Raw genomic sequence first — 50,715 nt, forward strand, 5'->3', positions numbered from 1 at the left:
AAGCGTTGGAAGCGCCGCTTCCCTCGTATTCTCTAAAAAATAAATACATATTAATTTTAATTATATGAAAATAATCGCACAATATTTTATTATAACCGCATTATGTATCTTATTACAAATTTCTATACTACACGTGAAAAAAATAAGATTGCTATTGTATATTCGAATATTAGTGGCGGAGTGGAATCTCTGTATTGTAGATTCCAAAAAGCCAGATTCGCGCACGCGCTTTACAGAGCACCAACCTCATCCGGTTTAGCCGGTGGAAGCCTACGACCTTGGGTCGATGCTACACATATAACGCTTCCAATACTATCCGGGACCGGTTCTCGGCTGTTAGCCGCCCGCCCGCTAGATATTTGGCCGATTACGTGAATAACAAGTAGATTTATAACTTAACCCAACCGATAGGAATTTACTAGTATGTTTTTACGATAGTTCTGTATAGTTGACGGGAGTTAAAAAAATCCATTAAAATATTTGATATTTTTATTCCGCTCTCCAATCTTATATTACTCACGGATTTCAATGTTAAACCAGTGATATTACGATTTCGTATGTCAAATCTTTAAGGGGATGCAGAAAAAGACGTGTACAATTCTTGTATAGTGTTAAAAAATTAACCGTTACTTTGACAGCGTCATTTACAACTAAATTTAATGAATGAGAGAGGTGCACCAGGTACAGAAAAAGCTCTAGAATTTATTTTCCTTAAATCTACGATTTATGTATCCGTTTGTCATAAAAATTTGTCTTTCCACTTTTTTCCCGAGACTACAAATATTCAAGTACAAAGTAACCGGTTTCGACTTATTTCTACTTAAGAAGTAGTTAAATAATTAAGCGATTAGGGAATTGGGGACGTAAACAATGTAATAAAGACAGAAATTTTTTCAGTTCGACGAGAGTGACCGAAAAGTTGTAAATTTTGGAAATTTCCGTGGACAACACCTGGTCCTAAAACAAATTAGTTAGAAAGAAAAAGACGGACAATCTATTAAGTTTAACGTATTTAGATTTTTACAGCTATGATAAGAAACGTTTAAAATTTACAACAACCCTGTCGCGTCCTTTGAGGTATATTAGTGATGCGACAAAAGAGGCATTTGACGTTAACCGGTATCGGCACCCTCGGGATTTGGCATGCATGCACGCACCGCACACCTACCAAGATCGTCTCTGATTCCATCCACGAGTCACTGATGGGAAGCACTTTTAAGTAAGTGGATTGTTTTAATATTTAAAAAGTAAAGAATATCTTATGCTATTTTTATGTACGTCTTCACAAAACCATATTCATACAATCGAATATTTTGTACCAGGTATGTATAATTGTATATCGATCACACATTTTATTTTAACAAGTAAGTTTTTATAATTTTATTTTTAATTTTAGCCTATATATTATAGCTAGCAATTTAGAATGTAATTGTGATATTGAAAATTTATTTCAAAAAGTTTTGGCTCGAGGCCTTATAATGAAAAAGAAAGCATTATTAAAAGAGAAAGACCAATGCCTAAGTTAAATATAAACACTTCAATAAAAAAATTTGTTCCACATTTTCACGATAAAATTTATGAAGATATAAAATGGCTCTGTGGATGCATAAAAATGCAAAAATTGTTTTGTTGACCTTGCCTACTATTTTCAAATGAAATTAGTGTGTGGAAGGAGATCGGCTTTGACGATTTAAATAATTTTAGTAAAGCTGGCAAAAGACACGAAAATCCTAAATCTCACATCGAATCTTTCGTAAAATTGAAGCAATTTGGAAAGCAAAATGGAATAGAATTTAACATTATTACAGTACACAATATAAAATATATATTGAAAATTATAACGAGATAGTTGCGGCTAATAGATATATTATATTTTAATTAGTAGATGTTATCGAAGCGAGAATTGGCATTTAGAGGGCGTAGAGAATCTATTAAATCTAATATAACAGAGTTAATTATATTGAACTTGCTTATTTATTAAGTGCGTTAGATAATCTATTAATTAAAAATACATGTAGAGAAGTCTACGGTTTTTACTGGCTTATCGAACAAACGAATACGAATGGACCCTAGACCATCACTGACTGATTGCCCCTGGAAGTCGGCTTGTTACAAAAATACAGCTTCCCTATCATCAAATGTCACGGCACGCCCCTGGTTTATGTACCCAATTCCCTAATCGCTTAATTATTTAACTGCTTCTTAAGTAGAAATAAGTCTAAACCAGTTACTTCGTACTCGAATATTTGTAGTCTCGGAAGAAAGTGGAAAGACGAATTTTTATGACAAACAGATACATAAATGATAACTTTAAGGAAAATAAATTCTAGAGCTTTTTCTGTACCTCGTGCATCTCTCTCATTCCTTAAATTTAGTTGTAAATGATGCTACCAAAGTAACAGTTAATTTTTTAACATTGTACAAGAATTGTACACGTTTTTTTCTACATCCCCTTAAAGATGGGACTTACGAAATCGTAATATCACTGGTTTAACATTGAAATCCGTGAGTAATATAAGATTGGAGAGCGGAATAAAAATATCAAATATTTTAATGGATTTTTTTAACTCCTGTCAACTATACAGAACTATCGTAAAAACATACTAGTAAATTCTTATCGGTTGGGTTAAGTTATAAATCTACTTGTTATTCACGTAATCGGCCAAATATCTAGCGGGCGGGCGGCTAACAGCCCAGAACCGGGCCCAGATAGAATTGGATGCGGTATACGTATAGCATCCACCCAAGGTCGTAGGTTTTCACCGGCTAAACCGGGTTAGGTTGGTGCTCTGTAAAGCGCGTGCGCAAATCTGGCTTTTTGGAATCTACAATACAGAGATTCCACTCCGCCACTAATATTCGAATATACAATAGCAATCTTATTTTTTTTTCACGTGTAGTATAGAAATTTGTAATAAGATACATAATGCGGTTATAATAAAATATTGTGCGATTATTTTCATATAATTAAAATTAATATGTATTTATTTTTTAGAAAATACAAGGGAAGCGGCGCATCCACCTCTTCCAATGACGGCACGCCACTGCATTCTGGAGAATCAGAGTAACTGAGCCTTTATTAACTTGGCCTAACAACCTCATCAATATATTGCCCACCAGTGGCCGAGTGGTGAAAAGCACTGAACACATAATTCGTTGCCGGTTTGGGCGTCTCATAACGGGCTGGCCACTAGATTTTCCGGATTTTCTTCACATTTGTAATACGTAAATAGGGACCAATTTCTCAAATTATGTTTCTTCCAAGTCGGTTATCCTTGGCAGATCACCCAAGTGCTGCATTGTCTTATTCTATCAATCTAATCCAATCCTGAAGATCTGATCCTATGGAGGTGGCAGTCCGGAGTCACAAGAGGATCCGAATTCGTAATTTGATCTATCTTCGTGGATTATTCCTGGAACCACACAATTCGGCCATTCTGCTGTTAGCATGGCGAAAGTAGTAGAAGTTATTTTAGAAATTGTTTTCGTGAAAAGCATTGAAATTAGTTTTTTGTTTGTTTGTTATTTTAATGAATGTCAAATATAAAAAATATTTTTTCAATTATCTAAAGATGAAAATAAACTTTGTTTTATTTTTATCTTGATTTTAAGAATTCAATGAAAGTTTAATTTGAATTGATCATATCAAAACCTGTTCGTATCAAATAAATCTAAAAAAGTTGAAAGATTATCCATTGAGATAAATATTTTGAAATATTAAAGGTTTTTCTTCATAAAATAAGATTTGAAATCTTGATGTACTCTTTATCATTGGAACTAGATATATTGATATAAATAATAACTTGAATCATGCTCTTTGAGTAATATGAATTAGATTGATGGTATAAGGCAACGCAACACATAGGCGATCTGTCAAGGGAGAGTGCTTCTCTGAAGAACTTTCTATGGGTAACTGGCCCCTATTCAGGTTTTTGACGCTTGAAGAAAACTTGGAAAACTCTACGTGGCCGATCCATTGATTACGCACGAACCCGCGACCAGTTACCAGTGTTCAGTGATTTCATTCACTCGACTTCATTCACATTTTAGTTTGTTGTATTATATTACTCTATATGCAGTGCGTATTAATAAACTAGGTTATGAATCCTACCTTTTAAAAAATTCTGTGCAAGAGTCTAGCTAGTAGATATCTGAACTTTTTTGCACCATTTAATAACATTACGCGGGAATCCGCTGTGCAATTTGTTTTAAAGATTATTGGTTCTTATTTATTTATTAAAATTATGTATATGGTTATGATTAATAGTTTCCTAGATTTATGATTCTCATAAGATAATTATATTCTTAATTATCCGATGCTTTACGATCGATTACCAAGAGCACGCAGCTATTTATATTGACATTTTATATTTCTGATAAAATTTTTATGTAATTGTAGCAGTTTTTATTTTATAGAAACAATTTATAATTGCTGTTCTTTTTCTTTTCAATATAAACTGTATTCAGACTATAAATGAAATGCTGTTCGCGCAAAGTGAGAATAACATTACATTTCATTCACCTAATTAATTTTAGAATTTATTTATTTTTTCGTAAGTAATTTTACTTATAAAAATATTCTAACTCCTTTCAGGGGAAAATTTTTAAATTAAAATAACGTGACTTTCAGTTTGCATCGGAAGTTCGTATATAGTTAATTGGGGCCCTTGCTCCTAAGATTTCTATATCTGATATCATCTTCCATCTATCTAACTCCGTTCTCGAGATTAAGAAAGGACAAACAGACAGAAAATCAGACGGATGGATAACAGTAGAAATTTGTCTACAATTTTTTTCAAATTGCAGCTCAATAAATCGTTACATACTGATGTGCACAGCACTGTCTCTTCTCTTGTGGATAAAACCACTTAATTAGTCACGGGTTCGCGCCTTACCAATGGACTGGCCAGATAGAGTTTTCTGGGTTTTTCACGCGTCAACACCAAAATAGGGGCCAATTTTGCAAAAAAAAAAAAAAATTCTTCCAAAAGGCTTGGTAGATCCACTTCTTCCAATTCTTCCAAAAGGCTTGGTTCTCCGCTTGGTAGATCGTCATGTTCTTAGTATCGTATGCTTAATTTTGTCAATTACAGCAGAAATTTAGAGCAGAAAGAGTCCTTTAGAAGATAACTTATAACAATGTCAATGTTTAATAAAAAGTAAAACATCTAAGTAAAAGTAAAACATCCAATTTTTCTTGCCATGTGCAGAGGCATAGCCTCTAAAGAAAGGTTGTCTCTGCAATGGAAATAGTTGTTCCTGGTGATTAGACATGGCAAGAAAAATTGGACTCTAATCCAGATGTTTTACTTTTTGTTAAATTGTAATTCTGCCAGCCCTTTTCTACAGCGTCAATGTTTATTTTCACTGGATTAAGGTTTGCACATCTCGACAAACAAATTTTCTTATTTTAGCAGAGTGCTGATATTGATAACAACACAGTTAATGCTTCAGGAATGTAAGCAGAAGTAATTAATTCGTTGTGTATTTAAAATAGAATGACGATTCGTTAATATTCACTAATATTCCAAAAATTCTGTTTGATAGAAATATTTCATTATATATACCAAAGACACAAAATTTCACGTATGATAATAAAGATTAAACAAGATAAATGATCATTCCAACGTTTATAAATTTAAGTATGAAAAGTATTATTATAAAAGAAAGAGCTGATCAAAATTTTTATCCATTTCTACAAGCATCATTTCACAAGTGCACTTTATTCGGATTTTCCTATTGACTCTTTAGATAACGTGTTTGAGGTATTTCTCACCAAATTTCCTTCTTGTGAATAATCACTTTGTCTAAGGATATGGATTTATTGAAAAATCATCTAAAGATAAGCGACATACTAAATCGCAAAGACTTGCTTATTTGGAAACTGCTAAGAAAGATTGGATAATAGATAGGATGAGAAGACAACACAACACGCAACACATGGGCAATCTGCCAAGGAAGGATATCTCTTGGGAGGACTTTCTATGGAAAACTGGCCCCTATTTAGGTTAGATACGTGAAGAAAACCAAGAATACTTCACGCGGTCAGTCCGTTGATGAGGTAAGAACCGCTTCCAACTACCAGTGTTCAGTGGTTTTACCTGGTGAGAAAAGACTTACGATTCAAAGATTCTAGCCATTTTTATATCTGGAGTCTCAACTTCCTGTTATTGTTCGTTTCGCATCACTTCACCTCACTATTATCGTTCTGTTTTAGTTTTTGTTTTCTTTGTAACAGATAAAAGTAATTAACAGATTATATTTTTAGAATTTCAAACAAAATTTTGAATAATACATAAATTTCTTAAATTAATTATAATTAAAAGTTATTTTTATCTCTGTTAAATGCAACAGTTTAGTGATCCATGACAAACAGGAATGCACCTGAAAGCGGAGAATAATTAGACAAGAACGTCATTATATTTTCGAAATTATCTTATTTAGTTAATAGTAATTTAATATTTTAAGCAGATTATTAGATTTAATAAATATATTATAATTTTCACCACAAACAGAAGGATTAAATTAATTTATTATATTTTATTTTAATTTTAATTATTTTATTAATTTATTATATTATTTAATTAATATAAAAACTTTAATGAAAGATTATTTCCGTTTGACTAGTTTTCTCATGGAAAATGCCTTTAGAGTAAATTTTGCAATAAACCAGAAATGTTAATTGTATATTTAAATTTCTGGTTTATTATTGTTTTAAAGTGTATATTTGACTAGTTTCCTCATTATATTNCTGTACATGACATATTAATGGAAGAAAACCTTGAATAAAAAACCAGAAATGTTAATTGTATATTTAAATTTCTGGTTTATTATTGTTTTAAAGTGTATATTTGACTAGTTTCCTCATTATATTTTAATAGTAACTATTTTATTAAATTAATATACATATGAAAAATACTGTATTTTAAAAGATCAAAATTTGAATTCAATTTTGTTTCATAAAATTGAATTCAAATTTCTCTTTTTGAACTGTTTTACATATTCAAAAACTCTTTTTGAAATATCCTACCAGTGTAAGAGTTGGATTAATGGAAGAAGGCAACTCAACATTGGTGATATGCAAGGGGGATGCCTCCCGAAAGACTTTCTATGGGAAACTGGCCCTTAGTTAGTATTGACATATGAAAAACTCGGAAAACTTGATAAGACCAGCCCATTGGTGAGCTGCGAACCCACGACCAACTACCATGTCCAGTGGTTTTATGAATTCGGCCACTGGTTTCTATAATATCAGTTCTAGTTATGCTATTGTTCATGTCTTGTAGTTTGAAATCTTTAAATTATTTTAAATGATTACAGTAATAGTTGCTGAAATGTCAAACGATTTAAGTGATTATGATAATTTTTAAGCAAAAGAATTCATATTACACAGTATATTGATTATTTGGTTAAAATATCATGAAAGATAAAACTATCTCTTACATATTACATATTTATCTTTAACAAATTAATAACCCATTTTAGAACATTTTGTGCATAAAAACTGTAAAAAACAAATAAGACCATCAAAAGCCTTTATATATAGCCTACATTGTAAGATGATTGCATAATTGGACAACAATATTTATAATAAATTTTTCTAGATATAAACACAGTAATATATAAAATTTATATCTTACAAATAATATATGTATATACATTGTATTATATATTATATATAGGCCTAGTGTATATAATGAAATATCGTATAAAATCATAAGTTAATGAAGATATATCAATATATATCATTCGCATATGAAAATATATTTCATTTGTATATCGAAAATACAGTTATTTATTTCATTTTAAAATTAAATAAATAAAATCCAAACTAAAAATAGTTTGACGGCCGCGGCGGCTAAGGCGTCAGCCTACCGCTCTGGAGGACCCTGGTTCGAATCTGAGCGAGTAACTAGCCTCCCCCAGAGATTAATCTCGCTCGGATACGTCGGATCTCGTCCCTCACCACTATATCGCCCCATTGTGGACATGACCAAATTCAAAATGGGTTTTGGTTTGATAGCATAAGGCAACGGAACATATGGGATTTGACAAGAGAGATGTCTTCCGGGAGGGTTTTCTATGGGAAACTGGCCCTATTTAGGTGTTAGACATGAAAAGAAAACTGTGTCCGTTGGTGAGTCGCGAACCTACGTCACTGATCAGCGACTAGTAGGCCTAATTGAAAAGAAAGATTTTCGTAGTGAATTTTCTTTATGGTATATTTAAATTTTATTATAATTGAGTGTATTCGAAGTTTAAATAATCACATGATTATTCAATTTTTAATTTGGTATAATGACTAATTCGGAATGGAAAAATATTTCAAAAACTGTTGCTCAATAGGAGGATAATAATAACTAACCATTGACTTATAAGCATCTAATCTCTCCGATTATTATTATTATTTTCGTTAAACTACAATGCATAACATAAAAATTAAAAAATACTTTATATTATAGGTCTACTACAAAGTTAAATATTAAAGTAATTGAAAAGTAAATTATGCAATATTTCGAGATTTAGTCAAGCAATATATTATTGTACAGTGCATATGATACAATATGCAATTATGCAAATAGGCAGCCGTGAGTGGCTTTTGAAAGGAAAACGGATATTTGTATTTGCATAAACTTTCACTTTTTCTTCATTTTCGTCTTGTGCTATTTTATTTTTTGTAATATATGAAAGTTCCGAGAATTAGCGTCGTCATTTATTACGGTTTCTCAACTTTGAGTGTAGTCGATAGAAAGAACAAGCATAATTAGCCAGCTACCAGCCAATAACAAATCCAATCCAGTACAATTAACATAATGACTTTGTATTAGCAACAATTTGTATTATTTCATTAATAGTTGAAACAAGCATAAACTTTAGACAAACTGATAATGAAATCTGGATTTTATCGCTTTATCATCGTTACTTGGCAATAGAAAACGATGAACAATTCATAGATTATTTATCAATGTGCCAGTATTAATCCTGATATTTTTAGGCAAATAAAAAAATAAAGCAATTCGTTATTTTACTGTATATAATTTTCTTACTCTAGAAGTCTTTCTCGTATTGTACAGTACATTGTATTAATCGTCAAGAATACATTAAAATGACAATTTTAACTTTTTAGATGTGTAAAAGTAAACTTTACGATTACAAATCCTTTAGATTTGTTTTTTTTAAATCTTTCAAAAAATCATTCTTGCTTCTTTTAAACTGCGGTCATAACAGGGCTTTTTTCCTTATTGTGGGCCTGGCCTTCTGGGTTCGGCCAGGCCCACAATGAGGAAGACCGGATGATGAGTGACATAGCTCGAAATATTAGGGACGGACTGGCCATGAAAATTCCTGGAATTGATCACCCGGATTCGATCCCAAGCCTCCCAGAGTGTTAGACCATCCAGCCATCAGTCGTTCTTGGTCCATAATGACACACATAACTGTGCGTCAAAGGCACATGCATAATCAGATATTGTTATAATCCATGATGGCCCATAATGTATATATCATTTCGGTACGTATCATTAATCACAAATAATAAAAAAATAATGAAATTATAGATGCATATTTTCAAAAATTAGCATCTAAACTCATCATTATTTACTTATCATTACTTAGCAATGATGCTGAGCAACTGATCGATCAACGCGAGGCATTAGTACATTTAAGCTATATATACCGGTCATAGTTATGCCCTTTAATAGGCTGATTCCCCAATAGGGAACGGTGTTCTCAACTTGTCTGCCCATGATAAATTACGAGAATCTGAACCAGATTTGATTCAAGACTAGACTAAAGACTTACTGCAGGATCAGGATTAACATAAAGGCCAGGGGATAAAAGAAACTAAAGAAACTAAATTAAAGAGTTAGCTGTTTTTTTAAAAAATTTATATCTTATTCGCTTATATCTTAGTGAATCATAATGCAATTAAAATTATATTTATTCGTGCCTGTATTGCATAGATACTGTACATGACATATTAATGGAAGAAAACCTTGAATAAAAAAAGCAAAATGGCAGGCATATCACAGTTGATAATGCTTGAATACTTAGATAATAAATGAATATATAAATATACAAATCTATTTGAAAAATAATTGAAAACAGATAAATTTAGATTTCATAAAATGTAAATATTTGAAGTGCATAATAAGATAAATTCTTAATTTTTATAATAGAAATAGATCGACAAAGTTACCTACAGATTATTAAGAGTTAACTGTTCGAGGACTTCTAGATCATCAAACATCCATGGACTTAGATTGATACAAAAAAAAAACTTTTCTAATGATAAATAATTTTTAAAAGATTATAATCAAGTAACGGTACTGCCGTAATAATCAATAAGCTGAAAGTCTCATCTCAACGCCATTATATAGTATATTTTTAATGCGAAGTTTATTCAAGATTCCTTTAATTGTTAATAACCAGAATAATTTTTAAATTATTTCTAATTTAGTGTGTATATGATTTCATTTAAAATTAGCCTACCAATAGTCGAGTGGATAAAACATTAAACACTGGTCGTGGGTTCACACCTCATGAGTGGGTAAGTCCCTTGGAGTTTTCTGATTTCTTCCCGTGAATAAATACAAAGAACTTTACATGTAATATTACAGTGCCTACAAAGAACGTTAAAAAAGCGGACCAAATTGAATGAATTGACAATGATTAATCGCTTTTTAAATATTAGAAATATAAATCATAGCTTTGTCAGTATCGATAGAATCATATGAAAAACAGTCAAATTACATTGCTTAATTTTAAGTAATATCTTATTGCTTCACAATACTTCGCAACGTGATAAGCATGAGTCACATAATCATGTAGACTATCTGAAATTGTTCAAAATCATGCTATAAGTCAGTTATTAAATATAAAATATAAATTTAACATAAATCTTTATATAAAAATTAGTTAAAATTATTTAAAATACCCACCAAAAATTTAAATGTTACACAAATATTTATTCATAAATAGTGCTATAACAGATATAGTTATATAAATATGAATAAATAATTGAGAAAGTGGGATGTTTTAAAAAAAAATGAATAAATAAAACAATCTTTCATTGCCCCTTTCTAAATAGATCATTCAAGTTGTAAAATATTTATCAACTAACTATTCATATGAATCACTTTTCTTTATATAAAGTGATTGTTTTATCACATGGTTACTCTTCCGAAAATCCTAACATTAAAAATTTATATAAATCACTGTTTAAATAACAAGCACTTGACATCTATAGAATTTTATATAATCAACTAAAATATGTGGATAGTCCAATATGCAACATCTGTTTTTGTCCGGTCTTTTACCTCTGTATGCCCTGCAGTGGAAAAGTGGAAAAAACACTGAACACCGGTAGTTGGTTGCAGGATCGCACCTCACTAACGTAATGATCACGTCGAGTTTTCCGTGTTTTCTTCACGTGTCATTTAAAATTTGTAACAAAAGTTTCCTACAGAAAGTTTTTCCGGGAAGCACCCCCTTCACGGATCGTTGCGTTACCTTATTCCATCTTTCCTACCAATTCTTTCCCTCTGCAATGACTCTTAAAAGGACATTCTCTTGTAACCCTAACTAATTAAAACCAAACAACCAGAAATTCTCTAATTACAGTTGAAATTTAAACTTAGTTTTAATTGTAATTAAAGAATGTCTATTGACTAAAACAGGATTTTCTCTTAATATAGAATAAATTTCCGTAGGAATATGAATGTTTGGAGTAAAGTGTTAATTTATAATTACCCGTACATTCATTCTGTTTATGGAAAATTTAAAAAAAAACATATTTTAAAAAAATAATAATACAGTAATACTTATTTTACAAGGTAGGAAAAGTTGTCATTATGAGTCTCAAACTACAACCAGAGCATATATTCTAGAGTTATGTGAATAACAACACGAATGTGTTGTGATCATCACATGTCACGAACTTGTTCAGTAAATTGTCTCACCGAACGAGTTGATACCATGATTCTGAATAAGTTCGTGTTGCTATTTACATAACGCGAGACTAGGCATCCAGGAGGCAATGTTAATTTGGATTGAACTGACGGAATAAGGCAAGGCAACACAACACATTGGTAATCTGCTAAGGGGAGTGTATCCCGGGAGGACTTTTACCATAAAAGTCCTCCCGGGAGGATCGCTCTTTAGGTGTTAGACACGTGAAGAAAACCGGAAAATTCCACATAGCCAGTTCGTTATGAGACGCTAATATGCTATCAACTACCAGTGTTCAGTGGTTTTATCTATTAGCCATTGGAGAGCGCAGGAAATTCGGACAATGTAATTTGGAAACTGTACAGTATATCTATCTCATAAAAGCAATTTTTTATAAGTCAAACCTATGAACAAAGACCCCTGACATAAACATATAAACTGACCGTCGTTTAGAGGTAACCGTTATTGGAGGTTCGACTGTATTACACTAGAATATTACGATAATTAATTTTTTTCAGTAAGATTTTAGTTAAAAAAAAACGCGATTTCACATTATGAATACAAAATTCTTAGCAATTTCAATTTCGTAAATTCCAGTTTCTTAATTATGTCGAATATTTTTTAAAAAACCATTAGAAATTCGTGATCTAAGACCTTTAAATTTTTCATAATTCATAAGATCAAGTAACTTGGTATGGTAATATTAATTAAAGCACGAATATTTTATACATATTTAATGAATTTCATTGTTTTATCATTACAGTAGAGCGTCGATTTTCCGAATCAATTGGGGACTGGGGTTGTTCGTATAACTGATATTTCGGATAACCGATTTATGTACGAAAAAATAGTTAACGTATCCGATGTTGAAATTTTTCTCCGTTGCGTGTCGCTTGCATTGAATTTTCGTCAATGTTAAGCCTAACAAAGACTATTGTATCGTTAAAAATTATTTTTTTATTTTGTACAAATAAAATAAATATATTGAAAAATATAAAAAGAATAAAAAATTATACTTCAGATGTTAATTTAGTATCAAAAATGTAAAATATTTGAGTAGCCCAAGACATAGCCAAAGATTGAAGCGCCACAGCACTAGCGAAAATTTAAATTTTCCGACTGGAATTCTTTCGGATGATTGACTTTCGGAAAATCGACGCTCTACTGTATTTTAACATAAATTAAAGTTATATGCCTCATAAAAAGAATTTGCGATTTTTTAAACTCTTTTATTTGAACTGACCTCGTTGGAAACACAAAAAAGCCACACACATCGATATAAATTAGGATTAAAAAATAGTATTCGAAATCTAAAAACTGTCTACAATTTTCAGAAAATTTGCTCTATAAGTGTTAAAATTAATAATTAATATGTGAATAAACTCCCACACGTTGATTTTGAATCGAATTATTAGATTACTCCCCCCGTTCTGTTCATGATGAAGTACAAATTATAATTTGTTTATATTTATAAAAATATGATAAATTCTTATATAGGTTATTCAATGAGTAAAAACTAATCCTTATGTAGGTTAATTAAAAGTAGAGCATATATAGATGAAAGTTCTAAAAATATTATTGTTTTTACAGAAAAATTAAGAGAATAAATTGAGGATTAATAATAGAAATTAAAAAAAATGAAAGGAATAATTAGGCCAACTTTTTTTTGTAATTTATTGATTCATCCAATGTTAAATTTAGTGTTGTTAGCATTAAGTGGATGTAAACTCACATTTATTTGTTTTATTGTAATAATATTAACAATAAAATAATGCATAACATTATTTCTATCATTTAAATGTTAATTAATGTAACCATGTAACTAAATATCACAGAAGAAAAATGATATTCTGTATTCATATCCATATACCATAGCAGATGAGTATCAAGGGGGTGCTTATAACGTTGAAGTACCTCCTTGATACCAAAGCAATCAGTTTTGTTACTTTAAAATAAAAATAAATATAATAACGCATACCACATGATTTCAACTAGGCAAAATTACGCAACTAAATTATAAGGTAACTTTTTCTATAAAAAAGACAAAGGGCGCGTGCTTGGTCTCCAGAAACTACATTAATTATAACATGAAATTTTGTTTTGTCTGACCTTTTCATTTCTACTACAATTTTAAAAAAAAATTAAATAATAGCTGTTTATATTGTGTAAACTCTTTCGTTATTCGTATAAAAGTTATTTTTAAAAAACCTGGAACCTAGAAACCTGATTATATTTTCTCGAAAATAATTGATTTAATGACTTATCGTTATATGACATTTTATGTATTTTGATATAATTATTCTTTACTATTGTTAGATCTGAGCTACGTAGGCTATATCTGTAGAATAAGTTTAACTACTGATTAATAACAGAACAATTGCAATCGTCATAGTTACGGTTTACACTGTGAGAAAGGTTTGACAATCCTAGTTCTGGTTTTAAATAAATGAAGCCAAGGTCATTTTAAATATAGGTTTACAGTATCAAAGAAAGAAAATAAAAAGTATTCTTTACAATACTAGCTATATATGAACACTTTAAATGCACCTGCACCTATCATGTGAGCACACTACTACTTTAACAGACTTGATTTTTTACTCATTTCCATTTCATCCCGTGGGCACTAAAAAAACTTTTTATGAAGCCCATCGTGGGTTCGGCCAGGTCACAATGGGGCGGCCGGGTGGTGAGAGACGGGATACAGCATATCCGGTGTACCACTCCCCGAAAAATTCCTAGATTTTTTTGACCCAACAGGATTCATTCTGTGGTCCTCCAGAGCAATAGGCTGACAGTTTAATCTATCATTTTTCAAGCTTTTCCTAATATTGACACCCCATTTTTGTAATAATTTCTTGCGGCACTCCTACTTCTTTATCAAAGTAGAATTATTGCGCTTTTCGTATTTTTAGTAATACACGTAAGAAGTGTTACTGCACTGCTCAGCATTTTACAGTATTTCGTGGCACCCCTGAAGTATTATTGTGGCACCCTAGTGTGGAGCGGCACCCCGGGTGAAATCCACAACCTTAATCGCTCAGTCATCCGGCCGTCTGAAGAGATATAGGTCTTTTTTGTGTAAAATAGTAGTTCTCAACTGCCTTAAAACCAGCGCATCCTTTACTGTTCTGAGAATAGAACTGATATGTAATATAATATAACTAAGCGCATGAATTCATGAAAATAATAGAAGATTGCAATTTTTTAAAATTATTTTTCATTTTCTTTACAAAGAAGATAAGCAGGAAGCCAAATTAATGAGGCAGTCTTACCCGACATCAATATGCTATCATTAAATTTCACTTTTTATGTATTATTATAAATTTGATAATCGCTTCTAGGATACTATCTCTAACGTTGTGTTGTGCAATAGCTTAACCATTGTACAACACAACGCAATAATGAACAAGACCTATGGTCTCCGATTGTTGCGATAATTCTAAACTCCCCTCACATTTCAACGATATAAATATATTTTATATTATGAAATAATTTGAAATATATTTTTCGTTATAATAATACTTTATAGTTTTGAAATATTGACAAATTGACTATTTTTCTATCTGGATAAGAGTTTAAACATTTATAATGACCAGTCGGTTAAGTATCGTATCAGCCTATCCTTGGGAACCTGAGATCGAATCTGAACGGGTCGATAAACCCCAGAAATTTTCCGGTTCGTCTATATCGGACCCCATTCTTTATCATTCGGCCACCAAATTGCGGGCCTACCCGAACCCATAATGGGCTTTCTAAAAAGGCCCTCTTAATGCCTACAGGTGAAATTAAAAAAAAAAAAAACTCTGGGAAACCCGGAATTAAAACCTGGTGATCCAACTTCTAGAATTTTCAAGAGTAATTCCTTGAAAATTTCCAGGAATAATTAGTCCCGGGTACGTCGGGCCCTGCCCATCATCAGCCGATCGCCCTCATGTTGGTCTGGCCGAACTTACACAACAGGTATAGGAAAAAGAAGTTCTCTTAGTATCCACAGGACGGGGGAAAAAAGTGAAAAAACTAGTTTAAAGCATTTGTTATTTTATTTATTTATTTATTTATTTTTGCACAAGAACTAATTCCACTTCGAAGTTTAAATAATCACATGATTATTCAATTTTTAATTTGGTATAATGACTAATTCGGAATGGAAAAATATTTCAAAAACTGTTGCTCAATAGGAGGATAATAATAACTAACCATTGACTTATAAGCATCTAATCTCTCCGATTATTATTATTATTTTCGTTAAACTACAATGCATAACATAAAAATTAAAAAATACTTTATATTATAGGTCTACTACAAAGTTAAATATTAAAGTAATTGAAAAGTAAATTATGCAATATTTCGAGATTTAGTCAAGCAATATATTATTGTACAGTGCATATGATACNCCTTATTTATCAATACTTTGAAGTGTTTTAAAAGTCAATTATAGCTATGAATAAATAAAACACTGTATCTGTATAATGTAAGTATTTGCGTTTTATTCTTGTAAGTTAAGTATAGTATTCGTCAGGACAAGAATGGAACCTGTGTGCTGGATTTCGAATGGACATCACTCCCCGCAGTAGCTGAGAACAGAATAAAGACTTCGACAATCACGTCATATTGAGATTATAAAATTAAATTTTAAAAAGTCGCACGACGTTTATTACTTTTATATTAAATTTTCTTATAAAAATATCGGAAATTTCAAATAGATTATAACAGTTAAAACATATCTTATAATTCTCTCATATATTATGCGTGGATAACGATTTTTCTTCGCGAATATAGAATAATAAATTCCTTCGCGATTGTAGAATAATAAACATCGACTCTATTCTTATTTTAAGACTATAGTTCCTATCTATAGTACAATACATCGACATACACATAGCAACAAATAATGTATATCATGGTATCTATACATGATTTCAACTAGGCAAAATTACGCAACTAAATTATAAGGTAACTTTTTCTATAAAAAAGACAAAGGGCGCGTGCTTGGTCTCCAGAAACTACATTAATTATAACATGAAATTTTGTTTTGTCTGACCTTTTCATTTCTACTACAATTTTAAAAANAATATAGAATAATAAATTCCTTCGCGAATGTAGAATAATAAACATCGACTCTATTCTTATTTTAAGACTATAGTTCCTATCTATAGTACAATACATCGACATACACATAGCAACAAATAATGTATATCATGGTATCTATGACAAATATTATACAACAATGGCTAAAGTGCCGCTTGCGAGTGAGGACGATGCAACATATATGTCCATTCACAAAAAAATACATATATAACATCTCTACATCCCTTGAGAAATGATAATATACTATGCCAGATTGGATAAATCACATTACATCAACGTCCATGCAGTATATAAAATTAATCTGATTAACAACAATTAGAATGTGGCATTGTCGTAACACTTAACATTTTTCACAGTATTATGTCCGGTTGTCACATCATCGCTCCTGTGCCTTTTGTCGATAATTTCTGAAATTTTGCAAGAAGGTTTATGTATTAGCGGGATTAATGCTATTAAATTTTAGTGGTTAAAGGTCGACAAGTAGGCGATAAAAAGGAGTCGTGTGTCTTATCTTGAGTAGGATCGGATTTAATGACAGTTTTACACGTTATTAGCATTTACAATTTTTATATAGTCTATATATAAAACTCATCCCTACCCTCAAAATTAAACTTTTTGTCATTTTATAATAATTAAAAGTATAAAAAAGTTTTTAAAATAAAATATCGTAACAGATGGTGCCACAGTGTTATGCAGTTTTAAATGTTGCGGAAAAGTTAAGCAATTCATTGTTGGCTTTTTCTAATTTCGATACGCTAATTGTTTTCTCATTATTATAGTAGAGAGTGAAGATAATCAGACAACTTTCAAATAATTGTATATTCTCAAATATAGAAAAAATTTAAGAAACACTAAACCCCACCAGTAGCCAAGAGGATAAAACCACTGAACACTGATAGTTGGTGCTCACAACGAGCTGGCCATATGGAGTTTATCACGTAGTCAGCTAGTTGTGAGGAGCTGGTTTATTCACGTTTTTTAATGCGCTTTTCGTACTTTTAGTAATATAAGAAGTGTTCAAGGCCCGGGGATAGAGCAGACCCCTTCTGCCATTTTTTTCTTCAACAAATGAAATATGTGCTTAATAATAAAGAAAAACATAACAAAGCTAATATAAATTAATGTTGTAATTTTAGAATGCATTGGAAAAAAATCTAGCAACGAGTTGTGTAACTTTCCCGGCTTTTATGAGATTTATTTTAAATATAACATTTGTTTTAGTAATGAAAATAAATAACTAAATTGTATGTGGCGCATCTATTATGAGATTTTGTTATAAAAACTTTATATTTTTTTAATTATTATAAAATAGCAAAAGACTTAATTTTGAGGGTCGAGATATGGTTTATAAAACACTATGAATGATAACAACAAGTAAAACTTCATTAAGTCTGACCACTCACGAGATATATCACGTGACCCCTCTATCACTCCATCCCCAGGACATTTCACCGCCAAAATTTAATGCCCCTTATATACAAGCTACCGGCCAAATTTAGTTTCTTTATCTTCACCCGGTCCTGAGATATTAAGCGAAATAGACGCCAACACATACACACACACACATATCCGCGGAATTCCTTTTTTTTTTCTACTTTTTTCGGTTCTGTGGGTCTCATAACGTGGAGATTTTAAAAATCTCGGAGGGTCAAATTTACACGATTCCAATACTTTCCTTTGCTATGTATACATAACAGCCGGAAAAGTAAAAGGAAATTCTATAAAGGAATTCAATTCATATCTATATAATTTCTATAGGATTATAGGATTGATTGCATAAATCAACGCAACACATGGGAAAGGAAGAAATTTTCCAAGGGAAAATGGCGCGTATTTAGATGTTAGACACGTGAATAAAACCCAGAAAACTTCATGTGGCCAGCTCGTTGGTTAGGCACGAACCTGCGACTAACTACCACCAGTGTGCAGTGGTTTTATTCACTCCACCATAGGTGGACTAATAGGATAATTTTTATAGTATGAAATCTCTAAATAATATAGTTTATAGTATGTAATAAAATTCAATATTGAATATCGAATAATATTTAATGTGATTGAAATTTAATGAAAAAGGCTAGAAGCCTTTTTATCAAAGAACAATCACAATTTGTTAAAGGAAAAAAGACTCCTTAATTAAACAAAACCATAATAAATCTATTTCAATAATATAAGAATAAGAAACTATTGCTAAACTATAAATAAATTTTCATACTTTTGATGCCGACGCTCCTTAAAATGTTGCCTTTTTTCTTAGCAGTAAATGTATCCTGGAAATATAAAAATAACAATTTAAAACTCGAGTTTAATTTATATTGTACATCGTTATTTGTTGAAATTGTGAATTAATTTTCGCACCTGTTGATTTTCTCAACTAATGGTGCGTAAAATGAATTGAACTGTGTAGATGACATTCACATCATATTTTCATCATCCAGTTTTTAAAGTTCAATCACATTTGTTGTTAATTGTTCCTCGATTTTTTAAACACTAAATAATTTTTTAAGTTACTATATATAAACGAAAATAATAATTAATTAGAAGCTTTTGATTTTAGAAATAAATAGACCATGTTTATAAGTTTAACTAGGAACACCGCGCGACTTTGTCGTGTTGCGTTTTTGTAATTAGAATTGTTATATAGTGGATTGTCATCTGTCTTTCTTGCGATCGATGTATCGAATACACGACAGCCATGCAACGAAAATACGGTTGTTATTTGCACACCTCCTATTTAAGTCGGAAATGGAACTTCCAAGATAGCTGAAAAAAGTGTTATCGTTCTTAAGTTAAAAACCGGTACGTATCAACTTAATTGATACATACTTAACTTAACCGTACATTTAAGTTTTAGTTTTTTAACGATTGTAAAGAATAATTTATAGAAATGGCACCCTAAAAAGTAGCGTAGCGAACATAACTGGCACCCGGGGCACGACACTTTATTGGCGCTCCCTGGCCCCCTCCCCCCTCCAGAAACACATATAGAGACCATTTGGGCGCCCCTCTGCGAGTGGCGCTCGATGCATGATACACCCCTTGCACCCCCCTCACTACGCCACTGCCCTAAAATCCCCTTTAATACCCAATCCATCTTCTGAGCAATTTTCCTGTCGATGTACTCGAAAGTAGAGAGCATGGACGTTGTCATGGATCACCAATTATTATACTGTATTTTTAATTTCCTCGTTTCATATTATGTAAATTGACAAAGTTTAATCAAAATCGATCGATCAAATTTTGTGAACGAATTCAATTTTGTAAGCCACTTAGAAAAGCTTCGGTAACGCTCTGCCTAAAATGTTTAGGATTTAGGATTAATAGAATAAGGCAACGAAACACGTCGGCGATGTGACGGTAACCGCACTCGTCACGTGGTCACTATGGAAATATTAAAAAAAAAAAAAAATTGTCAAAGAAGTGATGTGATGCGGCTATCTTTTTCTTTAAAGTTTAAATTTTAAATTTAATGAAGTAAGTTTAAAACACACCATTTGCCAAAATATCATATTTAAAAACATAACTTTCATTCATGCTTGACAAGGGAAATGCCACAATAGGAGTATTCACCCTGTCACCCTATTGTGGGCCTGACTAAACCTACGATAAATGTAATTTAAAAGGCTTTCTTTGTGTCCTTAGATGGCTCGCCAGTGGCGGAGTGAATAAAACCACCGAATAATGTTAGTTGGCTGGCCACGTGGCGTTTTCTTAATTTTCTCTACGCGTCTAGCACCTAAATAGGAGCCAGTTTCCCATAGAAAGTTCTCCCGGGAAGCATTCCCCCTGGGCAGATTGCCTAAGTATTGCGTTGCCGTATACAAGCAAGCAAAAACAAGAATCGTGCCCATAGGGGAAAAGAGCGGGAAAAACTTTTCATTAAAAATATTTTAAAATTTATTTCTAAAAAACACCTAAAAGTTTCTAATATATAATTTTATATTAAAATTAGATAATTAAAATTGTATTATACCTTAATTGATTATGTAACAATTAATTAATTAATTGCGTTTTTAATAATCCAATAAAAGAAAATGCTAATTATTGCGTACAGTATTTGAATAATTATTGTAACAAAATGTATAAAACCTGTTTCTAAATTCTCAATAATTTACAATTCTTCGTAATGAATTCCTACCAAGAAATAAGTAAAACAATCTTTCATTTATATTCTGTCATGATATTAAAACATGTTTTGAATTGTTAAAAGAAGAATAACTAATTAATTATAAAAACATTTTTACTATTAAATATTCTTTCAACTTAACTATTATATAACGAATTACATAATATAATAGACCTATAGAATGTCACGTAGTCTATACTAAGATCTTTTTTATAGTCCTATAGCCTACATGTATACACCAGACTGACAGTTTTAGACATACGCAAACTATGCTTTTACTAGGGCTCGTGCCTTTAAGAATTTCATACAAACATTTATGTATACTTATCAAAGGGAAGTTAGCAAGGCCATTGGTTCGACACTCACATTTATGGAGGTGTATATTTTGAAAACATTTGTAACAAATTTGTATATATATATATATTTCATATTTTATTATTTAAATATAGGCCTGCAATTTTTAATATTGTTTTGTTCTTTTTAATATATTAGAGGAAAGAATCAAAAAAGCGAGATGCCCTTATTCTTGGTCCATTACCATTCCCATAGCCAGGAATAAATCATTAGGGGCTAGAGTGGCAAGTTGAAAAAATCCAGCAACGAGATGCTTAACTTTTCCAGCAAAAAAAATTTAAATTTTGTATGGCGTCGCCTTTTTGATATTTTATTTTGAAACTTTTTATATTATTAATGGCAAAAGGCTTAATTTTGAGGGTAGAGATGAGTTTTATAAAAAAAAATTGTAAGTGCTAATAAGGAGTAAAATCATTAAGTCCGAACCCATTCGAGATATGACACAGCACCCTCTCTATTTTCCCATCCCCGTGACCTTTAACCACTAAAATTTCATATCATCAATGCCGCCTAATACACCAACCTCCCTGCAAAATTTCAGAAATTTTCGACAAAAGACACAGGAATTATTAACCTTCAAAGTGAGTGAACAACATCGTACTCCCACTCATAACTAAGATCCATACATACACAAAAATCGTCCCAATTATTTTATTTTATTTTTCATTTCTCAACGTTTCAAAGATTTTCTAGTCCAAAAATGTAAAAGTCTTGAGGGGGTCATATTTTGACCGATCACCATTTATCCCTCTGTTATTTATTTTTCACCTTATAGTTCCCTCGTAGCTACGGCTCTATCACAGTTCTGTTCTAGTATTCGGAGTCCAACGCTAGCTCGGATCTTATAAAATATCAAATACAATGCAATACGGACTTAAAATTATAAATAAAGACATAAAATTATATAATAAGGCCTCAAAAACCAACACTTGCTTAAGACCTGGACAGCCTAAAACCTCCACTGATATCAAATCCTATTGTAGAGTTAAATTTCTAAATATAATATCTTCTAAATTATTTATATAATTTTCAGGATTTTTAAAGAAAAAACAAGACATTTTATACCGATATAAAGAAAAAAATAGCAATTTAATTCGTTTTTATATCTTAATATGCCACGTACAAATTCAAATATACATAATGAAAATCAAATGGATAATGAAACGTTACTTGAAAAGAAATGGATTTGATCAAATAAATTCATCTCGAAAGCAAGAATGTGATAATGTAAGTAAATAAATGTTATTATTAATTTAATTAAAATAAGTTAAATGCATAAAACGATTCATATTATATAGATTAATAGTAATTGCAGAGTAAATATAACGATAAAGTTATTTAATGGCGTAACTTCAGACTATATTATGTTATTATGTGGCGTAATAAGGAATGCAAAAACGAATAATTCTAATAATAAAGATTTCAAAATAGTCATTACCTTCTTTTGTCATAAACTAACTAGAAAATAAGAGGAAAAAAAAACCCCAATAGAGGAAGTTTCCATTCGTTTCACTAGTTATGACGTCGTGCAATCTTGTTTACGCAATATATGAAGAAAACTTTAAAATATTTTAAACTTTAAAGTAATTTAAAATATAAATATTTGATTTATTTTAGAATAAATCATCTCGGACAAAGATTATGTCGAGAATGAACAATACAAATTCTCATATACAGACGTTAATTCTTATGCAATCTGAACGACAGCAGTTTCAAGCAGAATATTGGATGGTTTTAAATTTATGTGGACAATCGACACCTTTGAGTTTCCAAGATTTATTACCCGGAAAGTAAATGAATAAAATACTAATTTTATTGCATAAAAAATAAGTTTCTAATCCAGTTTAAAATTAAATTTCTATATTTTGTTATTTATTACGAAACAAAAAAGAAAATTACTTTCAGTTCTATTTTTGAATTTAAATATAAATTCTATTTATATATATTACTGTGAATAATTTAATACGTAAGTTCTAAATAAATTTTTAAAGAAGCAAAGATTTGATTGGATTAGTGAAAAAAGGTAACGCAACATGGGTAATCTCACAAGGGGAGTATCTCCCAGAGGACTTTCAATGGGAAACTCTCCTGTTTAGGTGTTAGACACATGAAGAAACCAGAAAATTCCATGCGGTCAGCCTATTGGCGAGGCGCCATAAGAAATGGTTAAGGATCTCATTCCCTTATACCGGATTATCAAAAAAAGTAGATATTCAGAGCTCTCTGTAGAAAGAACTATTATGCAAATCTCAAACCAAATTTGGTATGCATACTCTCCAGAGTATACGGTTTCGACTTTCCGGGAAATTTTACTTCAAATTTAAGCCGCTAGGGCAAAATTTGGCGCTCCTCGAAACGCAAAATTATTTTCCTAAGATTCCGTATAAACATTTTAAACATCAAAATTTTTATGTTCCATTGCTATTTCGTTGATAGAAAAGTTTAACAAATAATACAATCAGGCAAATTCAGCATCACGACGAAGAATTGCGAAGAACGTCTTGCAACTCCTTGTATACCCGAAATTCGTTAGGAAACGTTCGTAATATGCACATCAAGGAGACAGTAACGCCAAATTTCGCCTTAGCGTCTGAATTTTGAAGAAAAATTTTTTCCTGAAAAATCGAAAATGCATACTAAATTTAGTTAAGATTTATCCAATAATTCTTTTTACAGAAAGTTCTGAACACAGGGCTCTTATAATACAGGGCGATCGTAATTAAAAAGTGGGTTTTGTACCTTAGTTACTTGCTTTTTCTGTCTTCTATGAAATTAAAATTTATTATTAATTTTTAAGCACAAATTTACGTTTTATTTATTAGAAGTCTTGGAGAATGGAGGAAAATAGCAGGTGGAGCTTATGGAGATGTTTTCGGATTATACAATGAAAACAGACCTATTAAAGTCTTAAAAATTGTTCCTGTTAATGGAAATAATGATTACTTTGGCCAAAGACAAGAAACACTAACAAATGTACATCCGGAAATAGTGGCTTCGTTGTATGAATTTTTTAAACTTTCTGTAAATATATCAAAAATATATTGTAGATAGTGATATACTTTTCAAATTTTCAGAAATTTATGCAGTTTGTCAAAAAACGAAACAAACAGAACTTCCGGTTTTGCGCAAGTCAAAAGGTAAAGTTAAATATCTATAAACTGTGTATATATATAAGAATAAGCATCGAAAAATACCATAAATAATCCAACAGAATCAAAGTTTCATCTACGACACGTGATTTATATTTCCCCAATCATACAAGTCTAGCACTCTAGCAAACCGGAAGTTCCGCCATTATTTTCTTTTTGTTTCGATAATTCCAAATACAGTATATTTTGATTTAGAACTTTGTCGTAGTCTACTTATATTTTGATAGTTGTTAACCTATATATTCCTAATCCTTGCGATAATAATGGCGGCTCATCCGGTTCCGTTACCCAGTGCTATTTTATTTTAATTTGTAAAATTTTTAAAAGTAATTTCTAAAATTTTTACATTTTATTACATTTTTACTCGTTATATCGTGCACCAGCGCACGATTATGCCGCGCACCATTAGTTAACAATTCATTACTTTTGTGTAAATTTTTTAACCTAATTTCCATGAACGTCCATGAAATAAATATCAAATCGCTTAATATGTTAACTGACCATATTTTTTTTAATGTAGCAAATTATAATAATCATGTCAATGATGTAAATTGTGTCACTAGAAAGTCACGGCTATTGTTAGAAAGTCAAACTATGTCGCGTCAATTTTTTGTTTGCGTTAAGGTTCTTGTTCTTTAAACTCCAACGTCCAACTATGATCATTAATAAGTAAATCCACAGGAAAATAAGAATTTAACAAATATTTTTCTATTGAAATGATTAAAAATTAAATTATCGACTTTATTATATCAAATATTGAATATGTACAATGAACTTATCAAGGCAATCTTTTGTATTGTGTGAAATTAAGATGGAATGAGTCTCCAATTCCAATTCCGTTTGTTGGGTGCGAACCAGTTGTTTTTATCGATTCATAAAAACCATTGGTTCGCACCTAACAAACGAGCTGGCCGTGGACTATTCCGAGTTTTCTCCACGTGTCAACACCTAAATAGGAGTAAATTCCAATAGAAAGTCCTCCCGGGAGGCATCCCCTTGACAGATCCATCCGATCTAAATTATTGATACGATTACTCAACAAATTGTTATAAAATAGTTTATAAAACATTAAATTAACGTTATAAAATGTTGAATATTTTATGTCAATTTGAATTTAAAAAATACTTAAAATATACTGTATATAAAATAATTAAAATATAAATTTTATTTTTCATTTTCTTATTCAAATTAATATAATAAATGGAAATTATATCATTATTATTATTTGTAACTAGCTGTTACCCGCGACTTCGTCAGCGGAGGTTTTGCAAGCAAACCCCATTTACATCCAATATTTCAATAACCATAGTAATTGTTATATAACACCTACCGCTGAAGAGAATTGCCGAAAATCAAACGAACTATTTTCAATTTGATCAATTTTCTGAAACGTTTACAATCGTTCTATAATCGAACCAATACGCAATAACAAANAAAATTCAATTAGTAAATTAAGAAAAGCCTTACTTTGTTTCTGGTCCATATGTTCTTTTATACTTTTGTCTTCTTGCAATTCCCTACTGGGCATTGGAAATAGTTTTTGTTAATAAGAAATAATTGATATAAATATATTTTAAAAACTATAATAATTAATAATAGATTATAATCTATTTTACAATATACAGTGGGTGATCGGTTAATGCACATAATCCGTTCCAAGACTTTGTTTGCTATCCAAATTGTTCGTTAACCAATTATAGATTTACCATAGGATTTTATGGGAATTTAATTAATTTGTTCTGGAGACCCCAAAAATTAAAAAATATGTACTTTCTTATTACATTTGTACATATGTATTTTCATTATTACATATAAATATAGTCATGTTTTTTCCATTTGTGGGGGTTAAAGAATCTGTCTGATGTCGATTGCTTTTCTCTCTGGGATTTTTCAGAAGTAATTAATAGCATTGTTGTCATAGAGATCTCCATGCCTATTAACCTCAACCCGGTTTGTATGCCATTCTAAGACCATTGTTCTGACATCCTCCCACTTCTTCAAAAGATCTTGAGGATTAATGCCAACATCTGCTTTTAAAGATCTTTTGAAGAAGTGGGAGGATGTCAGAACAATGGTCTTAGAATGGCATACAAACCGGGTTGAGGTTAATAGGCATGGAGGCTTTTTCAGAAGAAAACATATCTTGCCGAGTTTCTTGGTGTTCTTCATTCAAGAGTTTTTGGCGTTGTTCTGTCGTCAGATCATTTCGAGTTCCATTATGAACTCTTCAATGCTCTATTTCTCAGATGTGATTTTTGTTACTCCTTTAGCTGCTTGAATCTTCTTGATTATACTGTAAACCTGTTCAAGCCATACTGCCCAGCAACATGAGACATCTTCTGCCCACTCTCTACCTTTACTATTATATTCTCATCTTTCAAAAATAAAACAGATGCAAAACTTATAAATATATAAAGCTTTATATATATATGAAGCATGTAATGCCGTTTTTTTCTAAATACATTTTATTGAAGAATTGAATTCTAAATGCAATGTTTTCTGCCACAAAAGAATATTGTGGCAATATTGGTATTGTAAGTGGCTGTATTTTGAAGATGAATTTATGTGAAAATATTATGTTTAAAGTGCCAGAGTGCAAGTCACATGACTTTTGGCACATAAAACATTGCAGTTTGTATGTACATCATTTTGATATTCCAGAGAATTTGTAACAAACCCAGTGATATTTTTAATCATTTTAGTGTATATTTTATTCGAGGAAAATTTCCGGATGAACTCCGCAAAGCTTATAAAAACTTTCACTTGGGTAGAAAAATGCCGGATTTTTATTCAGGTATATTTTTATTCAGGTATAAAAATAAATATTACCGTATTTTCAAATGCGTATAACCGCAGAAAATTGCTAGAACAAAAATAAAACCTTGCATAACCCACCTATTGCGTATGAAATAATAGCTGCTTCGTATGCACGAGTTTAGCAATTATTGTACTGGCTGACATCATCAATCTGGCAGTCAGTAATCCGGTACTAATTTCCACGAGAGCAATTTCAAATTCACGACCCGTAAGACCCGCAGGTTCGTACGGGTTGCCGCACGATACTGCCACTACTATTTGGTGGCACTATCTGTTACATAAGCTGTTTTTGATCATTTTCAAACAATGGTAAGATGTTTCTACTTATCTTTTGGCCATTTTAATTATAATCTGCCGACATGTATCCTCAATCATGATTCCAATGAGTATAGGAAGTACTGTACTTGTGATGTGAAGCGCAAACGCCATAATAGATAAGGTAGAACTGAAAAAACTTCCTTATTAACCAACATATAATGATTTTCAGCGTATTTTACAGATAGAATGAAGTGGTTAAGTGAAAAGTTTCCTTATAAACCGTTAAAGTAGTGACCATGATTTAATTCTATTGAAATAAGGGAAGATTTTAAAATGATTACCTTAACTTTCTATGTGATATATAAATCAGTTGTTCTCAACCTTTTTTGATTGAATACCCCTTAGAGGCACATTTTCCTAAGTTTTATTTCGCGTTTTCTTTAAACAGTGTTACCTTGGTCAATTATTACAAAGGCTTCAACGCAGAATCTGAATATTTTTATAGTACATCCGCCATTATTATTTTTTTTTTCGCGTACCCCTAAATTACCAAGCGTCTAAACCCGGTTGGGAATCGCTGTTAGAAATAATTTACTTTTATATTGTTATCAGTGGCGTGTTATAGCTTCAACTATTATTAAAGGAATAAAAATATCTTCAATTTTATCATTAAGTTAAAAACAAAGGCCAAAACTAATAATTAATCAAGGCCCCTATTAAACACATTAATAGTAACGATACTGTTAGAATAAGTGGGGCCCAGGCAAATTTGAATTAGGGGGTCCCCTGTACGGTGTTGACTTCAGGCATTTTTTTTCGTGGTAAGTTTTGGATGAATTCGTTCGTTTTTTTTTTTTTAATGTGACCTCTGGAGGGTTTTAATTAAGTTCTGCGCTGTCCCTGCGCTACACCGGCAATTAGGGTCCCCCTGATATGAGACCAAATTAAATTTCGATATTCTTACTACAGTAATGGTTTATAAAAGATTGGTTTGGGTTCCTTGTTGGTGGGGCCCCAGGTGATTTCCTTTTTCTCATAAGATAACGCACCACTGATTATTATATATTACGAAAATTAAGTAGTTATGTACTGTATTTACTTGGTTATAGCCTAATTCATGGAATATCTTGTAAAGTCCGCTTAAACAGCTTTAAAATTAATATATTTCTGAAATATTAAGAAAATTTTAAATTGCGATTAAAAGAAATGTAAATTTATTAATTTACATTTACTATTGTTATGTTCCCTTGTATCTTTTAATGAAAATAATAAAAGTAATGTAGGAAGATAATGAGGAAGAGCGTGAAAATAATGTATATATTTATATATAAAAATAGTTTTGATTGTAGTTTAACTGATGTTTAAAAAACATTTTAAGAGAATAGGTTCAAGATAAAGGAGCAATTAAGAAACAAGTGAAAAGTGACGTCGAAAATACGTCACACGCTTATTTTAAATTGATGAAGGAAATAACAAACATTAATTAATAACTTAATTTACAGAAAGGATTATATAATAATCATCATTTAATGTTGTGGTTTATTTAATAATTAACATCGAATAAACAGGGTCTAGTTGGTTACGTATTTTACGTCAATTTGACGTCATCTCTTTAATTTTATAATGATAAATTCAAATAAATGACGTCAAATTTATGTAAATACTAGCTGTTACTCGCGGCTTTGCCCGCGCGGATTTTGCAAGCAAACCCCATTTATATTCAGTATTTCAACAACCATAGTAATTGTTAAATAACACCTACCGCTGAGAATGATGAGAATTGCCGAGAATCAAACGAACTATTTTCAATTTGATCAATTTTCTGGAACGTTTACAATCGTTCTATAATCGAACCAATATGCAATAACAAATTCGAATTTAAAACGGTTCGAACATTTTTAAAATCGAAATAGATAAAAATATTTATAACAATGTCTGAAATGTTATTAATTTAATACACCTAAGTACTCGATGAAGACTAAATCCTCTCCCTCTCCCGCCCACGGGAGAATTTCGAAAAATCCCTTCTTAGTGTGCATTGCCATGGCATACCCTATTAAAACGCAGATAAAAACAAAAAATCGCATCTAAAATATTACAGTAGAAGGCGTTTTTCCGGTTGAGCCTTAATGCTCTCCCTCTCCCCCCGCGGAGGAATTTCGAAAAATCCCTTCTTAGTGTGCGTTTCCATGACGTACAGTACCCTAACTGTCTACCAAATTTCACCTCTTTAGGTTAAGCCGTCTGCTCTGGGCGATGATGAATCAGTGAGTGAGTGAGTCATTCAGTCAGTCAGTCAGGACAAGCAATTTTATATATTTAGATATTTAATATTTCAACTATTCAAAGTGTAGAAAAATTACAGTCGCAATTGGTTAACGCACGTGTAGAAATTTTCGTTGTAATTGTTATAACCGATTCTTTATTAGATATTAAACAGCGATTTTACGATTAGAGATCTTTACACCCAAAGATCCTAACAATAATAAATCAGAATTTTAATTAAATTCAATATTTTTAACAATTTTTTCCATAAATAAATAATTAAAATGACAAAAAATAAGGATAATTTCTTAAGTTACTTTATTCAAATTAAATGCAGTATTACTTCAAATTTAAGATGAATTTATTTATACCTTTAAAAAGGAACTTTCAAGAAATAGGATTTTTAAGGACAATGCGCTCCAACTTTTAAAATCAGATTTAAAAAGTCGTTAAAAAAACGCCTTAATAATGTATTTAGAGACAGGACTGTTGAGAAGGGAGCTGGAGATTTTTCACTACATACATACAGAATTTGATAACTGATAAAGAATACCCCGAATTTAAGAAGCATCCTTACTGTAATTAAGTTCGGGAAAATGCAGTAAAAATGTGCCTTACATTCGGAGTCATGTGATAATTTATTAATTTATTAAGGAATTTACAGTCAATGCACTTCAAGGTCTTTGTGCAGTTGCAAGTGAAGAGTTATAAAGGGAAGACTTTTATAAAAATAACTTTTGATTACATTAATATAAAATAAAATGTGTAAATGTTTTTGTCAATGTGTTATCATTTTCGAATGGAAATACAGTAGCAAAAGACGTCATCCAATCTAATCATCGACGTCATGGAAGCTATTTTAACTTGTTGCTTAACAGTTAATTAGTTGTGTCGTCACTAGACTAACTCCGACTTTCACGTCATTACTGACGAAAAATCAGTAACGACGTCATTATTTAAATTTAATTAGGCTAACTGCAAATTCATGAGTTATATTGATTTAATTTTAGCGCAAGTGTCGCATAGACAATTATATATCGTTTATGACATGGAATACGGAGGATATCCTTTATTAAAATCGCTCGTAAGTTGTTTTCGGTTATGAAGAAAATTCATATTATAAAATAAAAAAATTAAATTTGTCCGATTTTATTATTATTATTATTATTATTAAATAGCAAATAAGGCCTTGTCAAGCCGTCAGTATTTTTCGTCAAGTGGCATTTAGTTTGGCTGTTGCAGAAACAGAATTAGAATTCGAACACCGAGATTTACACCTTTGTAATATTTTAATCAAGCCAACACGTGCGAAATCTTTAACATATTTTATTTCTGGAAAGAATTTTGAAATACCGACTGTTGGCATATTGGCTACGATAATCGATTTTACATTCAGTCGATTAAAGAAAGGTAAAAAGTAGAAAACGTTAATTTCATTCATCGATATTTTTTGCTCAAGGTCCTATTAATTAAATAAAGTTAAACTGCACCAGAGTTAGTAAAAAGTAAAAAGTAAATATAGACAAATCGTCTATATCGATATCGATATCTGAAGTAATTAAATTAAAAATAAATACAGTCGAACCTCCAATAACGGCCACCTCTAAACAACGGCCATTTTTTATGTTCCCGTCAGTGCCCGTTTATCAGAGTATAAAAGTTGACTGCAGTATAAAAATAAAAATGTTAATTATTTTCTATCGATATAATTGACATTTAAAACATTTTTCTATTTTAAACTAGATTATATACAATAAATAACTTATAATTAATTATATTTTTAAAAAAATATGTTGTTACATACTATTCGCAAGACACTTTATATGTTTTTCTTCTAAAAACCTTGAACTACATGTACATAGGCTATACCTACTTAGTCTTTATTGCGAAAGTAATTCTAGAAGAGCAAATATTCCTTACAGCTATAGAAAAACAAAATAAAAATGATTTTAGAACAACCTTCGTGAAAAATCCTTCTTAAATGGAACATAAATTTTAAAATTATTGTATTTTTAATACAAAACCTTCGTCATATTTTTGTTCGTTCAATATGGTAAATAAATCATTTTTAAAGTGAAAGTAAATAGTTGCTTCTTCGGCTGTTTCAGTCTTTTTTTAGCCCTCACTATAACATACAAAATACTCCCTTCCATCAAATAATAATACATTTAAAAACACGATGCCTTAAACTGTACCTTAACTTGGCCCTAAGCTGAACCTTGCATAAATCCGTGCATTCAAATTCGTTATTTTTCTTTGTTAATGTAGTAATAATGTTATTTATAATATCATACAAAATTATATCAATGCGAGGTTTGCATATTTGTTTTTACTCTTTTCACCTTTTAATCATACCCATTGCGACTGCCCATCAGTGGCCGAATGGTTTTAACCACTCGGCTTCTGAATTTATACCAAAACGCTGTTAGTCGGTCTCGAGTTCGCATCTGACCAACAAGATTAATTAAGAAATTTTCCGGGTTTTCTTCGCGTGTCTTAACACCTAAATAGGGGCCAGTTTCATATACAAAATCCTCCCGGAAGGCACCTCTCTTGGCAGATTCCCTACATGTTTCATTGTCGTATGCTATCAAACCAAAATCCATTGTCGGTTTGGCCAGGTGCACAACTGGGTGGTGAGAGTGAGGGGAGAGCCCGAAATATCCGAGAAAGGCCAGCCACGAAAAATTCCTGGGTTTTTCGATCCCCAGAGCAATAGGCTAACGCTTTAATCGCTTCGACCATCGATTTTGGATGGCATATTTAACTGTGTTTAGTACTAAAATGAACACTGGTTCGCGGGTTCGCACCTGACCAAAAGACTGGCTTTTTCCAGGCTTTCTTCATATATCTAATACCTAAACTGGGGCCAGTCTCCCATAGAACTCTTCCCGGGAGGCATCTCTTGGAAGATCACCCATGTCTTGCGTTGCCTTATAGTTGCAGCAGGCGGGAGTGATTTAATATCACATACACACACACACACAAAATACACTGTAAATACAGTTTATTTTGGGAAGTACAGATAAGAAAACTTTATTATTTATTAAAGAAAAAAAACAAAGTAGAATAATAAAAAATGCTGAGATTTGAATTTTCCAAGAAAATGAGACCTTCGTTTTTAAGTAAATATTGCCCTACTGCTTACTCTTCCTGGCTTCATTTCGAATCGTTTAACGCAAGTAAAATATTTTTTAAATCACGAGTGTTTTTATTGTCTAGAAGCAACGTGGGCCGTAGTTTGGGAGACACCTGCCTTATACTATCAATCCAATCTTAGTAATAAAAATATAAATATCCTTGAGAAGAAATTATAGTTATTCAAATGAGGGCATTGGGGCATTAAAACTTTTAGAAATCAAAATAATCGTCGTTATAATGACATTAACCCCATTTGGATTGCGAAAATGATCTAGAAAGTAGTTTCATTCAACGTTCGTGTTATTACTTCAAGAGAAATTTCTTATATTTTCATAATCGTAAACTATTTTTTGAAATATATTATTGTATAATTATAATTTCTTCAATGATAGTTTCCCCCTCTAACAAGTAAGAATGTTACTAAATATTTAATTATATTTTAAAATTATTAAAATAATTTTAATTTTAATGGGTCCTTCTTGCGCCCATTTAAATATAATTTTAAAAATTTTATTATTTGAATAATTATAGGAGAAGTTATATTATTTAGAAATCTGAATGAATTTAAATTCAAAGGGGAAACTTTACAACACAAAATATACAGAGCTTCTAAGAAAATAATAAAGTAAGTCGATTATAAATTATATATAGGCCTATATTTCATCCTCTCATTATTTTTATTTTCGAAAAATATTATTTTATATATATATATATATTTTTTTTTTTAACTTCCATCCGTCTTGTGGGCACTAAGAAGACCCATCTGATACAATGGAAATTTTTTTTAAAAAAAAGGATAAAATAGATTCTTCTCGTATCACGATTCGGCTAATCCCATAATAGAGTAGTGGGATGGTAAGAGACAGGGCCTGATATATCAATTTCGAGTCAAACTACCAACGTAAATATCGAAGGACATGACTTACAAGCCTAAGTCCTTTGGAGCAGCAGGATGATCAGGATTGGGCGTAGATTTGTTGTGGCTCTAAACAATAACATACAGCAGGCCATTCACCAAATCCATCATGGTATTTGAATTCCTAAGCTATAAACTTAATAACTTGAGGCCCTAAGCTGCAGTGTCTTCAGCTTACGTGAAAATCCAGTCTTTAAGATAATGCCTTTTTTAGTACTAATCCTTTACGACCTACAACGATAATCTTTCTCCGTGCAGTGGCGCGTTATAGCTTCATAGGGCCCAGGCGAATTTGAATTAGGGAATCCCTTGTACAGTGTTGACTTCAGACATTTTTCTTCAGGGGAATTTTTTGGGATAAGATATTTTTTACAAAAGATGAGCAGTTGCCCTTTTTGCCCGTAGCATAACGCGTCACTGTCCCATGCCTATATGTAACGTTACCAGGGAGAGCCCAGGGACTGCTCTGACCTCATTTTTATAAGTAAATAAATTAAGTAGTTAAGCATAGAAAAACACATGCGATAAACAGACTTATACATATACTAGTATATATTATATATAATACGAGTTATTCTTCATTCTCAGAGCTAGTGACTATATCAACGTGGTACGGGGGGTGAAAGTAAGTTTACACGTTCTAATTCGGAACCTCGTAATATCCTTTCTATTTATATTATACTTCGGCCTTGACTATTATGTTTATTTATTTATTCTATAATATATTACATTTATTACTAAACTTGAAAAGTTGAGGTTTTTTAAGAAAATGTGCTTGAAATGTGACGAATTTTAGCAAAAAGACCTCCTAAAAATGTATAAAAGTCAAACCATCGTTTTATTTTACGTAAAAGTATACATAGAATACGTAAAACTCGAGATAATAAAAAAATTCGAATCAGTCAGTCACTTTCGGTATGTGATCCATCAGATTCATAATTTACAAACAGAAAAGCATTTGCAATACACCTTCCTTCTATATTCTTCGCGATCAGCGGCAAATGACACGAGAAATATATTTGATTTTTACTCAAAACTCCAGGTTTTATGACCGAACAGACTCAGGGACTATATTTTGAATATCTACATTTTTGCTCAGAGAGTATTCCAGTTTTTTTAAAGTAAATCCATCCAACTAGTTCTTGGCATATTTTAAAATTTCTCACTGCTTCTCAGTAGACAGATCTCTTTTCTCGAGCTTAGAAACCGAACTGCGCAGGAACTCGCATGAGTGAACAGTGTAGTTTTTTTTAACACGGTTTCTTGTTTCAACAGTCTCGAGTTTCATTGCGGTTACTGAAAGACTTTCCGTCCAGCTTATCAGTGAATGCTGCTCTGGATGAGAAATTTTCGGCAAAGGCTTTGATTAAATATGCTGTGAATGCTGCATATTTAATCAAAGCCTTTTTCATTTCCGAAATGCAAACGTTGATATAAGAAAATTCCTATTAAGACAATGGCAAGACAAATGACAGGTCTCAGATTCTGATTTATCAACTTTATATTTGCCCTTAGCATGTATGATGCTTGGTCTGTTGCAAGTAACCAAACATTTCTACTGAATGGCAGCATTCCACAATTGAAGGCCTGTATAACAGTTGTGGAATTTGTCTTTGTTAATTGCAAACTCTTAACAGTCAGGTTCCCGACTTTGGTATCTTTGGCATTTTTTAAACCGGTCGTGTCACACCACATCATTTACTCACTTTTGTAAACAATGGAATTGTCTTTATCATTTTACATCAGAGGAAGGTATTTAAATATAAACAAAAGTAATTTCAGATTTATAAATAGACATAGATAAATACACTAAACACCTAATTTAAGTGCAAAAAAATGAGGAAAGGGGATGCTAAGTATCGTAAACTTAATTTAAAAAAAAATCCTATGATATTATGATAATTATCCTATGATATTATGAAACAGCCCTCTGCGCTAACAACGAAAAGGAGGAAGCACTTTCCAACTTTAGTTATTACATAACTGTCGTTTATATAGGATATTTCTATACCAATATAAGGAAAATGAATTGTTCTAATAATAAACGAAATAAAATCTCGATATCATGCAAGTTAACTCTAATTTTAAAAGGAAAAAGAGGAGAAAGAACAAGGAAATTTTGAATTAATTCTTTATAATAAGATTTTTTTTTTTGGCTTTAAACAAATTTCGATTCTTATATAATTTAAATCTGAATAATTTAAATATATAGTCTAGGATTAATGTATACATCAAGTTCTCCATATCAGAACGCTGCTTGCTCCATTACATGTAGGACAAGCAGATCCACTTGACACGTCCGGCTACAAAGAGCCAAAAAATTTAGTTTTTATGTAAAACACCCGTACTTTATTAGTTTAATTCATGTTTTTTCGTTCGGAAAAAGATCAAGCCCTGCATTTGTGACTTGACTATGCCCTATCTCATCTTTCTCGAACACGCTAGTATTGCTGGACTTACTTATTTGTGGCTCTTAAGCTATAATTTATAGCAGGCCCTTCCTTAACACCAAATAATTAGTGTTGCAACGAATAGTACGGGAAATCGGGGCAACTTCGGCATGCGGGGCAAGTTTGTCAAGCGCTTTTTTTAAAAAACAAATTAAAAGGAGACTTTGGTTATAGGTTAGGCAGTTGAGTTTTATTGGTGGCTTGTTGAGTGTAGTGTTTTTATTGTTCTCCAACAAGCGTAGTTGAATTATCAAGCAAATTTTCATTTTCGTTCAATTCCATATAATATTTTTTTTCCATTTATATTGAATTGGCAGGTTTTGTTATAATTCCATGATAACGAAAGTTACTTTTCCTGTTAGAAGGATGTAACTTCAACTTATTCACGTGGCCAGATCGTGGCTTGGCATTCTGTTCTCAGGGTTGTACTTAATGTTTCGAAATCATGACTAGCGGGGTAAGATCGGCAACATAAAGCCACATTAGAAGCAAAGGATAAAAATCAAACAGATGATAAATGAAAACATGTTTGCATTTGTTATTCATGTATATATGTCTTTGAACTTGCATTTCGTTGTAATAATATTAAATGGGTGTTGGATTTGTATTTCTTTGTTTTAATAGTGAATTCCAACTTATACATTGTTAATAACATAATTTTATATACGTGCCTATCTTGCCCCATTACTGTTGCCCCTATACCAGGGGCAACTTTAATAAAAATAATTAAAATAATTACAACTTTACAAAAAGAGAGAAGTTGCCGATCTTGCCCCTATACCCGGGGCAACTTCGTCAATTTCTCTCTTCTTGTAAAGTTGTAATTATTTTAATTATTTTTATTTCCAAACTGATTTTAACCAGTTCTATAGTAAGGTAACATTCCAATAGACAATGTGCAAAGCTTTTTTTCAGTTTACAGCAGTATTTATTACACAAAATTTAAGTAAAGCTTAACATGCCGATCTTGCCCCGATCTCCCCTATATTCGGCCAGGAGCGTGGCCGAATAGCTGAATATTCGGCCAAACTATTCGGCTTGATTAACGCACGTACGAAAATTGGCGTGCAAAGCGCATTATGGCAAGGACCCTGCTTTCTATTGGCACACTGTCACTACGCTTCGTCAATCGCGTTAATTCTTGACAGTTGTAGCGGACAGACAAGAGCGTCATGGCACTACTGTATGTGATAAATGATATCAAATGTGGATAACAATGAAATGACCTACACGTGTAAATAACGGAAAAAGAAGAGAGAAGGACCGCGAAGTGAAAATGTGAAAATAAATATGAAATTGAGTTGATAACATAATCGAACAAGTCGAGGCAGCTTATTTGCGCGAAATTCGCAGCCGTCAATGTCAAACAATTGTTATCATAGATTTCGGAAAGCTAAATGCTTGTAATGAAAGAAACTTAGCGTGCACGGGCGAAAGCCTGGGGCCGTTCGAACTACCAAGATGTCTCGAATCTGTGAAATCATAACTGTGACTTATACCGACATCCTATCTGTCTCTTTTCTCCGTTATCACCAGGCTATGAGTTACGTAATTGTAAAATTGGAAATCTACGACGGAAAAGTGACGAATCGAAAGTATCGTGAGCGCGTATTTTTATGTATGCATACGTGGACTAGAGCTATAGAGGAAAAAGAAAGGGAAGAGCAAAGACGAGCGCTTAAAAAGAAGGATAGGCAGGGTCAGACCCTCAGATGTGCGACGATTCTCGAACGAATAAGTGTGTACGTCTGCTGATCTTTGTAATTATAAATTGCGAATACATGTGACTAATATTATTTTCTTTTTTATTTTGTGCATGTTATAAGTTATAAATAAATATAAACAAACAACACTAACCCCATAACATTAAATCTAAATACCAAAATGATTAATTTACTGTGTTTTTGTTATTTATTACTCCTGGTTTTAGGTATTCGGTATTCGGCCGAATAGCGAAAAATAGGCCGAATACCGAACAGTAACCGAACTACACCGAGTTACATCACTACAAATAATGATATATGTAAAAATTTTGAGGTCTAATCTGCAGTTTGCAAATTTGGTCTTGCTGAGAAACACATTTTAAAGCATATTTACCAAGTCAGAAAAATCTTTCGTTAATATAATATAATATAGATGTAGAACTAACATCATCATCATTTGTATTTAATATGACTTTGATATTTATTTACAACTAGTAATAAATGGGAAGAATACAATCCTTATACCAATATTTTATGGCTGTACTTTCTGATTTCCAATATGATAAACCATTTAAAGGAGTGCATGGATATGTTCACCAATGAAAAGAGTAAAACAGCTTTCAGACAATTAATAACTTGGAAATATTCCATATTAAAATATTCATCAGCCACTCATTTCGTTTTGGGTTCTCAAGGTAATATTTTTTAGTATATAGGCCTATTTTTTATTTTAAAATTAAATTAAACAATTTATTTTACAGATTATACAGTATCTGATAATTATGAAAATATCAAAGATCTATTGAAATCTTCTTTATCAAATTGTTCTTGTTTTTTCATACCTTAAAGTTTTTCTTATTTTTTTTATGTTCTTAAAATCAATTAGTAAAAAAAATTGAAAATAAAATTAAAAACACGATTTACCGGTATATTATCTATTGATATAAATGAAGATGTTTGTTTTTTTTTATATAGAAAATATATTTCTTCTTGACTAGTCAAGAAGAAATATATTTTCTATATAAATGTCATAATTTGTCCTGGCAATTTTTTATATTTTTATCAAGATGTTTGTTTGTTTGTTTGTTCGCTATACACTCCTAGGCATTTTGACCAATTGCTACGAAACTCGGTAGTTACAGCCTACCGCTCTGGGGGACCCGGGTTCGAATCCGAACGGGTCGAAAAATCCCCAGGAATTTTTCAGGGAATGGTCCGTTCGGATATGTCGGGCCCCGTCCCTCACCACCCGGCAGCCCCATTGTGGGCCTGCCCGAACCCATAATGGGCTTGCAAAAAGAGGCCCCCTTAGTGCCCACAGGGCGGAAAGAGTTAAAAAACAACTCGGTAATTACATTAATACTTCTAACTTAGATCATGTGGTAATCCCAACTAGGGTTTCTCATTTCCCGGTCTTTTGCTTGTCCCGGGATCCCGGGATAAAAGTGAACTGTTTCCCGGGATCCCGGGAAATCCCGGGATAGAATTAATTATTTTTAAGGTATACAAAATATCTTGAAATCAAATGATATAATTATTTTCCATTTTTTAAAGTAATTTTAAAGTTCTGTAACCTCCAAAATCATATTAATAATGCTGTGTAAGGTCTATAGGCCTATAATAAAAATTACCTTTAAATAACGTAGAAATTTTCACAAATAGAAAAAAATTAATTAAAGTTTGCTGGAAACTGCATACAACAACAAAAAAAAAAATGTTTTGAATTGAGTTAAAAATTAAAAAAATGAACTTCTAATTTAGAAGGTAATTTTCGTTTTTTAAATAAAATATAATACAAAATATTGCAAACTTTTATAAGATTTTAAAAAGCAAAGATGGTCAATACTCCGATAACTCACTCTAATTCTTATTTTAGTAATGAAAAGTCTTGCCACCGAGAATGCCCTTTCCGATTCAATTGATGTGATTGGAATAGTGTTTAATGCATTTAAGAGAAGACAGATATTATGTGTTTTTTCACCTGTAGCCTGGAAGATTTCGAGTTCGTTTTCGAGATTGTAGTACTTCTTTCGCTCTCTAGTATTCTTGATTTGTCTACCTTGGCTGCTTTAATAGCGGCATCAAGCTTAGAGCTCGATAATTCGGCAATTCATTTGGCTTTAATAATCAGGTTTATGAAGAAAAACTTCATACTTGCAGACTTTGTACTCGTTTGTATCCTTGCCCAATTTGCACAATCTGGCGTCAGGCATTTATTGAAGCTACTGGGCATGGTTAAAACTCAAGACAGCGTAAGCACAATTATTCCAGATATTACAGGTTCCGACAAGTAAAGAATTTTTATAGTCATGCCACAAATAAGCTATATATTGATTATTGACCATTTGTGACATGCTATAACGAGCAAAAATTTAAAAAAACTAATAGGTAGGTTTAAAATTAATAAATACAAATGTATTCTGGCAGTGAATGAGTTAATTATGCTTTCTATTTGCAAAACTCCTCAACCTTAACACAAAATAAGAAAAAAGTGAATTTTTAAGAAATTTGCGGGATTTCCCGGGATAAGAAAAATTTCCCGGGATATTTCCCGGGTTAAAAAAACAACCGGGATCCCGGAATCCCGTTTCAGAAACCCTAATCCCAACCCAAAATATCGATTAAATTTCTATAAATCAATTAATTTTTATTTACATTCGATTTTCTGAGTTACACGTAGCGCCAATAGATGGTGTTACGTGTAACTCAGAAAATCGAACAAGTGAACAAAAGTGAACAAAATAATTAACTAAATATAATTATTACAAAAAAGAATATAATTTTAAAAAAATATATATTATATTAGTTACTGTGAAAGACCGAAATTAGAAAATGTGGATATTCTCCGGTGAATGTCGACACATACAAAATACATCGGTGAAAGACCGAATATTTGGTTATATTATTATACATTCGAACAATCGTTCGAATGTATAATAATATAACCAAATATTGCCGGTGTACGTCTACAAGCACAGATAAGCTTGGGGGAGATCGAAACGACACCCGAGAAGTCGATGTCGACAGAGAGGCGACAGTCTATCGCCAAATGCTTCGTCGTTTCCTTCTGCTCAAATTGGTGATACCGTACGAATACAAGTCCCTGATGTCGACCGTGGCCGTACAGATGCCCGAAATGTGTTGGCGGTTATTGTTGGAATAGAAGACTCCGACTTTTATAAATTAGCAAACAAAAATGGTACCCTCAAGCAACTTTATACCCGCAATCAGTTCGTGATTTGTAAAGAAAAGTTACTTTCCATAGATGAGATTTCTTCTCAATAAATATCGCTGAGAGAAGCAGCTGCAGATAATTCGAAAAGTGGAGGGAAAGGCTATACACGCTGTCATTGCAAAAAGAAATGTTCCACGAATAAATGCAGTTGTAAAAGCAAGGGACTCTTGTGAAATTCAAAATGCTATAACAATTTAAGTTGTTGCAATAAATAAGATTGTATAACGTTAATCACTTAATATATGTGTAAGTTTACTATTGCGTATTACTTTTCTTTTCTGATTAAGAATGTACTGTTCGTTTTAGGTTCAACAGTTTATTTACATGTGCTGTTACTTAAGCTTGCTCCTATTTTGACATATTAAAAAGTTGCATTTTTGTCTTAACGTAAAAAAATATTTTTATTCAACATTCGCCATCAGTGCATGCTGAATGTCGACATTTGCCTGTGTAAGTGAGAAATAATGATATTTAGCAAATATTTCGTACATATACGAAACGACTGTGTGAATGCTGACATTCACCGGAGAATGTTGACGTTCGCCAGATATTGGTCATTCACAGTAACATATTCACTGAATTACTGCAACAATGACATAGTGCGAAATAGATGCTCCATGACGCCATTACTACGACAGGTAGCACATAGCACTTGCCTGCGTGGACTGTAGTGGAGTGTAGTGTTTTGCTCTTGTACATCATACTTTTTCTGTTAACAATAGAGTCGTGCCGGTCATTTATCTAACTCCGTTCGGAAGAAAATTTCAAACTCCATTCTCGGAAGGTCAGAGACAGGTGGGAATTTTTTAAAATTGCAGCCCAATAAGTATACTCCAGTAACCGAGTGGATAAAATCATCACAACACCGTTAGTCGGTCGTGGCTCGAGCATGCCCAATTTTTCCATAAACGCAATATTTTACGAGAACACACTTCCCGCATAGTTTATTCAATGGCCAAGTGAAGTTTTCTGGGTTTTCTTCGCGTTAGTAAATTTCCATTTAAGGCTAACTTTACATAAATGTCTTTCAGGGATGCATCTATAACCAAATAAACCAAACTAATTCTAACGAGCGATTATTTATTGTGACGTCGTCATAATATCGGGCTGCAACTTTTCATCACAATGTTCTCAATTCTTTTAGTGGTGGTCTTGTCTTTGCACATCATACTTTTCCCGTTAGCAATAAAGTTGTGTCGGTCATAGGCCTATATCTAACTCCGTTTGGAGAAAAATTTTGAATAAAAGTAACATTACTTCCGTTCTAAATCGGAAGTTCGTATACAGTTAATCTGGGCCCCTTGCCCTAAGCTTTCCCCATCTGGTTTCGACTTTCATCTATCTAACTTTTTTCTCGAGATTAAGGAAGGACAGATAGATAGGTGACGACAGTGGGACTTTATAGGTCTACAATTTTTTCACATTGCAGTCCAATAATTTTTCCATAAACGCAATATTTTACGAGAACACACTTCCCGCATAGTTTATTCAATCTGCTGCTAAAATTTTAAAAATTTATTATCACATAAAAGCAATTATTCTAGCATTTTTACAAGATTTGTTTTATTTAAACAAGTCATACGAAGTCTTTCGGACGTTAAAGTTAACAAATTCGATCACCTGCGCCACCACAACCCATTCAACATGGATTACTTTTCAAATATTAATAGTAGACCGGTATTAATGAGTAGTCGTTGACTCATTAGTACTGGTCTGCGCAGCGCTGCGAGCATCACTTAATTGTTAGTTTAAATTAACAAAACCCGATAGTCTTACAGAGCTAGTGGCTACATTCATAATGATACAGGGTTGCATATTCTAATTCGGACTCCCTAATATCAATTATAGTTACGCTACTGTTTACAATTAACTTTATTTAATTAACTGTGATATCCTTCCATGCATCAGACAATCTCGTGACTTTTCAGGAATAATTTTTTATATGATTAACCATTAATCTAATCTTGTATTTATCCACATTAATAATTACTTTGAGTGAAAAACAATATCTTTCTGTATATACAGATAACAGTCATTTAACCGAAATATATTCTAAGAAATGCTATAACTAGTTATTAAAATATATTTCAGTTTTTGTCTATTAAGTTTAATTGTTATTTATCATCCAAAAAAATGGAAACATTCCACAAATGATTTATAAAGAATAATATTATTAAGTAATATTGATTTATTTAAAACTTCAGAAATATTTATGAATTTAAAGTATTGTAGATACTACTTACGAAATAAATGTCTAAAATTAGTAAATATTATAGTTCCTCTGAAAAATTACGCAAAAAAGTTTGTAAAACTAAATAAAAGAAAACAACCTTACAAAAGATATTAATTAATACATGCAGATTTATAATTTAAAATTTGTATTTATATTCAAAATATTTTATCAATAATATATGAATAAGAAATATAAATATGAATCAGATTTCATACTATAATTTAAATGAATACAGTATAAATATAAGTTTATACATCCGTAGAAAGTTTATAATACAGTATTAAGTAAACTCTCAGATCATTTGTGCATTCTAAGATAGAAAATTGTTCAAATTTGGACTATTATTCGAAACTTGGTGGGCCAAGTTTGGAATAACAGGTTAAAGCAAATATATTAATATAGCTTAGTCATTTCTTGGAAAAAATTGGAATTGGTCAAAATATTAGACAAACTTGGTGGGCCGTAATGGGCTCACCTACCTTACAATGCTTTTTTCCCCTGTTTTTGATAATTTTCTTCTGATTCTCATTTGGTAAACTTGTTGAGTAGATACATTTGTAAACTATTTGTAACTGGATCACTTCTGAAGAATGATCACATTATATGATAACAAGTTTTTATTGAATTTTTATGATAACAATTTGTAATTCACAAATTTTTATCATAAAAATTCAATAAAAATTTGTTATCATATAATGTGATCATTCTTGTATTTCACAATTTGTAATTCACAAATTGTTATCATATAAAAATATTTTGGAGTTTTAAAGAATTTATTTAAACTATTATGAAAGATAAGGAAAAAATTTAAGGAAATGCTTTGAAATTTGCTTACTTCACTGAAATGAAAAGAATATTTTTGGATTATTGCTTATTCAGCAATGTTGTATAATTGATATCAAACATGTTTTCTACAAAAAATTTATTAAATTATTAATATATACTAATTTCTACTACATAATTACTACAGTATTACAATTGTTTACAAAAAATTGTATTTATAAACAATTGTAATCTATATCTTCGTTTGTAATAAGGCCAAGGAAATGATGACCTTCACAGAACTGATTATAAAATTTATTCTATGAAATGTTAAAACTATGAACAATAATAATCATATCTAAATAATAATGTTTTAATTAATTAAAAAAATTGTCATTTCAATATGAAAATATAAAACTAACAATGACGCTTGTACTAATGAAAATACAGTACTGTATATCATTGTTGAAGTAGACTATGCAATTATCTCTTCCACTCTTCGAACAACAGATATGTATCAAAGGATATGATTGAATTAATGGGATAAGGCAACGCAACACAAGAGTTGAATGATCATACATCCCGGTTTGTCCGGGATATTCCCGGATTTCTTGTTTTTAGCCTTCGAAAATACAATAAAATTATAAATATATAAATATAACAGCTTATAGGTCTTCTATGTTAATGAATATACCCAATACATAGGTTAATATGCAAGTACTGTAATTAAATATATTGGTATATAAATAATCTTACTTTAGTCATATCGTACTCAAAATCTGTCCCGATATTAAACATAAATTTGGAAGTTGTTTCGACACTGATGTCAAAATTTGTTTTTAAACTGTGTGGCGCTATTCGTCTTCTTTTTTCGCGCCCTTTTCTCATAGAGCCAATAAGTTAAGGTCAACGTATAGTTTAACTAATAAATAACAGTGAGTCGCTTTCTTCGTAACAACATCTGTAACAAGTTATTGGTCCAGGTGGGACGACTAAAAGAGACTAAAATATCCATTAAGTCGGGAAAGCAACTTTATATAAAATAATTGTCAAAGTCGTCGAATTCGAAAAACGTTAAAACCATAGCGGACAGCGATGAGAAGATTAGAATAGAGAAATTAACGGACAATAACTATCATGTGTGGTGTTCTAAAACGACATTTTGGAAGATATATATACAAGAATGCACGAGAGCCAGAGACATGGGATATAGGTTATTTGAGAAACAGTTTCAGAGCTATGGCGTTCTATATAAGTTAATACTTCTAAAGGAAATGTTTAACATAACAAAAGGTAATGATGAAAACACGAAGTCATATTTAACCAAGGTCACCAATCATCATCGCTCGTTACATAATATTGGAATGGGTTTTCTCGAAAAGAAATTGGGGTTTATCATACTAATGGGTTTGCTATCCGAGTATGACCAATTAGTGAGAACAGTTGAACAAAACGATAGTCTGAGCGGAAAAGAAGTAAAAGAAAACTATTATTTGAAGAAAAACGGATAGAGCACCGAACAAATGAAGAAAATGATGAAAGTTTGAAAATGAAGGCATTAACAGAAACAGCAAAGCAAAATTATAAAAGCAAATTAGAGCAAGACAATAGTAAAGAACGAAAGGTCACTACTGCCATCGTATAACTTACGAAGTGATGTTTCAGCGCAAGGTACCAGTGCAAGACTTGGTACCTTGTGAGTTTTTGGATGTCGAGCATGGCAACATATTCCGAAAGTAGAAAGAAAGTCAAAGTTCGACGAACATGGAAAAGAGAGTATTTTCATTGGATATGTTGAAAGTTATAGGACAGAACTACAGATAACATTTTGGTAAGTTGTGATGTTGACTTTGAAAAGAGATTGTTTCCTTTTAAAATGAACAAAGTACAAAAGACAGAAAAATCCAAACCGAAGTAGATGACAAAGACAAAAGCAGACAAGTTAACAGTCTAGAGAAAAGGCAAGAAGGTTACGTAACATTGAAAGTGAAGCCAGCATTGATCTGGAAGTTCAAGATCGCAGCGATACAAAATGTTAAGAAGCTATTGAGCAAGTTCGAGAAGTACAAGATCTAAGAAGATCGACTAGAATAATGAAAGAAAAACAATCCGTTATAACGTCACTTGACACTTGACAGAGTAACCAAACTTTAAATGAGAGAAGGCTTAAACTTTGAATGTTTCACCAAATGGAAAAATGTGGTGTAAGAAAATTTTAAAACACAAACAAATTATTCGACAATTACAAATAAAAACATTACCACACTTCACTTAGAAGTGATACTATGCAATGGTCAATAAAACTGTCATAAAACGTTTTTTATGACATTTTTACTTTCCGGGCTCTGTTATCTATAACAGAGGGAAAATATGGCGATTGGTCAAAACATGATACCAAGATTTTTACATTTTTGGACGTCGGGGTTTTTTTTCTGCGTGTATGGATGTTAGTGTGTATGAGGGAAGCCACAATTTTGTTCACCCTCTGAAGCTTATTGTAGTGATTTCTAGTAACCGTGAACAAATCAAAAGGCGAGATAAGATTTACAAGAACATTTATTAACTAGCATCCGACTTGGATCTTACACAAAAGACATCTGCTATCGTGAACAATTGACGAAAAAAAGTATACATTTATCAGACAATAGACAAAGACTCAGTTTGTAAACATTTTACCTTTTGTATATACAAATGACACTCGATCCAGAGCGGTCTTTCAATGACCGGACATAAAAAAAATGAACAAATGACACTTAACTTAGCGCGGTTTACAAAACGAATATGATTAATCTTAACACTTTTTAACTCCTGTATCTTTTGTCGAAAATTTCTTAAATTTTGTGTGGAGGTTTGTGTATTAAGGGATTGATGCTATTAAATTTTGGTGGTTAATGGGGCAATAGAGGGGGAGGAATCGTGTGTCATATCTCGAGTATGGTCGGACTTAATGACAATTTTACTCGTTATTAGCTTTTACAATTTTTATAAAACTCATCTGTACCCTCAAAATTAAGTTTTTTTGGTCATTTTATAATAATTAAAAATATAAAACTTGTTAACGTAAAATATCATAACAGATAGCGCCACACGCAGTTTTAAATGTTGCCGAGAAAGTTAAACAACTCGTTGATGGATTTTTAGTCAGTACAACGATACAACGACCTAGTGCTACAGTTTGTTTTAATGTACTTAAAGTTATCTTGCTAACAAGTAAGAAAGGTGTGACGAACTATTCACCAAAATCTTTGGATCAACCCAGTTGTTACAAATTGTGAATTTCAAGTAATTTGTATGTTTTCACGTAGTTAAGAATTAAAAATAGGGTTATTAAGATAAGTTGTCACCATATTCTGTCTTCGGCCATGAACTAGGATCTTCTACGAACGACCTTAAGTCATCTACGTACAGATCAACTCCATCACACATTACAATTTTACTTTTGTCCAGTCGGCGTCTCGAGCAGTAAGAGTTGTTAAATAACCTGGTAAAAATGCATGTTTTGCCATCTTTTAAACGTAATAAACGTTCAGACACAAACCAAACTATAAACACTTCCACGAATAGCAGGGCACAAATATGTCGCAGGAGGTGGAACGATGACGACTTAATCACGTGAGATGACGTTCATGCAAGTTCTCTATAAGCCGCGTTTTATGCCTGGAAAAACAACACTTCAAGGATACACAATGGATAACTTCCCCAGACTGGGAAAGTTATCCGACAATTGCAAATCCACAATAGGGTATGTGTATACCTTAGCAACTGGGGGAACAGGAAACAATATAGTGTTGCTCTGTCGAGTACAGAAGTTCATCAGTACTGTGCAAGTGACTAAGGAAGTTTTGTGGTTGAAAAGTTCTCGGCCAAATCTATGGCGGTAAACCATGGTGCAAGTAGAGGAGTGAGAAGTGCCGTCTTAAGTCTTCATAGTTATTATTTTGTTTTCGTTCGGTTCTTTGTTTATATACCACTTATTAGATAGCGTGACAGATTTTCATTTGGTTTCTCTTCATTTACAATATATAACTTTAGTACAGAAGTCCATATATGAAAGGTATACTGTAAAAATCTGCTAATTTGATGTAATTCTTGGAAAACCGTTTTTAAACGAACCGTCATAAATTAAATTTGAATAATTATTTTTTCGTAAGCTCAATATGATAAACTAAATTCTATTCATGTAAATGATCTATACAATACAAGACATGGCATTAAAAAAATAACAATACACACTGTATATAAATATGATATTACAGATAACTAACATTACAAATGTACAGTACACCGCTCGTAAAGATGAAAGTCTAGGGTTTAAAGATATAATAACTATATATATCGATGGCTGGGTGATAGGGGGGCATTATCCCTTTAATCTGGGGATTCAGGTTCGATGCTCGAAGATTTTTCATGAGTAATTTGATTTCTTCTTTCGCCAGTCACTCCATTGTGGCCCTGGCGGAACACATAATGAACAAAAAAAAAATTTCTTAATGTCTACAGGGCACAGAGTAAGTTTTAAAATGACTAGAATTTGAATACAAACATTCTCAACATTTTCCGTGCAACTTTAAAACTTTCACTTATTTCCTTATTAAGCCCGTAATTTTTTAAAGTTATTTTCACCTCGTGGACACTAAGATAGTGATTAGATTTTTTTCTGCAAATTCGGGGACACATGTCAATCGTCACTTTTTAGAGAACACAGTGGCAGCCTACATGTATAAGTATTGTCAAATGGGTACTGTACGTACGAATGACTGAGACCTAAACATTTTAATTTTGATTGAGCTTGTTTGCTTCAATCAAATAGCGTTCCTCCAATAAGGCTTTATAGCTATTTACTTTTGCCGCATTTTAGTTATATCTTTTGTTGAGCTGCAATTTGAAAAAATTATAGACATATAAATTCCCATTGTCCGTCCATCCGTCTGTTCTTCCTTAATCTGAAGAATGGAGTTAGATACATGAAAATCAAGACCAGATATTGAAAGCTTGGGGGCAGGAACCCCAATTAACTATATACGAAATTCCGATGCATACCAGAAGTTATGTTATTTCAATTCAAAAATTTTCCCCCAAAAGGAGTTAGATGACCTGCACGACTCTATTGCTAACGGGAAACGTATGATGTACAGAGGCAAGACACTAGTAAAAAAAACTTTAGAATATTATGACGAAAACTTTCAGCCCGGCATTGTGATGATGACACAATAAATAATCGCTCGTTCTCGTTTTAAAATTTGGCTCCTTTTTGACATTTCTTCAAAAAATTGATCATTTCATTTAAAAAATTATCTGGAAACACCGAAGACATTGGACATGTCATCTGGCGGAAAAACTGAGGCGGGCGACGACAATATTACAGTAATCAGAAGGAAACAAACAAAAAAAAGGGGGGGACTGTCCCCGGAAATCGGGACGGATGGTCATCCTAACTAACAGGGCTTTCTTTCCGTATCCATACTGGGTTCGACCAGGCCAGTCCCACAATGAAGAAGGCCGTGCGATGAGGAAAGGAACCATAGTAGATTCGAAACAGATCGTCCATGAAAAATTAATGGCCTGAATTGATCCCAGGTCCCAATGAAAACTAATGACAGTCCATTTCAAATGAAACGGGCTGTCATTGGCTTTTTTTATCTACCTGCATATAAACCGCTTTACCAGCAATATACCCATTACCTCATTTAAAACATAAAAGTAACACGAAATTTAATAATTAAAATTAAACTTTTATTGAAATTAAATTTTAATAAGAAAATATTAATGCATAATATTGCATCTATATATATAAAAATGAATGTATGTCTGTGTGTCTGTCCTTCATGCATTACCACACTGTTTATCCGATTGCCATGAAACTTTGGGAAGTTTTTTAATATACAGTACTCCCGCGAAGGTTTCTGGCATAGTACATTTATCCTACGATAGATGGCGCGCGTGTATACGTGCATTTTGTGGGCACGTTCGTAAAGTCGAACGAGTTAAACGAGAATGACGTCATCGTTATTCTTATTTCGTTAGACTTTTCGAACGATTCGTTTAGAACTAAATGGCTGTTTCTAAAATCGAAGATACAAATGTTGCTAGTACAGCCTTATCCGAAATATTTTTCTTAGATTGCTTCGGGTGGACAGTTACTTCAATCATTTCATCTTTTAATTCACAATTTAAACACTCGAGTAGATTTAGAAACATCGATATCGTCGGGCGCCATTTTCTTAACGAAGTAAACTAACTCTTTCCTTCGTGAACTTCGTTAGAGTTTCGTT

General features: G+C 31.9%; 1 protein-coding gene and 1 long non-coding RNA gene across 4 annotated transcripts; one reads left to right on the forward strand and one right to left on the reverse strand.

The window, feature by feature from the left end:
* Positions 1–17,103: 17,103 nt before the first annotated feature.
* On the reverse strand, positions 17,104–19,674 carry LOC111626418. Its single transcript, XR_002756881.1, has 3 exons — positions 19,393–19,674; positions 19,250–19,304; positions 17,104–17,444 (listed from the first exon to the last, which is right to left on the reverse strand). It is a non-coding gene; the product is annotated as an uncharacterized LOC111626418 (long non-coding RNA).
* A 1,388-nt stretch (positions 19,675–21,062) lies between these two features.
* Positions 21,063–39,125, forward strand: LOC111626416 (serine/threonine-protein kinase haspin-like). Of its 3 annotated transcripts, none has more exons than XR_002756880.1 (11): positions 21,063–21,182; positions 22,548–22,741; positions 23,132–23,304; positions 24,337–24,513; positions 24,589–24,651; positions 27,366–27,457; positions 31,014–31,087; positions 31,182–31,413; positions 33,676–33,769; positions 38,441–38,610; positions 38,709–38,791. XR_002756880.1 is itself a non-coding variant. In XM_023369782.1 (11 exons), the coding sequence occupies exons 1-11, from the start codon at positions 21,161–21,163 to the stop codon at positions 39,058–39,060; spliced, it is 1,407 nt and encodes a 468-aa protein (XP_023225550.1). In that variant the 5' UTR covers positions 21,063–21,160; the 3' UTR covers positions 39,061–39,125. The 3 variants fall into 3 exon arrangements, 2 of the variants coding, with proteins under 2 accessions (XP_023225550.1, XP_023225551.1); XM_023369782.1 differs by lacking the exon at positions 38,441–38,610 and adding an exon at positions 38,975–39,125 and having other exon boundaries at positions 38,709–38,908; XM_023369783.1 differs by lacking the exons at positions 21,063–21,182; positions 38,441–38,610 and adding exons at positions 21,882–21,902; positions 38,975–39,125 and having other exon boundaries at positions 38,709–38,908.
* The last annotated feature ends 11,590 nt before the right edge of the window (positions 39,126–50,715 follow it).

The sequence above is a fragment of the Centruroides sculpturatus genome, unplaced genomic scaffold (genome assembly GCF_000671375.1).
Source record: "Centruroides sculpturatus isolate CEXI.00-Female unplaced genomic scaffold, Cexi_2.0 scaffold111, whole genome shotgun sequence".
Classification (NCBI taxonomy): domain Eukaryota; kingdom Metazoa; phylum Arthropoda; class Arachnida; order Scorpiones; family Buthidae; genus Centruroides; species Centruroides sculpturatus.

Excerpts from the sequence above, each read along its gene's own strand:
- LOC111626416 (XM_023369782.1), top strand. The coding sequence starts at position 21,161 with ATGAATTCCTACCAAGAAATAA. Across the intron at positions 24,652-27,365 it reads GGTTTTGCGCAAGTCAAAAG|TGTATATTTTATTCGAGGAA; the intron begins GTAAAGTTAAAT and ends TAATCATTTTAG. Across the intron at positions 31,414-33,675 it reads ATTCAGTCGATTAAAGAAAG|GAGAAGTTATATTATTTAGA; the intron begins GTAAAAAGTAGA and ends GAATAATTATAG.